This window comes from Condylostylus longicornis, unplaced genomic scaffold, assembly GCF_029603195.1.
Source record: "Condylostylus longicornis isolate FDR11 unplaced genomic scaffold, ASM2960319v2 ptg000013l, whole genome shotgun sequence".
Taxonomy (NCBI): Eukaryota; Metazoa; Arthropoda; class Insecta; order Diptera; family Dolichopodidae; genus Condylostylus; species Condylostylus longicornis.
Window position 1 is genome coordinate 12,580,418 of NW_026577982.1, and position 72,089 is coordinate 12,652,506.

Here is a 72,089-nt window from a genome sequence, read left to right on the forward strand (position 1 = left end):
CAAAAATAGATTGTAAAAAAAAACTACTAAAAAATAAATTAAAAAACAAACGAAAAATTATTACTGATAAGAAATATGGCATTAACTGTAAAAGTATACACCGCTTCGTATTCGTATATCGGATTTTTAAAACTAATAAAAATAATGAAAAAGAAAAACAAAATATGTTGAGTTATTTAAAAATAACATTAAACGATGAGAAGGTTTGTGTAAATGCCTTGCAGTCGTTTGATGACATTAAGAGCGATAACATTAAAACCGTCAAAGGCTAGACAACGTAAAAATTATAAAGTAAGACTTGTGATTAAAATTGTTGTTTTTTAATGAGCGGTCGGTGTAAAGTTTATTATTAGTATTTTATTTATTTATTTTAGTTTTATTTCGGCTTTTATATTATTTTCATTTGTTTATTATTATTTGTAATACCGCTGCATTATCATAACATTGTATAAAGTTATTTGTGGAAATGCAACACTTTTTTTAAACTTTTGTTGTTAACACTAAACGAATTTACTGTTGTGCTCAAATTACAAAGTTTGAGATTAAGGCACATACAGAGGCACACAGGACAAGTATTGTCGACAATGAGAATGAAGTGATTAAGAAAGTGTTGAATTATGCAAAATAAGATTTTCTTGAAAAAAAAATATAGTAATAGAAATTTACTTTAAAGTGTTAATGATATCGGCATGAATGTAATTTAAATAAGTAATTATTGCAATATTTAATTTGTTATTTATGTGTATATGTAAAAGAGTAGTGTACAGATCTAAGTTTAATTTCATTATGATTTTGTATTAAACCAAAGTTATAACAATTACAATTTTCAATAATACGATAGTGCTTACTTTTAAAGATATATAAATATTCCAACTATTGTTATCCAAATATTACCAAATATTAATTACTTATGCATCAATGCTAGGAATTAAGATCAGAATGTGCTGGAGAAAGTTAACCGCTGAGTTCTTGGGAATGAATAGAAGCAGCGTTCGTGTTATTGCGAATATCTTTACTGGGCACTGAGCAGTAAAATATAATTTGCATAGCCTGGGAAAATCGGGTACCACATTGTGTAGATTTATTTTGGGACACTTCCTGTCCGACTACCCGGCTCCGGCGTCGCAACTGTTTCGGACGATGTTTTTTAAGCCCAACTTCATTGAAGATATCTCTAGTTTTTATGGACGGAAGCGAGGCGATATTATAATAATTTGCGAATGCTGCGGTGGTTCGGCTGAGATCCTCTTGAATAACTGGTACCCTTAAAATCTACTCTTCTACGAAAAATCAAAATGTTTTTTATTTGTTTGTTTCTTTTTTAATCTGCTCAACAAGGAACGAAAGAAGCTTATGTCCTATAACTAAGACATTACCGTAAGCTGTACTTGCAATAACTATATACAAATTAAATTACTTAACTTAACTTAACAATAACTATATACAAATATGAAAATAAATTAAAAAATTTTAAAAATAATGTAATAAAATTTTTACCCTGACTGTGAAACAGCGTAAATATTATAATCGTTTGTAAATTTCCATTCTTACACTTAATTAGTTTTATCTTAACAGGTACTCGTTTATTATAAATTTTGATAGTGTTAACGAAATTTAACGATTCATGTTAATTTTAAACGTTTAAATTGATAAAAAGAGAAATTATATTAAAAAATTAATAAATTAAAATTGAAATTTAATTATTTTATTAATTTTCAAGAAAAATGCAAGTCGTCGTCTAAAACGAAAATGTATGTCTATTCTCTGCTTTGTCAATCCCTATTTATTATGTATTCCTTGTGCCTGTTAATTTGCATTTGAATTTTACTTTTGTATTTTGTATGATTTGTAAATGTTATTTAACTTATTGGTTATTAAAAAATGCATACATTTTGTCAAAAAAAAATTATTGTTTACAAGAGGTGAAAACAATATAAACAACTGCAATTCACTAACAAAACTTCCAGTGTCCAATATAGAGTGTAATGTTAGAATCCGACTAAGCCGACTGTCCGACTAATCTGCATAAGTATATTGGCGCTTTTATGATTAGATTTATTTAAATAATATTTATATAGGCTATAAAAAATATCTTTATTTACTTGAAAAAATTGTTTAATAACAAAAATATTTTTTTTCTCTTTTTAGTTCTCAAAAAATGGCTTCATAGAGGAATTTCAGAATCATCTATAAAAAAGATAATTAAACTTCACTTAAAACTTCTTCAAGTATTTCGAATATAATTGAAGTTTGTTCTTCTAACTTAAAGAAATTTTTACAATAAACGGCTATAAAAGTGCGGACATTTGAAAACTCTTTCATTTTTTTCTTAATTTATTTTTAATTTTTTTTTTTAAGAGAAGAGAAGACTTTAAAACATTTGGAGCGCACGAAAATTTTTCAGCACACGCACATAAATTATATATTAAAAAAAAAAAAAAATAAGCACAAAAATTTTCACAAACAACATTCATATAAATTCATTTTCAGCTTTACAAGCTTCTCAAAGTAAAAACTCTCACAAAACAGAAAAGAAAAAAAAAACAGAAACGCTTTCACAAACCAGAAAAAAATTTTTTTTTACCAAAAATGAATTCAACAGCAAAGCATATTTTACATTGCGCTCTCCTAATATTTGTGATAATAGCATTCGAGTTATTCTCCGGTGGTATTAAAATTAATGAAAATTCATTTACGCTTATTGATCCATGGACTGAATATGGCCAATTGGCAACATGCCTATTGTACTTATTAAGATTTTTAACATTCTTAACATTACCGCAGGTTCTATTCAATTTCTGTGGCTTAGTATTTTATAATGCTTTCCCTGAGAAAGTTGTATTAAAAGGTAGTCCATTATTAGCACCATTTATATGTATACGTGTTGTAACACGTGGTGATTTTCCAGAATTAGTTAAAACAAATGTATTACGTAATATGAATACATGTATTGATACTGGATTAGAAAATTTCTTAATTGAAGTTGTTACTGATAAAGAAATAAATATTGCAAAACATCGTCGTATTAGAGAAATTGTTGTACCAAAAGCATATAAAACAAAAACAGGTGCATTATTTAAATCAAGAGCATTACAATATTGTTTAGAAGATAAAGTTAATTGTTTAAATGATAATGATTGGATTGTTCATTTAGATGAAGAAACATTATTAACTGAAAATTCAGTACGTGGTATCATTAATTTTGTATTAGATGGTAAACATCCATTTGGTCAAGGTTTAATAACATATGCAAATGAAAATGTTGTTAATTGGTTAACAACATTAGCAGATAGTTTTCGTGTCAGTGATGATATGGGAAAATTAAGATTACAATTTAAATTGTTTCATAAGCCATTATTTAGTTGGAAAGGAAGTTATGTTGTAACACAGGTATTTATTTAATATAAATTTAATTAATTTTAAATTTTAATTACACAAAATTTACAATAAAGTTTACTTTTATAATTTGCATCATGTTCAAAAAAAATTGAGAAACGTCATTAACAAGTATGATCTTTTTCAATTGTTATTGCTTTCATTCTTTCATAAATCAAAATAAATATCATATAAAGAGAATGACAGTTTAGAGTAAATTTTATATTTTTGATCGTATGCTATGACATAATCGTAGAATGTCATTTTTTCGCCCAAAATTGATTTAAAACTAGATCTAATATTAAATTCAAAATATTTTTATTTCATTACATTTGAAAAATGTAATGTTGTATTTTTGTTTAAAGTTCTTGTAAATTAAACACTTATTAACAAAGAGAACTCATTACATTCGATTTTTTTTTTATTATCATTTAATAGTTAGGAAATAGTTTAATGCGATAAAAATTGTAATAAATTTTTATCTATTTCAAATAGTTTTCATTATCTTTATTACATAATTGAAAAGTTTTCCGAACAAAGAATGTAAATTTACATTGTAATAATTGTTTTTTCCTCCAATAATACGCCTCTGAATAATTTTATTTTTACTTTTATTAAAATTCTAACAAAAAAATTTTAGTTTGAGAATCAAATGGAATTTTTTAATTTTCCATAAGTTACAATTTCACATTTACAAAAAATTTAATACTTTGCTATTTGTACGAGTATATTTAGTTAGTTTATTAGTTAGTTATGACGAATTTATAAATATTTTACAAGTAAATAACAATTAGTATAAGAATTTTGTGAGAAGCGTAAAAAGGGAAGATTGTAATTGCGTAAAAAATTACAATAGTTCTATTATTTAACAAAAATACAAAAAAAAAAACAACTAAAAACTTTTATTTTTTAATTTAACAATGAAATTGTTGTTGAAAACAAATTTTAATAATAAAAAACAAAAATATAATTATTTGAATTGTTATTCATTGACAATATTATTATTTAATTCCATTCTTAAAATGAACAAAGCGTTAATTTTAAAATTTAGTCTTTAATTCTTATTAAACAAAAAGAAAAATAAAAACAAATTAATTTAGAATTAGACACAAAGTTAATTTTTCCATTGCCTAGAAAAAAATTATTTTTAAGAATTACAATTATTTCAAGCAAGATTCGAAAAGTTTAAATTGTTGTTTTTTAAGAACTTAAAAATGAAATTATTTCCAAAATTAATCTAGATTATAAGAGAAATTTCCCCAGGATGGTTATGGTAATTTGTAATTGTACATATTTAATTATGTTTGATTATAACTTCTAAACCCTTAATAGTTAATTTAATTAAATTAAAAGCTTATTAATAATAATTAATTTTATATTATGTAATTTTATTGTGGCAGTTAATAGATTAATTTCTTTTGTGTATTTTTTTGAAGTAGAGAGCTTAAAAATAAAGAAAACTATATAATAAGTTCCAAGCGAATATTTGGGTCTGAAAATCTTATATTCGAAAATTAAATATAATTATTAACTAGGATTAAATAAACAGCTTTAAGACATAAAATTAAAACTAATTTTTAATATTCTATTAACTAACCTTATATTTCAGGTTGGTGCCGAACGTGCAGTATCATTTGATAATGGACTTGATGGATCAATTGCTGAAGATTGTTTTTTTGCAATGCGTGCATTCAGTCAAGGTTATACATTTAATTTTATTGAAGGTGAAATGTATGAAAAATCACCATTTACATTATGGGATTTTGTACAACAGCGTAAAAGATGGCTACAAGGAATATTATTAGTTGTACATTCAAAAGTAATACCATTAAAACATAAATTATTATTAGGTGTAAGCGTTTATTCATGGGTAACATTACCATTATCAACATCAAATATGATTTTAGCTATACTATATCCGATACCATGTCCAAATTTAATGGATTTTGTTTGTGCTTTTATAGCTGCTGTTAACATATATATGTATGTTTTTGGCGTTATAAAATCATTTTCATTGTATCGGTTTGGTTTAGTTAAATTTTTAGCATGTGTATTTGGTGCTATATGTACAATACCATTTAATATTGTTATTGAAAATGTTGCTGTAATATGGGGTCTAATTGGTAAAAAACATAAATTTTATGTTGTACAAAAAGATATAAGACGAATACTAGAAACTGTGTAAGAAAAAACGAAATAATACTTAAAAACAAAAAAAAAAAAAGAAACAATTATTAGAAAGAAAACCAAAAATTAAAAAAAAAAAAAAAATAAATGAAAATTATAAAAATTAAATATTAAATAAGATTTGTACGCATGCAAAGCACCATGCTTATACATATGTTTGTATTTTTGTAAATTTTGAAAAAAGAAATTTAATTTTGTAATGTTTTTTTTTTTTTTTTTTTTAATTTTTTATGTAATTTGGAACACAGTATTATTAAATATGTAAAAAAAGAAAAAAGAAAACAACAAAAAGATGTTGCATAAAGAAAAGGATGTTGCATTTTTTATGTATCACCTTTTTTTTATTTACTTTATTAAAAAAGAAAATGCTTTGTAATTTTTTTTTAATTACTAAAGCTTAGTGTAATGTTATAATTATATGTAATTATATGAAAGAAATTTATTTTTTAATTTCTGTTCTAGTTTTGTTCAATTTTTCCCTCATTATAAATTATTATTTTTTAATAATTTAAGTTCTAAAACTGCACTGATAATATGATTACTAAACTTAGCGTCAAAATGTGTCTGTCCAAAATTTTGGAAAATAGGAAAACCAAAAAAAAAAAAATTTAATTATTACGATTTTTTTATTATTTAATTATTTTTTAATTATTTTTTTGCGGATCTACCTTCAATTTCTTATTTTTTTAAATTTATTTTTCATTTTGATTTAAAATTCCTAGATATTATAAAGAATGTGACAAAATCTAAAATTTTTGCAAGTTGATTTTTGCTTTAAATCTTTATTATATTAAATTTTAAAATATCTAATAATAAAGCAGAAAGAACAAAATAAAAATTATTTACGATTATTTAAAAAAAAAAAAAATAGATTAATTCACATTAATTTCAATTTAAAGGATCATTTTTTAAAAATAGTTTTTGGTTCACTGACACATTCACGACAATTTTATTTACTTACTTGTATATTTTTTTGTGTACCTTATATAATTAGCTATATATTGTATAAATTTAGAAAATAAAATTTTTTTGTAGATGACTTATTATTATAATAATAAAAAAAGTGAAAACAAAAAAAATAAAAAAATACATACATAATTGCTTTTCAAAAATCCATGGCAGGGTTAATAAATGAAATTTTGTTCATTTCAAGCTATTTATAATTAATAAAATAAAATAATATTAAATTTTAAAAAATAATATACGAAATATTCTTTATATTACGGAAAATATTTATTTTTTAATTTTATAAATTATTTATACCATATAAAATAGCTAGCTCAATAAATATAATATCAAATATAGCACAATTCATTTTTCAAACTATTATTATAAAAATATAAAATCAAATAAAATAAAACATAACTATTGTTAGTTATAAAAAAAAAATACAAAAACAAAATACCAATTTTTATATTATCTTCTATAATATTCAACACAAAATCATAACCAATATGTGCCGTTGCTCACAATATTAATGAATGGTTTATTTTGAAAGTGACTCAAGTTATTTTGTAATTTCAAAAGTCTTACATTTTCAAAGCAATTATAATTTTATAATTGTAATTAAAGCTTAAAACAAATGACCTAACTGAATTTTTACTTTAATTTTTATTTTTAATTAAAGTAGACTTAGGTCACATTCGAAAATAAACCATTCATTTATTTATTCACTACATTTTTTTAATAAAAATCATACTGAATTTTCTCAAATAATTCAAATATTTTTATTAAATAAAATTGCGAACCAAGAATACTAAAAATTAATTAAATATAGGTAAATAAAAATAAAATTTTATCAATTAAAAAAATAATTTTTGAGATTTAATTCCGTAAATAAATAAAAACTATAAGTTTAATTTTAATTAATTTTTATTTTGTTTTAATTGTGAATTATTTATAAATATACGGTGAACTTTCAATTATTTTCAATATATCCGAATTCTTGGTTTCATTTAACTTGCACTTGCATTTAATAAAAATGTTTGAATTAGTTTCTAAAATTCAGTGTTTTTTTTTTTTTATGAAAATAATTTTTGAACGAAAAATATTGTTAGCAACTGTATATACATACATATATAAATATACATAATATCTATTCCCTTTTTTGTCATATTTGTTATTTAAACTTGCATTTCATATATTTACCCCAAAATACTTAAAAAGCTTTACTAAACAATATATTTTATATATTGTAATTATTTATGAATTACTTTTCTACATTTTGACTTCTATGTACATACATACATATTTTATAAATAATAAATATAATTTAAATTTCATTATAAACCTTACAAAACTACTTAGATGAAAATTATAAATTAGATAAAATAATAAAATTAATAAACGTGTAATAAAAATTTATTGAAAAAACAATAAGAAATATTTTTAATTATTGTAAAAATAAGCACATAAGTTACAGTAAATATATATATATATTTTTTATATATATTATTAATTAATTAATTTATATTTTATATAATTTTTAATTCTAAGCAAATTTATTTTTAATTTTTTTTTTTTTTTGTTAATGACTTCTAGTCTATTTAAAGAAAATTAAATTTATTATGATCTTAAGTTTAAAACAAAATTTGAATTAAAAATAAAAAATTTAAAAAAGAAAAAAAATATATAAATTAAATGGATCAAATAATAGTAAATAAAAATAATTAATAAAATTGTTAATTATATTAAAAAATAAAAAATAAATATTAAAGAAAAAAATAAAACAAGAAAAATTTATAAAAAAAAGTATTTGCACAATTTAGAAAACAAAAAGATATTTTGAATGAATGTAAGTTATAAAAAAAAAATTTATGTAACTATTATTAAAATTTAAAACGAACAATATGGCGAAATGAAAAAAATAAAAATTAAATATAATATTTTTCAAAATCTTAAAAGTTCATTTGTTTCAAATTGAGTCCGACCAGTCCGACGCATGATGTGAACATTTTATCCATTCTCTTTTTTTTTTTAATTAAATAAAATTATTTATTTATGATATTTGATGTGCTAGTCTATTGAAGTTCTTCTTTTATAGGCTAACAAATTGCAATAGTTCGTTCATAAAACTATGCAATAATTCATCCTTAAATTTGGTTTGTAACAGAAAATAGATTTATTTTATTCGAAATGAAATGCTTTATTACTTCTAATATGTCATTTTTGCCTTACATATGTATACACTTTAACAAAAGGGATTTTGGAAAATTCAGTTCAAAAATCTTAATATAAAGCGTGTTCGATGGAAGAAGAAAATTACGTTCGAAATCGTAACATACTTAAAATTCTAAAGCATTTTTGAAAATTTTTCTTGAATTATGCAAAAATATTTTAATTGTGAAATAAAATATGGACCACAGAAAAATGTATGATATTAAAAATCTCAAAAATTAAACTAGCTAATCCTTGTATACCTATCCCTTCTTGTTAGATGTTGATGTATTTGATGCATTTTTTAAAAACTTAAAGTATTTGATGTGGTTTGAAATTGCATATTTACTATACAACCAATAAGTGTTTTCTGGGAATATCTGGGAAAGGGAGACAGAACATATTTTACGAACAGAAAATTTTATGGATAAGTGCTTAATAACGAGATATATGAAGGTTAAATGTTAATAAGGTAATGTTTTTTCTTTTAAAGTTTATAAAAGAAGAAATGTATTTAGAGTAAAACGAAAACGCTTCATAATTTTATTTTGTTTTTTGTCTCTAATTTTGAACAGGAATTTGAAACTTTTCGCTGAAGAAATGCAAAGAAAATATCTATTAATCATTAAATATAGAATAAATGTATGTAATAAAAAAGACAAATAATTAGAATTCTAGTTTTTTATCTAAAAACCATTGTAGTTTTTATTCTAAAATCTATTAATATTGATTTGATTGCAACTATTAATTAAGATATTTCTATTGAGCAAATTCTTAATACTGTTGCCGCTCAAATATATGGAAGAATAATAAAATCATTTTCCGTTGGTTGAAATAATTCATCATTTTATTAAATTAATATTCTCATATCTTTGTTTTAGTTGACATGGAAGATAATTGAATATGACGGTCCATTATGTGGTTTTTCTGCTTTAAAGAATAAAATATGTAAAATAAAATCTAAAACAACATATTGTTTTAATACCTTTATTGTTATTATGTTTTTATAGGCGTACAATTTTATTTTATTTTTAAAAGTATTAGAATTTTGAAATTTTCATTATTTCTTCTCTATTTCGAATTTTAAATATAACTACACCGAAACATTAAAATGTTACCATTAAATTAAAAAAAAAAAATATTTCAAAATTCGAATCTAATCTTAAAAGAAAAGTTTCTCTAGAACTTAAACAGCTTGTTTTTATTTTCAAATTATTAACATATGTATAATTATTTTGAACATAAATTACCAATTGTATTTTTCAATTAATGAATATTGTATGTATAATTATAACTATTTTTTAATTTAACAAAGAATAAATACATATATGCTTAATTATATTAGCAAAAATATATAAAAACCCAAAGAATTCTTCACATTAATTTCAAATTTTATTGAAATTTTAATGTAGGTAAGTTCAAAAAATATCATTTTGTTCTAATGCGGCAAGAAAATCTGAACTTTAAATAAAAGATCCTTTTTATTAAACGCAAAATTTGTTTTTCATTACATACGATTCCTTTTCCAAATGCTCGTAAGATCTTCATTTCTATTTTTTGATGCAGTAGTACAATAAAAAATTTTCATTAAATTTAAATATTGTATCTAATAAAGTTTACCTGTTCTTTGTATACGTTTACAAATACACAATTAAGCAATATTTTAAATTGTTCTTTATATAATTGTTTATATAATGGTATATATTAATAAACTTATGTAAAAAATTAAATATGTAAAAAAAAAAAATAATAATAAAAATTCTTAAAATTTAGATAAAATTAAATAACAAATAACAGCAATCAATGCAGCCCCTACAGTACAAAATTGTGTGAAGTAAGAATTATGTATTAAGCTATTGGTGTTTGTTTTAATCTCTTCTATTTTTTGTTTTAATTCACGATTATCGGCAATCAGTTTTTCGTATTTTTCTTTCCATATTATTAATTCTTCTTCATGTCGTATATTTAGGTTACTAATTGTTTCGATATCTTCTTCGATTTCTTGGTCAATATCTTTTATATGATCATTTCCAAAATCTTTTTCAGATTTTACAGCAACAGTTGCAGAAATGTTGATTGTTTCTTCATTTAATGCTGCTGCTTGGGTTTTGTTTTTTAAATTAATGATTTCTTCGCGTAGAGAATTATTTTCATTTTGTAAATCTTTTATTTTCGAATCGGTAGCCGTGATTTGTTCAGAAATTAATTTAGTTTCTTCGTTGCTAATAGAATCCTCATTTTTGTTACTAAAATTTATTTCGATATTTTGATTCGTTCGTTGCTTTTCTAATTCGTCGGTGTATTTTTCAATTTTAGCTTCCATTAATGAAATTTTAAGCAACAATTCTTTAATATGATTTATATTATCTTCATCTTTACCTACAATTTCACTACTTTTGCTGGAAGTTGTTGTTGTAGATAAGCAAAGTAATAATTCTTTGGACGTTTCTCTGAATGCATCGATATCTTTACGCAAGTTAAGCGCATTTTCAAGTTGTACTTGATCGTTTCCTTTTTCATAGCCAATTGAAGTTATGAGGCTTATATCATCATCGTCAGCTTTGGTTGTAGCAATAGATTCAATAGAATCAACTTTATGTTGTAAACTCCTTTGGCTTTCTTCAATTATGTCATTTTCGAACTCTTCAGATTGAGGTGACTGCGATAACGGATCATCGGCACATATAGCTTTGATAATATCATCAGAATCAGAAGTCTTCTTTAAATCTGAGTTTTCAAACCATTTCATAATAATATTTTCCGAAACACCTTTTTCTGAAACGTTATCATCCTCTCCATCAATATTTCTTTCATCTCTACTGTCGTGATGAGAATTTAACTGTTTTCGCAACTCGTTTCTTTCTTTTAATAGTTCAGCTATGTAATTTTTATAGTCCTCGCATTCGTTTCCTTTTTCGATAAGCTGAATATTTTTCTCAGAATCTGCTTTGGAATTTTCACTATTTTCTTTATTGGCAACTTCAATTTGTTCTTTGTACTTCAAATATTCTGTCTCCATATTTTGTAACCTATTATTTAAATCTTCAATATGTTTTTCACTATTTGCAAATTGTTCACGCAAAATTGAACATTCTTCTTGGCTACTATTTAATTCAGATTCAATTACTGACAATTTTTGTATACTTTCGGTTCTGTCTTGATAAACTTTTTCCAATGCCTCTTTAGCTAAATTTTGATATGAGAATTTTTCCTCTTGCAATTTGACAACTTCGTCTTTTAAGCGATCTTCCGTAGCGTTTTTTTGATAAAATTGCAATTTATTTTCCAATGCGTCAATTTTATTCAATAATTTATCTTCATCAATCATAGCTTGCCAACAATTTGCAGCATTTTTCTTAGATAAATCCAATATATTTTGAATATCTTTAAGTTTTACTTCAAGCATTTTTTCCCTTTGAACTGTTTCTTGAAGGTAGTACTGCAGTCTATTAAAATCTTCAAAAGAAATTATACCGTTCCCGCTGTCACTTCCAGATAAGTTCCTTGAAAAATATTCTCTTCCATCTGGTAAATATAACTTTACACAGGCTATAATACACCCATGTATTTCTTTACGAGTATTTTCTATTACATCCACTCCAAATTTAACAACATCTCCGGAATTTAATTCTTCTGGTTCTGAATGATTAATACGCCTGTCATTGATAAATGTACCATTACTGCTTTTAGTATCCTTAACGTAAAATTTTCCATCACTAAACCATAATACAGCATGATTTCTTGATAGCACTTTGCAATCAAAAATACCATTATTTTCAGAAGCTCGACTCCGAGCTATAGAACGGCCAACTTTTATTTCAACATTTTCTTCTAATTGTATTTTCCGTGTTTGAAATAAATGTGAATTTGGTTGACATAGCAAAATTATTTGAGCACAATTGTTCGATAAATTATCCATGTATGCAGCAGCAGATTGATCAGTAACACCACTCCTCCAAATTTGTTCGACGTTTTTTGCGTTTTCATTCTTATCGCTAACTAAAGATTTTACATTTTCCTCATCTTCCTTCCAATTTTTCGAAACCACCATGACCTTTGTATTAGAATTAATTAATAAAATTCTTTAAATAATTAAAATATAAAAAAACAAATATAAATTTACCAGGGAAGTGAAATAGAATCCAAAACGTCTAATGTCAAATATGGCAGTGGTGGTAACTCATAAAAATTATTAATGTTTACTTTCGTTAATAGTTTTGTAAAAAAAACAAAATAAAAATGAAATTGACAGTAACTTTAAATTATATTCTTTTTAATAATATAAATCATAAAATCAATTGCAAAATATATTTTTGTGTTTTAATCAACAAATAAAATTATTAACGCATAAAATTTATGAAATATTATAAGAAATAATATGTGTAGGGGAATAATTTTCACAACATTTAGTTTGTTAGATACTAGGTGGCAGTATTGATTGCAGAATGTCAATATGAACTTTATTTCAAATGTCAATTTTGACATTGACTTACCCAAAAAAAAATAATTATATCAATCAATATCAGTTATTGTCTTAAATTTTATTTCAGAAATAAATAGCAGGTGAAAATATTAAAAAAATATTAAATATATTACATTATTTATTTGAAATTCATAAAGATTATTAAAAATTAACTTCTTTTGATTAAAAGCACTAATAAATAAGAAGGGCGCGACTTATATGACAGCGCTGATTTGAACTTTCTTAGAATTTAATAGCGTTTAAAAATTTTAGAACACGAATTTAGTTAATTATGGATAAAAAAACTAAAGAGCTACTTCGTAAGAGGAAGAAAGTTCGACCTGCTTCTAGCTCGGAAAGTTCAAGTAGTTCGGATTCGGATTCTGGATCAAGTAGTGATTCCTATTCATCTTCGTCATCGGCTGACAAAAAGGGGCGCCATCATAGAAGTAAAAAAGGACGACCGCGACGTTCAAGTAGTTCATCTGATGATGAAAAAGCAAGAAAAAGAGAAAAACATGCCTGTCATAGAAAAGCAGAAGCAAAAAGAAGTCACTTAAAGCGTAAGCAGAAAGAGGCAAAAGCAAAAAAAGGAGCTCTGTCGCTTTTGGTTAAGTTAGGTAGGTACATACTTTTTAAAGCAAATACAATTTTTTCTTAATACTTACTTAATTTTGGGTATATTAGAAAAAAATCATCACGACCAATTGTTGAAGGAACGTCATCAAATGAGAGAAAGAGAGAAACTTCGTTTAGGTCACGCTAGCTCAAAAGAGCTACTGAAAGCGAGGTTGTCCCCTTCGAAAGCTAAACTTGAACGTCATCATCATCACCAGCTATCACCACGAGAAAAGATTATAATACGACGTGAACGAAGTCCTCCAATGCAACAAATTCTATCTCCTCAAAGAGGTCCTAAAGATATTCGACACCGTTTAGAAGATAGACGCTCGGAAAGAGAAAGGATTGAAGCAGCTCGGCAAAAAGAACGTGAAGAAGCTTTAGCGCGTTGCCAAGAACGACAGAGGGAACGTGAAAGAATCGCTAAAGAAAAATTACGTAGAGAACGTCAAGAAAAAGAGTACGATCCTCGTGAGCAAAGATTATTACCTAGACCATCAGAAAGAGAAATGGCGATTGCGGCTGCGAGGGGTCAAGATAGTAGGGAACGTTCTGTAGAAACCCATCCAGATATGCGTCGTTCAGGACATTCTCATTCTTCTCATAGACTTCCTCACGCGTATGAACGTAGTGAAAGTGATTACGATAGGGATTACGAAATGAGGCATCCTGAGCATGATAGGCATGCAGGAGATATTGATCGTGAATATATGATGATGAGAAGAAGAGGAAGTCCTTCTCCAGGAGGACATTATAAAGAGTCACGAGTAAGAGGATCAGAACGGGAATTATATCCCGAAGATGAAAGATACGAAAGGGGCGCTTATCAATCCCGTTCATCTCGAGGTGATGCTTATGTTGATGATATTGCTCACAGGAGAGAGAGAGAAAGTGACGATTGGGAACACGAACGTGGCGAAGGTGTGAGCAGTCATGATTTACGTGAACATCATCCTCGTTCTGAAAAACATCTATATGAGAAACACAGAAGTGCACAGTCTCCTCAATGGGAAGAAAGTAATTGGAAATATCAACAACAACAACATTTGAGACTCGGATCTCACAAAAAAATTCCACCTCAGATGCAAGAGGAAAATTGGGATGAAGAAGTCGATTACAGACCTCCATCCAAAAAGCCATCACAGGCTGATTGGGTCGAAGGACCGGTGCATCATCATACGTCCACACAACCGGGAAGAATGAAAATGGAACATGGACCTCCAATGAAAATGGTCGAACCGAAAATTCCGCATGAGGGTCAGCCACATGGCCATCCTGGAGTGCATATTGTACAACATCCATCAACTCATTCCGCTGCTCATCCCGTACCACATGCTGGACCGCCAATGCCTCATCCTCCACATGGAAAACGTTGGCCACAACAGGAGTGGAGACCAAGAGCACCTCCACCACATGGTGCTGACTTAAGACCTATGCATCCAGGTGGTCCACCTGGCCCTAGAGTACCCGGCTATAGGTATTATGTTTTTAAATTATTATTTTGCAATGAATAAGTATATTAATTTTTCAGGGCCCCTATGCACCGGCATCCTGTTGGTCCTATTAATTATGGTGGCCAAGAGCGTCCACATTATCCTCCTCGTCATGCGCCACCACATATGCAAGGGCAACATCACCTTGGAACTCCTTATCATCCGCGACAACATTTTCCTCCTAAACGGCAAATGGTCTACACCAATCCAAATTTAATAGCAAATCAAAAAGCTGCTGCAGCAGCCGCTGCCTCTTCTCCCAATTTAAATAAACCAAATAGTGCTTTAGTTCCAATTAAACTAGCAACGGCATCTCCGACATTTGTAAATCCTGCAAATAAAATTGCACTGATTAAAAAAATCGAGGAACAAAAAGAACAAGAAAAATTAGCCGCATTGAATGATGCTTTAACAGACACGGGTGATGCTGGAGCTGATGAAATGGAACCTGGAGAAATAAAAAGTACTAATGAAAATGAAAGTGTTGAACCATCTGAGGAGAACTCTGGTGATGGTGTTGGAGGAGAAGGTGAGGGAAGGGATGACTTAAGCGAAATTAGCGATGAAGCAGATGACATTTTAAAAGAGGAAAAAAACAAACAGGCTGCGGCACTTGCTGGAGATAAACAAATTGATGGTGCTAAAGATGATACTAACATAGAAGCTGATACCCCTGGTGACCAAACAGAAAATGATGATTTATTGGATTTTGAAGAAATATCGGATGGTGAGTTAGAGGAGGAAACTAGAAAAAATTTAGGCGATGCTCTTGGTGTTGATTGGGCATCACTTATAAAAGAGTCAAAAATTGTAAAAGGCAATCAAAAAGATAAAAATACTACTGCTAAACAAAAATGGCAACCCCATAGGGTAATTTTAGATGTTGGTATTTCAATGAAATACGCTGGTAAAGAATTTGCTGAAGAACTTCTTAAAGATGCTCAGTTAAAATTAGATGCTGAAAACGCTACAAAAAAAGTTGAAAATGTTGATAAGGATGAAGCCAATATTAAGTTGGAAGAAGAAACGACAACTATCAAAATAGAAAAACTTGATCCAGATGAAAATGAAGAAAAAGTTAAAATACAAGTTGATGCTGTAGTAAAAAACGAATATCAAAGCGACAGTGAAAATGAAAAAGTAACTTCAGAAAATTTTAGCCCTGCTGGTAATGATGACACAAATAAAATTCCAATTGAAAATTTGAGCGAATTGGCTTGTGTTCAAGTCGCCCAGAGAAAAAACAAAGAAATTCAAAATAATTTAGTATTTAATGCCTGTGGAATCAATAGTAGGGCATTAAGTGCTCGCAAAGATTTAAGATTACGTCGACAACTTTGCGGACTACCTGTTAAAGAATTGGAATGTGGACGAGTTGTTAGTGAACAAATGAAATCTTTGGCGTTAAAAGCATTTCAAAAAGCAGTAGGAGAGGTGAAGTAATAGTAAAAAAAAAGTTTTTCTTTTTTATTTTGTTCTCAATTTTACAAAACATAAATCTGATCGGTGTATTTTAGTTCAAAAATTTAGATTTTTTTTCTCTAAGTAGTTCCATATTTTTGAATTTTATGAAATATACAACAATATGCATAATATTATGGAAAAATACATATAAATAAAATGCTTGAGAATTAAGTTGAATCTTTCTTTTTTATACTTAAAACATGAAAATTAAAAATGAATTTTTGTTTTTGTTGAATACTTAATAAACTAACATTTTTTGTTCAATTTTAACTTAATGATTTATTCATATCAACAAATCTTTTAAAACTGCTTTTATAATTTTACTTAATTAAAAGCTAATCGTTCTCATGAATGATAATTTTAATTTCGATATTTATACTTTGTTCAGCTAACAAATATAAATTATTTTGATGGAAAATGGGGAAAACGTTCCCTAAGGTCATTCCCCTTTAAATTAAAATATTTATTAAAATATTATAGAAATATAAATTTTATTAAGATATACATTATTTTCAGGGTCAGTTACCGTGACATTTAAATTTTTAGGTACTATTACTTTTTACTTTATGTTTGACCCTAAAATAGTTTCGTATATTATACCTTAATATAATAATTTTAAAATTTGTATCAAGGGTCTACTTTTAACCTGTAATATATTTCGTATTTGCTTAATATTTTAAATCATTAAAAAACTATTTTAACAATTTTATTATTTTGAATTTATTTCAAAAAATAACCAATCAATTTCATCAATGCGCATTTAATAAAAAAATTAAATTTATTTGTTCATAAAATTATATATTTACAAAAATCATTCAAAAACAAAGAAAAAAATATTAATAAATTTTTTCAATTAATGGCATATTAACGATACTTTTGATTGAGTCCTTGATTTCGAATTTTAATGAATTAATGGCTCATGTGTTAATGTCATCAATAAATATTTCTGAAAAAAATAAATTATTAAATTAAAATCTTGGAAAAAGAAATCTAAAATTAGTTAAAATATATATATTTTGATTTTTTCACGCAATTTTTCAAAATATTTGTGTAAAAAGTAAAGACTATAAATGCAAGGGGTAAGTGAACAAGGAAATTTAAGAATCAATGTATTAATAACAAATTTTAAAAATTTTTAATCATGAATCTGAATCTGCGAATTAATTTCATTATCTATAATTTAAATCAACAATTTTGGCTGGATCAGATTTTTTAATTACGTTAAATTTTTAATATCAGTTTCTTTGCATAGAAATACATACAGAAGTATATTCCCTAAATATTAAGTCAGATTCAGATTAAAGGTAATGCTCATTTCAATATCACATCAAAAACATTAAAAATTTAAAATATAGTTTAAAAAATTTTGTGTTAAGAATAGGCTGGACAAGAGATTTAGCGAATTCGTTCAAAATATAACTCTTATTTTTCAAATCATGATATTTTGGAAGTGTCAAATAAAAGCATTAAAATTATTTAGCCTCAACATTTTTTGGCATTGACCATACGAATTCGATGTTGCGGAATTTCATACAAATTTAATTCAATGTCTGATTTTAATAATTATTAATCAATTTTTATGGATGAATAAATTTAAAATTTTTTAAAAACAAATTTTTTTTCTATTTAATATAGAAATGGTAATAATTACGTTTTTTTCTAATGGTAAGAAGAAAATATAGAATTTAATATTCAAACTATGTACATACATATATTTAAAAAACTCAAATATGTGTGTGTCTGTACTAAAATATAATATGTAAATATATGTAGGTATAGTTTTTGCTTCAATATAAAGATCTATAAATAATAATGATATTTGGAGAAAAGATGTACAAGAAATTCCTGGTTTTCGTTTATCGATAATTCATTTTTTTTTCTTACTTAACAACTACTTTGGTTTCTATGAGTGTATTCCTAAATATATATATATATTTAATAATCGGCTATAAAATTTTTACTTCTCCCCCACCCCTTTTAAATAGTCAAATGTGAATATTGAAGGAACATAATTTTCTACCCCTTCCATTTAAAAAAAAATTTTTAATAAAAAATTTTAAGGTTATTTTATTTTATTTTTTTTGTTTTGGAATTTATAATATGATGTTTTTGAATTTAAATTAAATTATTTTTAATTTTTTACATACATACATACACGCTTATTCATATTGATTTTTTTCCAAAGATTTTTGACGCGACATCAATGCGATATTAAATATTTTTTTCTTTTTAGAAAGTAAATAAAATAAATTTATTATTACATTTTTAATAAATTATCAATGCTGTTGATGACAGGTGCAATAATTTTAATTAAATCAAAACAACAAGTAAAAATAAAAATTTGATTTAAGCACCTTTTAATATGTATCGTTCGTTCATTTGTGTAAAGAAATTTTATTTTCAAATATTGTCAAATTTACATATTATAGTTAAAAATTTATATTTTAATATGCGACATCCAAATTTTAATTGCCATATTATACTACCTACATATTAAATACAATATGGTTGTTATAAAATAACATTTGCACTGAAATTCTTGGCAAAAATTATGGAAAAAATATGCTTACGCCTCATTTTAACCGTTATGCTTTCAAAGTAATATGACAAAATTTCATTTAACTATTAAATTTATAAGGTTGATATGTAAATAGCAGCTGTGATTGTCAAGGCTATATAAAATAATGATTATTTATAAGTATATATAATAATTATTAAAATTTATTAAATAAGAAAAATTACATCATAATTATTGTATAAGTTTTAGTAAATGTAGACATTGGAGTTTCATTAGGATTTCTTAAAATTAACATTACTCTGATGTTTTTCATTGAACTTGTAAAAAACTAAAAAAGCAGTGATGTTTTTGCCCAAAGAGTTTAAAATTCAAAAATGATTTCAAACTTCAATGTCATTTAAATTTAAAGTTTTTGCATCGCTACCACACCTAGAGCGTAAACTAAGCAAACAATCAGATCAGTTGAAGTAATGTCAACAATCAGACTAGTTGCAGTAATGTCTAAAATAAGCTTGAAGTTCGTACATTGCCTTGTCTCTTTCTTTTGTTGTGTTTTTATTAATTTTGATTAAATTTATAAAGTTTGATATTTATGTATATAAATAAAATTATAAAAGTTTTAAAAAAAACAAAATTATTTTCAAAAAAAAAAAAATTCTCCAAAAACTTCCAATTTTGTAGCAGCATAAAAAGATCACATCAACATGAGCAAAACGTTATGTATAATTTTGCAGTCATGTAGTATCAATGTCCAAAATCATCGATCCAAAAAACATTGACATTACTACAAATTTCCTTTTTCAAGGGTAAATCAATAACTTTTCTTTCATAATATGTCATAAGTTTTCATATTTCAAATAGTACGAGTACACAAACAATAATTAGTATTTTGTTATCATAAGTAGTAGTAGCACAAGTATAGGTAAATTTTAAATTTCTGTTCAATATTTGAAATTACAAAAGGAGCACGAATCATTAATCTTTAAGATTATTTTTAGTCTTCATGGGCTTTACGGTTATAAACAAAATACACGTGTAGGAAGCATTAAAAATTCGAACTTCACACAATTATTTCAAAAAATAATCAATAAACTTTTAAAAAATTTTATTGGATATTGAAAATAAAAATGATTTAATATTAATTTTATTTTTTTGGAAATAGCTTAATTAATTTTTAAGATTTTTCTTTGTTGAATGTTTAAAAAATTTAATCTGCTTTAAGCGATTATTAGTCATTTTTCATATTTAAGAATTATTAATTAGTCAAGACTCTTTCGTTAATATTTCGGTCGTCAAAATGATCGTAAAATAAATGATCGTGTTTAAAATGATTGGGAATTCAAATTTCATATAAGTTATTTGCTTTCAATCGCATTGTTTAAATATAATAGGAACTACAATTGTTTTACATTCTTAATCTTACAGTTGTTATAAATTCGCAGACACAGTGTTCATAAGGCATTCTGGTTGACAATATTAAAAATATTTTTTTTTTACTATTTGTACTTTATTTAGCGCACGTTAATATTTATTTAACTTATATTTTAATTATTTTTTTTTTTCAAATTAAAATTTTATACTGTTTGAGAAGACTTTGCTATAATATTTGCAAATGGAAAGCGAAATACCAGAAAATAATAAATAACTTTATTCTCTTCCGCAATATCTTTATAAAATACTTTAATAGTAGGACTCTATATCTTTTTTTATAACAGTATAATTTATATTCTAATTGTTTAATCTTATTTAATTGTAAATTGAATGACGTTAATTTATAACATTAACAACAAGTATTATTTATTTAACACTAACTATTTTATGTTATTTACTCGTTTTAACTGTTATACATGTAAAATTTCCATACATATTATTGTTTTATTTTACCAACTTATTTATGTTTACATCTGATGACATTGTTTTTACCGGTAATTTTTCATTTAATGTGTATATGGATGCCAATGTGTGTCACAAGATTAAAATAGTAAAATTAAATAGACTGAGCATAATTAAAGTTCGTTATTCTTATATAGAGAAATTCGCTTTATCGCTTTTGCTCTATAATTATATACCGTAAAAAATATATGCATTTGTATATAATTATTTAAATAAAGCTTTTATTATTTTGTAACAATTAATTTGTTTTTAATTATTTGTTAATTTCTATTACATATGTTTGCGTTTGATTGAATTTTTTTAAGGTATTTGGCATTGTTATAAAGGTTCAAGTATGTAAAACTTTTGAAAACGAAAACTTAAAAAGCAAAAACAAAAAATAGGTTAAGTACGATAGAACGTATTCGTGAAAAGAAGTACCTAACATAACGGTTTAAGTAGACGTTTACTATATATATATTTTAAATTTGTCAATATTTTTTTAAATTTATCTAACATGTACAAAATAATATAGTTAATAGCAATAATTATTATTTTCAACAAAAATTTAAATGTTAAAAGTAAGTATGAATGTAAAGTCGTAAGTTTAGTCGTAAAAAATAACTGTTAGTTTCTAAATAAATACATGATTGTTTAATGAGAGGAGATGCGTCCAAAGTTAGTTATGGATTCAGAGGCGACAAAGGAATAACGAGAAATAAGTTAATTGTGAAAATTGAATAGGATAAAAATACTTTACATGAATCTTATTCAGAAACCGATCTACCAAAATTGGTAATCTTTTTAGAGTAATCTTAATTAATAATTATGTTAAAGTTAAAGATTAATTATTACGAAAAATTCTTGACACAGGCTCATTTCTATTATAAGAACAATAGAACCATTTTCACTGATAATTTTAGGAAATTTTCATAGTATATTAGAGCTTACTAAACTATCTTTGAGGATAATCTGAAGTAAACGCTTATATTCTAATTGACATAAAGTTTGAAAGGAAATATAAAATTCAATTTTTAGTGACACTTAATCGTTTAAGCAGTATATGATTCGCTATTAATTGATGAATCATATACTACTTAAGTGTTAAGTGAATGATATAATTCGCTATTCTAAGCCTGTCATCCTCATTAATATAAAATAAAATTGTTGAAAGTGCAAAGTAAAAGCCCCAGAATTTCAGGCAACAATTTTCAAATATAAAGTAAAAATTTGTGATTGTGGAAAATTTATACCCACTATTCTTAGTGCTTTTAACTCAATAAAATAAAAAATTTTTAATTACCAAGTAATAGCGAAATTAAATTTATTGGATGAGAATTCTTTATTTTTTTTTTATTAATTAAGAGATTTTTATTCTAAAATAATTAAAAAAGAAAAATTGCGATCGTTTTCCATAGGAAAAAAGCTTATCTATAAATTCGATTTAATTTAATTAATTGCGGAAAGGTAGTAAGTAAGTTTTCACGTGCAACTTTTGGCAATTTGTATAAAAAACAAAAAGTTTTTAGTGATTCTTGAGCAATTTTTACCACATAAATAGAAAATTTTATTGAAATGATTTTTTTTTTTCGTTTTGCTTGTGTTTTTGGTTATTCTAAATTTTGCGTTTTAGTTTGTTTTTTTTTTTATTTTTTTTTTCTTATTTTAATATTTTAAATTAGCGGAGGGAAATCGAAGATGGGGAAAATTAATTTGCGTTAAGGAAAATATCAAGAGTCCTATTGAAAAATTTTAGTTGACGTGAGATTTTCATACAAAACGGTTGCAAAAAACGGTTAAGAACAAGGAAAAAGAAAAAATCAAAATCATTGTATAGTTTGGTGACTATTATAAAAAAAAGAAAAAGAAAAAAAAATTCTATTTAAATAAAATTTTATTAAAATTTAAATAAAAAACAAATTTTTGAAAAATTAATTAAAAAAATTCGAAATGATATCACCGGATCGAGTTCTTGAATTAGTAAAATTACATTTAGCATCGGCTATTGATCCACGTAAAAAGAAACCACCACCAGAGGAACCATCATGGACAATTGGTGTTTCAAAAATCGATGGTCGCGGTGTTATTGCAACCCGTGATATAAAAGCTGGTGAAATTATATTTCGTGAAATGCCATTACTTATTGGATTAACTGGACGTAAAGAATCCGTTTTAAATACATGCAGTCTATGTTATAAACTTTTAGATGAAAAGAAAATGATGTGCCCAAAAGGTTGTTCTTTACCAATATGTGAACAATGTAGCCGTAAACAACAGCATAATAAAGAATGTGAAATTTATAGAAAATATGGACCATTGGAGCCAACAAAAATTGATCCAGCTAGTTTACGTTCTTTAACAGTTATACGTGGTCTTTTTTTGAAAAAAGAACAAAAGCATATGATTTATGCAATGCAAGCAAATACAGATTCAACATATCGTAATGAAATTAATAATGCAGCAAAATGTTTTAAAAATTTTCCAACAGATAGTCAAACTGTTGAATATTTTCATCGTATTGTATCAGTTTTAAATACAAATGCATTTGAAGTTTTAAGTCGTAATAATGGACATGAAATTGCATTACGTGGATTATATCCATTAGCTGGTATTATGAATCATGAGTGTACACCAAATACAGCACATTTATATGAAGATGGAACAAATGAAATGGTTGTTAAAGCAACACGTGCAATACCAAGAGGTGAAGAGATTACAACAACATATACGAAATTATTATGGTCAACAAAATCAAGACAATTATATTTAAGATTGACGAAACAATTCACTTGTAATTGTCCCAGATGTAAAGATCCAACGGTAATTATAAAAATTTTAAAATTTGTTCGATAAGAATAATAGTTAATAGAAATTAATATTAATTAATTAAAAGTGGAAAAATTCGAAATTTCCTATTTTAGCTTGCAAATTTAAATTTGAAATTATTTAAAACGCAGATTGATTTTTTCTTATTCATACAATGCTATAGAGGAAATTTGAATTTTTTTCGTAATTATAAGCTGTACGAAACTTACAAATATTAAAAATATTTATTATAATAGTTTATTTTTTTTTAAATAAAATAATATATATATATATTTTAAAATTAGGAGCGTGGAACATATTTGGGTGCATTTTATTGTCGTACTCAACAATGTGGCGGTTTAATTATACAAGAGGATCCAACAGCACAATCATCAATATGGAAATGTGAAAAATGTAATACACGTTATGATTCTCGTCAAATGACAAAAATAGCTGATTTTGCATTGGGTACAATTAATGGGAAAGCAAATAATGGTACACTTAAAGATATGATACAATTTATAAATGAAATGTTACCAAAAATTGTACCACCATGGAATTATTTAGCACAGGAAGCTAAATTACAAGTTATTTGGAAAATGGGTAAAACTAAAGAAGATTTTGGTTATACAGATTATCAAGATAAAGAGAAATGGTGTAATGAAGCATGTGAAATATTGGATAAATTAGAAGCAGGAGATTGTACATTAAGACATCATCTTCTCGAAGAAGCAAGAAGATTTTAAATTAATTGAAGATATATGAAGAAAAGAAGTGTAAAGATAATTTTCTCATTTATATATAATAAAAATATATAAATATATGTTGGTCTCTTTTTGTTCAGTATATAAAGAAAATTAGAATCTAAAATTCTTTTTTTTTTTCGAAAATTAAAAAAATTTGTTTTCCCTTCGGAAAAAACTCAATATCAAAAAAAAAAATTAATTTTTTTTCTATGTATTATTTAAATTAATTGTAATTTATTGTGAAAATATAATGTTAAAATGCGCATATATTACAAACATAACATATATAATATAAATGTACATACACATACACTTTATTGAAAACTATTTATTATTTATAATCAATATTATAAAATTAATATCATAAAATGTTTCTCTTAAAATTTCTCTATATATTTTTGTATAATATTAAGGACATATTAAAAATTCATTAATGAAAATATCCTTTTCTATTATATTTTAAATTATTCTCCATAATATCATGTTATTTGTTTTTGTTATATAAGTATAATATCTTTTTATTCAAATATTATGTGTGTTTTCTTGTATATACTAATAATTTGAAACTATATTGAATCTATATATAGTTGTAATATAAAATTTTTTAACACGACAATTTAATTAAAAGGATTAGTAAAACCAAAAAAAAAAAAAAACGAAGTTTGTATTAAAAAAAATTTTTTGTTGTAATTTCATTTGTAAAATTTTAATTTAAAACTTAATTAAAAATATACATACATACAGTATACATATATATATATATAGCAACAAAAAGTAGAATTAATTCTGTAGTTTTGTTTTTTTTTTTAACAAGAGCGTCTCATCAGTGAAATTTGTTTTCAATTCGTATTTGTTCATTAATTTTTAAATTTCATTTAGATCATAAAATACAAGGGGGTTTTTGGGCAAAATCACTTATCAGTTTGTTATATAAGCCATTGATAGGTGGATTATCCTTTATATATATATACATAAATTATAAGAATTATAAGGATTTAATATAATTTTGCTTAATTGGTCATCCACATACAATAATTATGTAGCATACATGAACAAAGTTTGTTTAGTAACATTTTCACTAAAAAATTTCATTTTCTTTGACAAAATTTTTTATTGCAAGTCTGCTTGCAGAAAATATACTTGTAACATAATTCATAAATGTCCATATTATTAAATAATGAACATTTATTGGAGAGGAATTTAGAACAATATGAAAATATTTCTGCTACAATGCAAAAATAACCTGAAACTCCTGAGTATTTGTAAATTTCATAAAGTTTTTTTAATTACATACGTATAAGCGCGTTAAACACAGTTCATTGTGAATTATCCTTGAATTTGTGAATATATAATGAAAAATTTAATATTTTTTAATAATATTATAATTTAGATTTGATTCTGGAACAGATACAATATGTAAGTAATTTTGTTTAAAAATTCATTTTGGTTTTTAGTTTATTTTCAAATTTTCTTGCATACTTATCGGATGAAATTAACTCAAATGTGTAATTTGTTACTTAATGTGCTCATTTACGTACATAATATTTTTATTGCTTTCTTTAATGTTAATTATACGTTTTTGCAAAAATCATACAATTAAAAATCTTCTCGAAATTAATTTTAATAAAATTGTAATTTAATTTTATTAAGGCTTTTAATAAATATCAGTTTTAACTAATATTAAAAAATTTGTTGCATACATTAATGTTTGCTCTTCTTGAATCAAATAGGTACGCATAGAAATATTTTACAATAAAATCAGTATTGCTTTTAAAAATATGAGCTGCTAAATATAATTTTCTAGTGTATAAAAAAATAATTTTTGAACATTAGTACAAAAATATTTTTTTCTTCTTTTTTTATTATTTTAATTGTACATAATAGCTAATATAATTCATATTGTACACTCTAAGAAAATGTAGTACATATTTTTAGTATATTAAGGAAAAAACTCTAAATTATAAAATTAAAAATACGAAATAAAAAAAAATCTTTCTGTAAATAGATTTTCGCTAATAATAAAAAAAAAAAAGAATCAAAAAAAAAAAAAGAAAAATGTGAAAGAAAAAAAAATTATTGTCAGAAGTGGGATTCGAACCCACGCCCTCAGAAGAGGACCAGAACGCCCATTACATAACCTTTTTCAACAAAGGCAAGAATTTTAATCTTGAGTCTGGCGCCTTAGACCGCTCGGCCATCCTGACATATAAAAATTGGTCTACCAAAAATATTTTTCGTCTTGTTTTTTTTTTGTTATTTTTGAATATTCATGAAGATACTAAAAAAGAAAAATGTTGGATTTTAAAATTTTCCTGAATTTTTTTTTTTTTATATTTCAATTTTAGTTTTTTAATATGTCTACATGGTATAGAAAATATTTCATGCAAAATATGAATCATATTTGGAAATAATTAGTAATTTTATTAAAAAATGTGCTAAAATTTAAATAGCGTAAATGTACTAAAGTGTGAAATGGAAATTGTCATTCTATACAGTTTGTCATAACATAATGCATGTATGTATGTGTAAGAGAAAATTAAAGTCTGTTGAAGTTATTCCGCTCTCAATCATTTTGCGTAAAGAAGACCAACATAACACACATTTTAAATTGTTAGCCAAATTAATAATATCAATTATAGCAAAAAATATATTTAGAATAAGAGAATTGTCATACACTATTGTAGCCGTCGGCAAAGTGCGGCCAATGACTAGCATACGGTCCATTCACCTTCAAAATGTGGCCCATCATGCTACTTGCGGGAGAAAAATATATTCAAACGCAACTATTTAAATTTTTCAAAAAAAAATTTGAGAATTCAATCATAGATACGAGTAATAGATATAGGAATATAAAATTCGATACAAATTCATTATTGGTCAAAACAAAACAATCAATAAAGTCAGTTGAAAATGTAATTGTTTTTTTGTAAGTAGGTAATGTAAGAAACTCGAGTGGCCGATACTCATACTCAAATAGTACATTTTTGCCCATAATTCATAAAAGTTTGGCAATGGCTAAACTATTGAATTAACTCATCTGTTATCAAAAGTAGAACAGTTCAAGTACACTATCTAAGATCACATATTATTATATCAACACTTAATGGTTGATTTTGAAGGGATAATTAATTTTTTAAAAAATCACTATGTTATTTCATTCTTCTATATCATTATTAAATAAACTATGGATTACAATACAATTTTAGCTATATTTTTCGTATTCAGTTATGTATTTGTCTTACTGAAAATGTGTTTATATACAGTTATATATTTATACGTACAAAATGTAAAAATGACGTAGATTGATAAATAAACCATGAAGGCGAATTACAGGTGGTTACGGAAGTCGAACGACGCAAGTGGATAAGAAATTTTATTATTCTTCTCCCATCTATAGTGAGCTTTGAAATTTATAGCTATAAATAGTAGCGAACCCCTCTTCTAAAATGGGCAAGAACCTTAATAATCGTATCTTACATCATTTAGTTTTCAGTTAATGGTAGAGGCGAGTATTTATCGTCTATGAGTAATTTTAGCGGTAACTAGACACAAAACTTTTTTAAAGAATTCTTAAATTTATATAAGGAATTTCTGGGGGGTGAGGGTCTGTAAGTATATAATTAAATGAAATTTCATTATAGCAATATTAATTTTGTATTTTATATTCATTTTAATTTATTAAATTCATTTTTGTTTTCAATATTTTCATATATTTTTTTTCTTCTTTCTTTTACATTTTAATAAAAAATAAATCTTAAATTAAATTCTTACTTATATATTAAAAAGAAATCAACATTAAATTCTCATTACAATTTACTTTTATTTCTTTGTTTCAATTAACTTTAATATAAGAACAGAAAAAATGGTTTTTATTCAAAATTTTAAAAGAAATTTTTAAAATTTTTATAAATTTAAAATAAATTTCTATTTTACTTTTTGATTTTACCGCGAACTTGCCCGCGATCATTCAATATTTAAAGCGAATCTCATAATATTTTTACAAAATTCTATGGCATATGAAAAATACATTTATTTTGAGCAAATTTTTTGTTTTTGAGCGTAAAAAGTTTTTATGTATTTTTTTTTTTAATTTTTTCCATTTATAATTTTAAATTCACAGCTTTGTTTTTGATTACGCAGATAGATTATAGTTTTGAAAAACAAAATGTCCGAATAATATTTTAATTTTTGAATACAGATTGTTTGGAAGTGTTCATGAGATTTCAGATGTCTCTTGAGCTTCCGTCGAATTTTTTTAGGGATTTTATTAAGAATTTTATTTGCATTAGTTAAAGAATCGTAAAGGTAATGTGTATGTGGACTGGGTCACTCAAAATAATTGAAAATATTTTTGTTTAAAATTAATAGCATTGAAAATTACTTAAAGTCATTGAAATTTAATTTATATTAAAAATTTAGATTATTTTGCAATATAATGAAAATAATATGGAGGTTCTGTAGACCTCTGTGTTTAATTGAATTGAGTAAATGATCAATTATCAAATGATACTGTAAAAATCACTGTTTAAGGCGTTTACTTATGTAACTATGTGTTAGAAAAAGTTTTTTTAATTCGATATGGGTTTTACTGGGACATATAAAGAAATTCTTCAAACAATCTGTATGTATACGTAAGTAGCTAGCTATGTATTTTAAAAATTTATGTATAAAATTTTTGAGCAAAATATTTATTAATTTTTATTATAGTATATTTTTAGGAGGCTTTATTTTAAAATATGAACACGCTATGCATATTTTTTTGGTATTTTGAAAATGGTCTCAATAATTTTGATAATATTTTTATGAAAATTTCTATTTTAAATATATAAATAGCAAATAATTTATGTACATATATGTACACACAAATTCATAATTATTTCTAATATACTTTCTTATATACTTAATACATGTATATAATCGGATTATATACATATAATATACATACATTGTATTTATATAGGAAGGATATGTGAACATTTTCCAAATTTGATATTTTGTTTTCTACTAATTTTCTTTGTTTCAAAAAATAATTATGTACATTTTTGTTTATAGAACAAATTTATACATCTTTTATACAAGAGTACATACATTATATACATACAATGATAGTATTTATTATATAATTTTAAGTTTTTTTTTTTCATTTTAATTTGTTTTACAAAAACATTATATATTTACAATTAAAATTTCTAAATTTATTTGAATTATTGTACTATGATGCCGAAACCGCTAAACGACCACTTGATGTGCTATTTGAACGACTTCGACTTTGATTTGTTGATCTTTTTTTATCTAAATACCTTTGAATTGGAGGAATTAAGAAAAGCATTATACCACTTATAGTTATGAAACCTCCAGCTAATATAAATCCTGGATTATATGATTCAGTAATATCGTATAACCAACCTATACATATACAAAATAAATTAAGGAAAAATAATAAAAATTATTTTAAGATTATAATTGAATTTTATGTATATGAATATTATAATTTCGTCTTTACAAATAGCAACTGCTTAAATCTAGAAAACTATTCTAGAGTTAATTTGCTATAAATACTATGCTTAATTTATTATAGAATAATTTTATTAAAATTACCAGCAAATGGTGGACCAACTAATGAAGCAATTCCTTGGAATAATAATAAAAGCCCAAAGGCATTTGTTAACTTATCGAGTCCTAATAAATCAACTAATATTACGGATGTTAATCCGACATAGGCACCAATTGTGAATCCGAAAACGGACGCATAAAATGCTAATGTATTAAATGTTACACAAAAAACGGAAAAAGTAGTAGCTAGAATAATAAAAAAAAAACAAAATTAATTTTTTAAAATAATTAATTAAAAAAAAAAAATTTTTAATACCTAAACCACATATTGTTAAACATATATTATAGACAAGCAAACGATTAACCCATGGTTTATCCGATATATAACCTAATATTATCCTTCCAACTGTATTAGCAATTCCAATAATTGATATTAAATAACTTCCTTGTTCTGATGATAAATTTAAGAATTCAGCTTGTGCTGCTAAATAAACATAGGGTATATTGAAACCGATGCTTGTACAAAAATTTGATAAAACAAAAAGTATAAAAATTATATCTCGAAATAATGAAAAATCCATCATTTCTTTGAATGTATCACGCGTTTCTTGTGAACAAGCTGCACAGCCAAGTAAATGCTCAACTTTCTGTATATACAAAAAAAAAAAAAACAAGATAGAGAAAAAAAATTACAAAAATGTTACATTAGAGTTACAAATTTATGGATTATTATTTACTGTCATGCAAGTTATTTTTATAGAAGTTTCTGTCATACACGTAATTCAAGTCGAAGTTACTGTAAGAAAAGTATTTTCAGTATGAATTACTGTCCTACAAGTATTTTAAATGAAAGTTTTTGTTAAACAAATATTTTAAATGAAAGTTACTGTCATACAAGTAACTTACATCCAAGTTACTGTTATGAGAATATTTTAAATTAAAGTTACTGTCACAAATTTATTTTAAATTAATTTTTATTTTTTTTACTTTTCATTTGTACAAAGATACTAATTCATAACACTAATGAGATTTTGCTTTTAAAACTGAGAAATAGTTCGTCCATTTAAGTATTTAGTAACAAAAATTGTTAATACATTTTCAATTATTAATCTAAGAACACGTTAGAGAGCAACTAGACTTACCTCTTCATCAGCCAAAATGGCAGGTTTTGATCTTCGCAAGGATCCATAATGTGTCAATTCACCTTTTGTTGATAGATCTGCTTTGGATTTACGGTACTCAGCAATATTCATTAGGGAACCCTTTTAAGTTATTAGAATTTCAATTAGGAACAAAATTGAATTTACATTTACTTAGTAATTTATTAAAACCATTTTAGGGAGGGAAAAAATATTATTTACTTAAAATTTGGAATTTAAGCACAAATTAATATTAACATAAAAAATTTTGAAATCATACAAAGATTATTTATTTTTAATAATTTCAATTAGACCCACCTGATATAAAATATCTGGACGATACATGTAACCACTACCGGCTCTTTGAGTTTTTCTTTCTCTATAATAACTCTCATTATTATCTAAATGAATATGCGGTTGACTAACAGTAGCACGCATTATATTGTGGCTGGCAGGCGGTGATTTATTAGATATTTTACCATTACTGTTATTAGCAGATGTATAGTTTCCCTTTAATAAAATTTAAAATGTAAAATATTTTGAATTTAAAATTAATTTTCAAAAAAATCAAAAGCTTAATTTTAAGTAACTCAAAATTTTTAAACAAAACTAAGGAGAAAATTTTTGTTTTACATCTTTCAAGATCTAAAACTTACTTACATTAGTTGCTAAATCATAACCAATACTATGAGCTCTTGTAATTGGTGAATCACTTTTTTTTTGTATCTCTAAATTATTTGTATTTGAATATTTTTTTTGTAACGGTTGTAATTCCGCTACATAATTATTACTGGAATGTTGTTGTTCTTGTTGTTGCTGCAATGGTATTTGCCTTTGTGACGGAGGTTTTGGTGATTCTAATGGACGAAACATAGCACCAAATATAATACAATTAAGAACAATACCAGCTAATATAAGACATGCACCACGCCAACCATAATTATTTATTAAATTTTCTGATAATGGTGCAAAAATAAATGTACCAAGTCCAGAACCACAAACAGCAATACCAGTTGCTAAAGAACGATATTTTTCAAAATATGTTGTAACACTAACAATTGCTGGTAAATATATTAAACCAAATCCAAGACCAGTACCAATACCAATTGTAAATATTAATGTTAATACATTTTTTGCAAACATACTTATAATCATACATATTGATGCTAAAATTGCACCAGCAATTGTAACAGCACGACATCCATAACGATTAACAAATGACGAAGATATTGGTCCTGTAAAATGAAGGCAAAAATTTTTTTAAAATACACAATCTAATTTTTTCTAATTTTTTGTTTTAAATTAACCCATTAAAACCCAATTTTTTTAGTTCTTATTCTATTTGTTCCGTTGAGGGGCATGACGCTTTCAACTCTGAAGTAATAGAGGGTAACTATTTTATTCTATTGGGTAATTACTCCCAATTAGTTAGTAAAAAGCATGTCTGAGCTACTGTTTTATATATAGACTGTTGTAGTTAAGAGTGTTGTACTCCTAGAATGAGTTGATATGAGTATTGAAAGGGACATATACTCGTAAATGATACGCAAAAATTGTTATCAATAAAAGAATTATTTGTTCATTTTGACTCTCATTTAGGGATCGTAGTGTGTAATGGATTAATGATTATACACTCCATAATCAAGTAGATTTCTTTAAATTGCCAAGCCATGTTTATTTTAACATGGAATTTTAGACCATTAAATTTAGTTTATCTTATAAGAGCTGAAAAATTTTGTACTAATTCATGAAAAAATTTTAAAAATTATTTAAATTTGCAAGTTTCATTGAATTCCGAATGTACACGAAATGTATTCATATTTAATACTTTCCATTTTCATATACATACTATTCAAACCTGTTAGTTATAAGATTTCATCCCAAAGAGATCAAAGTAAAATTGTATATATGTGCAACATATAGCATAAATGAAGAAAAAATCATTGCTTTATACCCTTAAGCAATTTTTTTACAGTTTGCTGTTGGTGTTAATTTAGAAATCTGGCACCCAATTAAAAAATTATTTTGATGTAAAATTGCAATATTACATTATGTTTAATAATTAACATACATATATGTATGTCAAATATAATTATATGTGTATAAACAATTATAATGTTGTACAAAAAATTTATTTAGTGGCTTGAGCAAAACTATTTTAAGAACTTTTTTTTCTCTCTTTATTAATATTCAACAGTTCACATATAGCATAAAATTTTATGCATCAATTATATTTGCTCGTATAACAAAATGTGATTTTTGTACATACACATGATTATTTTTATAACTCTATTGATTATGTATATTTATTTGGATACTATAATAGAAACTGCTCATATTATAGAATATATCAAAAAATATAATTACGAAATTTTCAAACAAATTCTTTATTTAATCGTTCATTTGTCAAGAAAGCATATACCAATTTGGCACTGCACTCACATAATGTCCATACATATACATAAATGTATGTGACGACGTCATGAATAATAAAATTCATAGAGAAAATTTTGAAATTATTTAAATAGGAAAAATAAGAGCGACAAGGTATTTTTTTAAAAATTGCATAATAAATTTTGAAAATAGAATTTTAATATTTTAAAATATTTTCTATTTTTATTGCATTTAATGTGTACTATTTTGTTATATTGCACATAATTATCGTATATATACACCATGTACTTATAATAATATTTAAAGTTAAAATAAAATAATTTATAATTAAAAAGTAAGTGAACCCTATACTCATGAATCTAATAAAGAAGTGAATCTATTTTGTGAATGAAAATTTTTTTTTGCATCATACACTAGTATATAAGATTTATTTACTTTAAGTGTGAACTACTATGAACTTATTACGTACTGTGAATGAAAATATTATTAAGTACTTGCTTTGATATTGTTTTTGCATCGACATAGCATATAATGTAGACTTTAAGACGGCGGAAATTTTATATATGATTTTGCTTTTTAAAAATACTTTGAAATTTTAATTAGTAAAAGTGACATAATGTAGCTATAATAATATAATTGTAATAATAATAGTAGCCCTTTCAAAAGAATATTATGAATGAAAGTATTTTAAAAAGAATTTTCATTCTTAATTTGTTTGCATAATGTAATCATTACCATAACGGAGATAGTTTTCAGGGAGTTTCAGTAAAATTGCGCCAAATCGCGTTTATACTTATAGTGTACGACAAATTTTCTTATCTTGGTATATAAATGCCTAATAATAATAGGACACAAATATCTCGTAATTTCTAGATTTCTCGTAAACTTATAAAAGAAAATTTAATAAATAAAAATAATTTTTCAAATTTCATAAAATATTGTTTTATATTCTTAAAGAATTTTTTTTATGAAATTCCAATCTAAATTTGCTATTTTTTATAAGTATTTATGTAATACTAAAATTATTTAGAAAATGATGCACTTATGTTTGCGTATTAAAATTACGGTATAAGACCGCGAAAAAACATTTAAATTTAATTTAAATATTTCATTAATTTCACGTCTTTTCAAGAGTACCGATGCTTATTTAATCTGTACGTGAGACCGAATACAGACTAATTAAGGGTTGAGATCGGTAGTGTTAAATTTTAAAACCAATTTAGATTATGAGCTTCTTTTCAGAATGATTCAGCACGATTTTATAATATTAATATTAGAATAAAATATTTGCATATGCTTTAAAAGAATTCATCAAAAAGAAAAATCACCCATAAACTTTTCAAATAATTTTTTCCGTATTGATTTACGGTATAACAAGTTAATCAATAATAATAAATTATTTATGTATGTACAAGTATATAGAATATTAGATTTAAAGATAAATCACAATAATATTTAAAGTATACCATTTTTTTAAAAAATTATTGCTATTTATGAGGGTAAAATAAAATAATCTTAATATTTGAATTGTATTAAGAGTTCAATTCAATTTCATTGATCGTTCGCACCCCATCTTAAATTTATTTAATATACCACAAATATATTGCAAAATTTCTATAAATAAACTTACCTGAACACAATGTAACACCCACAAGTATTGATAGAATCAATGACGTATATCCTTTGCCTTCATTAAAATATAAAAGAAATTCAACATAAAACATACCAAAGGAATATGTAATGCCGTCAGCTGTTAAAAAAGAAAGTTAAAAAATAAATAAATAAAATTTTTAGTTTTTTATATGCAATCTTTTGAATATTAAAATTATTTTTTTTTTTTATCCTTCTCTATTGTTATTTTAGGGAGAAGAAAGAGAAAGGAAAAACGATTCAAACTAGACATATTTTGACATTGAAAATCTTTTATACATTGCTCATGTTAAGCATCACCTCTTGGAGAATTCATCAAACTTTTAAGTGATATCTTTTATAAAATTATTGAAATTCTGTTTTTCTTTTGTCCTTCAAAGTTAAAATAAAAATAAAAAGAAAACAAATTGTTTCAATTTCAAAATAAAAATTTTTATGAAATTTACAAAGTTTTGGAGAACATTTTGTAAGCTTGCTATGTAAAGATTTTTATTGAATTTTTATTGTTCCTATACACTTTTGTAAGAGATTTTCAAAGTCAATATTTTTAAAATAAATATTTTTGCATATGTTTAGGCGAACGAATAATTTAATTTTTCTCTTTTGTGCATTCTTAAATGAATTTCATTTACCCTTACTCTCAAAAGCTATTTATTCAATTATGAGGAAATTGAAAGAAAAAGTTGTTGGTTTTAGAATTAAAAATTAAATAAAACTTTTTTTTGGATTGAAAATAATTGAGAATTTCAAGGAAGTTAATAGAATTTTGGAACGATTTCATTACAATATGAGAGCAAAAATGCTTGTAGATACTTTAAGAACCGTATACTTAGAAAGAAAACTAACTACAAGACTTGGGTAAATAAAAAATAATGTATAGTGAATTCGTTTCTGGCATGTTATTAGTTTTCCAGACCAGTATTTGTCTTGGTTTTTTGGATTATTGAAGTTTTCGTGGAGGATATTTGCTTTCAACTACTTGTTGATAATCTTGAATATACTAAATTTTTTTCGTAATTCTGTAGAGGGGAGAGAGAGTTCAATAAGTTGAAAGTTATTGATCTCCGTTTGCAAAAACTGTAAGGGATTTAGGGTTTGCCAGGTTCAGCAATGCGATAATATTAAAGTAAATATTAAATTTATCTTAGTGTGAAAATATTTCAAACGGGTAATACTATTGCAAACAAAATGTATTTGAACTCATTGTGTCACAGAATCTACATTTGCAAGGTTAATTATTTAATTTCGTGCAGACTCCCGTTAAACAACGACGGTCTTTTTACAACCAAAACCAAAGGTTTTTTGACCTGGAAAAGTTTCCGCCTGGAGCTGTTAAGATTCTTAGCATAGATTACCTGTTTGGTAGCTATGACCTGAATTAAATTAACTTTTAAATCTATATGCTTAAAAAATATTTTTAATATATTTATAGTTTCCGATTTTTATAGTTTTTAATAACATAAGCCATATGGAAATTTTCACTATATTAACATGCAATCATGTACAAGTATATATTTTTTAATTTCACTTGATTATACAATTAAAAACTTTATTTTGTAGTCATACACTTGCCGATTTACTATATATAACTATAATAATTTAAGATTTACGATAATAATTGCGTATACTATATAGTGTGTTCCTCTTAGATGCGTGAAATTTTTAAATTAAATTTGTATTTCAACATTTTTAAAATATTTATTTCCGCCGGTAAATCTATTTATTATCATCTTTCTACATTGAGAGTATTCTAAAATTGATAGTTTCCTCACAAATTAATTAAATTTTCAAGCTTGCTGAAATAATGAAAGAAATTTAATATTTTTAATTAAATTTTATTTCATTTAAAAATTTTTTACATTCTTCCGATGTACAAACATGAATTTTATGTAGTAAGAAAATCTTTATTTAGAGTCTTATATTTCTAAAAAATAAAAAGGTTTATTAGGCGAATTTTTGTTATTCAAATAAAATGTATACGGTTGCTCTTACCGGTATAGGTGAAATGTTTTAGGTGAAATTGCTATTAATTTCATAATTTCGCTGAATTTTAATAAATTTAATTTGATATTTTTTATACAGAATTTTAAAGATTGAATTACTTAATTCTTTAATAAAAAATTAAATTGAGAAATGTTTAGAAATTTCATGAATTTCGTCGAATTGTAAATACTGATATCAATTTTAATTAAAGCCTTTAATTTTAACTTAAACACCAAGTAAGCAAGTCAGTTTTTATAATACGTTTTACTTCATATTGATGACTTTCACCTCAATACAGAATTTATACACACCTACTAATTTAAAATCTAGTCAATTACTTATTTAATATTTTTATGACTGAACGAATATTAAACAGAAAATGCAAATTACTTCTTTAGAGAAGAGAATTATTTAAATTAGATTATTAAACGCAGATCAATTTAAATTTTTTAAGATTCATCTCATATTTTATTACTCGTACTTATGATAGTCTGAATGGAAAATTAAATTAAATTGCATCATAATTGAAATGCAAATCATATAAATGGGCGTTAAGCATGTGTGACAGTGTTTAAAGCGGCTATGATTGCTTTTGATATTTTGAATGACATTAACTACACAATACAAATTTCAATTAGATTTAAATTGATTTATAAATTCGCCATTATTATGATTAAAAATTTAGATATTCGTTCCATTTATTTTTTTTAGAATAAGTGAGAACTTGAATTATTGTTGTATGAAATTGGTATGGCAAAATTATTCATGACTGAAGTGTTGAGTGGCTCATAAATATAAAAAATAAGTATGAATTTCAAAATTATTCTAATATTTGAGCGCACTATAATATTAGTGATTTATAACAGTATAAGATCTTCAAACCTATTCAGATAAATAAGTGGTAATAAAGAAGAAAAAGTACTGCTATGTACTTTTCATTATGCTGAAAAAATTTCGGGTATGACAGCACAATTACTCATAACCACATTAGAAATAAATAAAAAGTACTTAAATATTTTGGCACTTAAGAAAATTTTTCAATAAGCAAAATTTTGTTTCAAATTTCCGTTCTGAATTTTATTAATCTTCAATAATTTAATAATGGTAATGCAAATTTTATTGAATTTTTGTAATAAATAAAATAAATTCCTAATGTATTTTTCAGTTTTTTATTCGTAATACTTTGCGTAATAAACGCAAAATGTTTATTAATGCATATAAAAATTTATATTAATGTTTATTACAAAATTTTTTCAAAGTACTTATTACTCACGATTGCTTAATACCAATAATATGTAATTTTAATTTACATTATTTACTTTCCAAGAAGTCTAAGTATAAGGAATAGCTATATACGTGAAAAACTTAATGGGTTGTCGAAATTATTATCGAGTTTAGTGACTATTAAAAATTACTGACTGCCAAAATTTTTGAAAAAAATGTAACTGGTAATATCCGAAATTTTAAGTTCTTAAAAATTTTTAATTCTCTAATATAAATTCAGATAGTTCTAGATGGGCTACATACCTTAAATGAGTGGAACTCGATAGAAGTTTAAAGAATGATACATGCTGTTTAGAGTTATCTATTGTAGTATCATACGACTCTTAAGAAGGTTTTTAAGAGGTCTAAAATATTTTAAGAAGTTGATCAGTTTCTAAAAGAAACGAATAAAAGAAAAGATAAAAATTATCGAATATAATCAAGTGTCATACTATCTAAATTGTCGTAATAAGCTAATTGATCTAAGACATGTTTAAATATCTTGAAATCTGAAAATGTTCTAAAAATCAAGGGGGTATGGTCCTGCGAAATCTTTCATTCGTATGATAAATTCAGGCTGTCACAGACTCGCAATATTGTCTAATTGATAATATTATTTTGCTACATACGAGCAGAAACTATACAGAATTATGTTTATCAATAAATAATTTTTAAAATATAAATGTTTTTTTATTTTTTTTTTTGAAAAATATATGAAAAACTTACTGACAATGTGTATCATAAATGAAGCAAAAGCAACAACCCAACCCCAACCACCATCTGGTGGTGTAGGTAATTGATCATAATCATTATCATCATCATTATTGTATGCAACAATATCACCATTAACTCCATTATTTGTATTATTTTTACGACGAGATCCTGCTGGTGCTCCGTGTGTCATTATGATTCCGTTTTTGTTCTTTTTTTCTTATTATCCTTTTATAATTTTTATAAATTTCTTATGTATTGTAATATTATGTGGTATATAGGTGTATAATAAATATTATACAACTTTAGTAATAAAATATTTTGTGTTCTATATGCGAATATTGAATTGTAAATATATAAATTTTAATTAGGATATAGATAGGATTCTTGTTTTTTAATATTTTAATTAAGTTGATTATAAAATTAAAACGAAAATGTGTACGAGGATAATAATATTCCTTATTATTTTAATTTCTATTATATTATGGGTGTATGTGTATGTATATAGTTTCTTATTATTGATATAAATAATTTGAATTTGAAGTTAAAGTGCGACTGTATAAAATTTGTCTTTTTATTATTGTGATACTTTATTTTAATGGTTATTTAATTTTTTTTTTGCTTTATATATAGATGATTGCTTTTGCGACAATGGAAGTCCTTGATATTGTTTCACTCTAATTTTAGTAAATTAAAGTGTTTAATATTTTTTATGTGTATAAAAAGAAATAATGAATTAGTGTGTAAGAGCACGATAATAAGTTTCATTAAATTCTTAAATATGCTCCTTAAATCTACACACAATGTACATGCATACACATATATTATACATACATATATGCGCGTATATATATTGAGATGGTTGAATGAATATTTCCTTTAACTGCTATATAATTATTATTGAAATGCTACTGTTGTTGCTGCTGTTGTTGTTGATGTTGATTTTATTGCTGATGTTGCTACTTTTATTATTGTTACCGTTATTTTTTGGAATATATCCAAATAAAAAATAAAAAATAATTAAAAGAAAAATACTTCGTCCTTGATGATATTGAATTTTGTACATTGGGTTGAGTTTTTTTTTTTGTTTTTCTTTATCTCTTCCTTTTTTTTTAAATTTCTATTAAATTTTCCTCTTTTTTGTTCTAGTTGTTGTTTTTTTTTTGGTTTCTAATGTATTTGATTCGTGATATGTCCAATTTATTACGTTCTTTTGATATGAAAAAAATTGAATTTTAAAATTACAAGGATATTTGGCAGTAAATCAAAAATATTCTTATGTATATGTATATATAGGATTCTCTCCACAACTACGTTTTGATATGGTATAGAAGAATTTTTTTGCAACTTTATGAGTTTTCAATTAAAATTCTGAAATGAAAATTAAAATAAAATTTTTTTAGTTATTAAATAATTTAAATTAAATTTAATTTTAATTACTAGTATGTAAAATATTATATGAGAAATTAAATTTTAATAGTGGTAAACTAAAATATAAGAGAATATAAAAAAAAATTTAATTTTATAATAAAAAAAAAATTATTTATATAAAAAAAATTATTGTCAGAAGTGGGATTCGAACCCACGCCCTCAGAGAGGACCAGAACGCCCATTTAACCTTTGGATATAAAGGTAAGATATTAATCTTGAGTCTGGCGCCTTAGACCGCTCGGCCATCCTGACACATATACACTTTACCCTCTTAAAACATATTTTAAATGCAACATGAAGAACAAAGTAAACAGAAAACGTCATTAAATTCGGAAAATTTTATTTTTATTTCCCACGTTTTATTATTATAATTTTATAATTTTATTTTTACTAAAGTCTGAACGATGATGCCAAACTATATAAAAAGTACAAGTATAAAAAGAAATTTTAAGAACAAAATTTTAAGAACAAAAAACGAAAAAAAGAAAAAAAAATAAAAATGTTAGAAAATAAATTTGTAAACAAAATTTGTTTTAAAAATAATTCAAAAGCAAAAAATAAAAAAAAAATTAATTCTCTTTTTTTTCTCTTCTCTCATTTAAACAGTTTTACTACACAATGACGTCATGCAAATAAAGTTCATGATCCCGATTAGTTTTCTGACGACATTCACATTGACATTTTGTAAAGAGAATAACAAAAAATATTAGATTATCTTGAAATTTTGAAGCATAAATTTAATACAGTTATTAGTACTCTCCAATCAGTAATCATTTGAAAAAACAAGTTTGATAAAGAAAAAATAAACTGTCACTGACCTTTGCCAAAATTTAAAAAAAATTTTGTTTGATATTATTCTTACTGTATTCCGAGTGTTTTTTTTAATCATATTATACAGATTAGACCAAAAATAGCAGATTTCAGGGCATGTTCATGAAACAATAAAAAAGTGGGAGAGAGCATCAAATCGTTCCGGGTTTTGTACAAATTATAAGGCAATGGCAATTATTTTAAAATATTTTAGGTGAACAGTTAATATACTATACGAGACAATCTGTTATGTCGAAAATACTATAAAATCTGTTCGAATTCTCGTAACTATAAAATTAGTTCAAATTAGCTTCTAGTATGTGAATGAGCGATTGATTCTTAAGCGTTACTGCAACGACGTAAAATAAATTCTGTAATACTAAGATTATAGCGATTAAGTACACAAAATTAATAGAACATAGTCGGAATTAAGAACCCCTATAATCCTCTATATAAGATCCGTTTACAGCGATGTTTTAAAAGAGTTTAAAGACTTTTTTAAATTTTGCGAAAACCTTTATTAAATTTGTGCAATAAAATCAATTCGCCATAAGTACATAATTTTTCAGAGAACAAAATAAGAGAGAGGAAATAACTATGACGTGATCATTTTTCTTCAATAAACTTTTTCGTAAAATATTCTTTTATCCTATTTATGCAACTTAAGTTTATTATCGCGAATGAACTTCGTATATGTGTGTGTATATATAAATATATATATACTTGATTATATGAATATTACATTTACTTACTAAATGATTTTCATGACGATTTTCTTAACGATCTCTAATATCAACGCCAATCATATACAAAATAATTGGTAAAATTAATATTTTTCGAATGTGTGAGTGTAAAAAAGCAATTTAGTGACTTTTTCCTAGAAGTGAATTCTTCTTATCATAGAAAGTATACTTGTAGTGTTTTGGACACATTTATTATTTTCAAGATCACATGTGATGTTGCGAGGTACAAAAAAAAAACCAACAAGTTTTTGATAACACTGTAATTTTTTTTTATTATAAAATAAGAATTGTGAATGGGCGTTGATAGCTATAATAAAAAAAAAATATTGTATAAATTTGAAAAATACAAAATCGTAGATCGCTGTTGACGCGAAATAATAATATTATTGCGTTTAGGTACATATGATTATGGTCTTGAACAATGACAATTAAAGGCGCATTAAGAATTATTTTTAGATTTTTATTCATAAGAATTGAAGCAGTAAAATGAAGGAGCATGGCAGTTTTTTTAAATCTGATAAATTTAATGATTGTTTCTATACAAATATATTTAAAGAAATTGGGGTCTATAAAAATCATCACTGGATTCAAGAAGATATTTTATGAATGAATCGTTAAATAAGTGTTCATACTATTTATATACAAGAATGATTTGATGTTAAGAATTAATTTGAACTTTAAGAATTCTATAAAAATTAGAATGTACTAATTAACTTTTGTTAAGAATTAATTTATTTTATTAATTTATTTAATTAAATCAAAATAAATTTAATAAAATGCTATATTACTTTATTTATTGGGTTAATTATTAACTATTTCTTGGTATTATTATATTTTAGGTTTCAATTAACATTTTAATCTTATATTTCTTAAGAAAATTCAAAAATTTAGTTGAAATAGCAGTGTTATAAAGTTTAGTCATGCTCACTTTCCAACACCATTTTAAGAATTTGGACATTGGCTGAATTTCGTGGAAATTTGTTGAAATCGATATTATTAAAAATTGCTCAACAAGCTTTAGATTGCTTCAAATACTTTATTCCGCAGAATTAATCTGAATAATCTGAATGAGTCTGGCAATGCTATTAATGATAATATTTTATGTATTATATTATTTAGATTGACATATTATTAGCAGACAACAAAATTTAAAAGCTAATTTTCGCATATAAAAATAGATTTTCAATTTTATTCAAATTTGTTTTTACTTTCTTGTTTTTTATTAAATACAAAACAACTTGCCGGATTACTCGGATGTCGTGTGTTGTTTGTTATATATGCATGCAAAGATAATCATTAAATTGTAAAAACTTTTTCTTGTATGTTTGAAATTTGTTAAATAAACTGTTATTAAAATTATTTTAGTTTTCATATGCAAGGAGTTTTATTATAAAACAAGAGAAATAATGACGATGATTTGGAATTTTTCATATTATTTTAATAGTAAGTAACTACAAGGATTTTTGATGTAAAGTCTGGTAAATGTTTAGTTTCTTTTCAGAAATGAAAAATTTCCTTGAACTATATAGACAATATAAATGACGCATGTGTGATATTCCGCAGATAAAGCAGAAACTAGTTTAATATTCTTCAAATAAAATTTATTATACATGATTCAAATAGGTCTTCAAATTGAAAAATTAAATAAATTTTAAAAATTTCCTCCTAATTATTATAAATAAAGAAATAAATGGGAAGAAATGTTTGTAGTCAATGTGGCAATTCCATTTTATTTGTTATTTTATAGGAAAATTTATTTACTGTAAACAATGTTAAAATTTAAGTGTTTTATTTATTATATAGAAAATATTGAAATTAAAATTTTTTTTATTATACGAATTAAATTCTTAACATTTTGTATAAGTAATAAAATTTTTCACATACATACATACATGTGTACATAAATAACCCACACATGTTTTATAATTTTTTTTTCATAAATTTTATTAAAAATTGCATTAAATTATAATATTTAAGTATTCTTGAATATTTGAAAATTCTTTTGAATTAAAAATAAATTAGTTGTTCAAAATGGTTAGAATAGATTCCCAAGCAGACGTTTTTTAGGCAAGAATATACAAAAAATATGAATATTAAATTATTATAGAAAATTTACAAGTATTCATAAAAATGCAACCATGTTGTAAAATGATAACAATTTAGTAGCAAATTCGGGACTTTCGATTATTTTTAAATTTAATGTGTTATTATAGAGTATAATTACTTAGTCAGCAGTTTCTAAAATTTTCAATACAATCTCTTATAGAGTGATTAATTATATTTTAACTTTAAGGTTAATTTAATTAACTGCTACAATTTGTAATTAATATTTACAATTACACACCTTTCAGCATACAAAATAATATAATTGAAATTATAAAAGAATTTAATTTAATTTTCTGTTTGTATGTACACCTTCTATAAGAACAAATTCAAAAATTTTTTCAAGAATATGTGAAGCTTTTCTATAATCCATAAGCCATTAATCAAATTGCAATAAAAAGAAATTGTAGCGCCCAAGGTATTAAGCATCTGTTTTTAAAACAATTGCTCATAAAATATTTGGGTATTTACGTATGTGTGTATCAGTAAATATTTAATTAAAAATATTGATTAAAAACCGGTTATTCACTATAATTTTACAATAACCAATTACCTATTAATTATTAAATGCAAGTATCCGATAAAAGAAAAATGATTTTATTAAGTGCAATCGATTTTTTCTTTGCTTTTTATCAATGGCTGACCTATATATTCTTGCATTCGACAATCAATGGTGTTCGTGTGTTGGTGGGTGATTTATTTATTAAATTCATTAAATTGTGTTGTTCAATCTTGTGTAGCAAAGAATAGATTAATTCGCAAATTATTTAAAATGATTGACAGCTATGCCAATTTATTAATAAAGTCTAAGAATTTTTGATGTAAAAAAATTTTCAAGTGTACATATTATGTGTCCCTAGATATTGATAGACATTGTATATATATCAATAATTGGACGTTATCAACAGACTTCAAAAATTAAATTTAAGTGGAAATTTTGTTAAAAATTAATTTTGATAATTTTTTTTTCTAATCTATATCACCTAACAAATAAAATTTGTATTAAGGTACTGCGAATACTTTGATAAAGAAATGATTTTTAAGTTACTTATATTAAATTTATATGTTTTTCATAAAAAAAAAATATTATTTATTAAAATTTATGGAGGCATCATTGAAAAAACACTTGAATATTTGAAAAATCAAAAAAATATTATCAAATTTTATGAGTCATTATAGTGAATTTATCGGTAGGAATGGTGTTAGCGGTAATATTTTAAATATCTCTTTCAAATCTGGTTAGAAATTATTTTAACAAGTTATAGTTAGTAATAATAGTTCGATTTAAATTTAATTCAAAAGAAATCGATTGATATTTTATTGGAAAATATCGATTATTAGTATTCGGAAATTTGAATATCAAAGGAAATTTCTGAACGCTTCCCAAATTGATTAGCATATACCCTTGAAAAATAAAATACATTTATAACATTTATAACTGAGTCAAGATCAAAATATTTTGATTGAATGAGAATTGGTTGACATAAAAATCACATATATATGTATATGTAAATTTTGTTTTTTGGGCTCTCTTTTTGGTGTTATGAGGCCTTAAACTTAGAATATCTGAAAACCATCTAATTTTTATATTTTGTTTGATAACTCAAAAAATATGGAAATAAAACCGATTTTGTAGGTTATGAAATTCCACTTCTAAAAGAAAAATATCAGTAGGTGCTTCTTGTTGGTCTGGGGTCATTCTATCGCCTTATACTGCGGGAGTATTGTCGAGTCTCGAATACTCTGTATTTTTTGAAAAACATAATATTAAGCAATTTATTCATTCTATAATTTCAAAAAGCAAAATAATAAAAGAGCATAAAAATTAATTAATGTTTTGTGCGTTCTAGTGCAATGGAAAATTTATAAAATTGTGACATGTCACAAATCATAGTATATTATTTGATTTATTTTTTATAAAAACTTTTTAATTTCGCATTAATTATGTTATATTTAAATTCCATTAATAAATAACAATATTGTCAATATTTATTATTTAACCCAAATATGTATTATAATATACATATATACTATACGGATTTACTTTTAATGAATTCAATTCATAAATCCATACACTTTCAGTGCCTTATCGTATATTGAAAGAAGGGAAAAATATCAGGTTCTTGAAAAATTATTTTCCCCTTTTTATTTTCAATTCTGAATAATTGTTATTGTTTATAACGTTGTTAATAATTATTTTTCGATATTCATGAATCGTGATAATCGATAATCCTAAATAGAATCTGTTTACTCTCCACATGTGTAATATACGAAAACAATTTACAGTTATTATAATTGAAAATATATTTGTGTGTATAAGTAACATTTTATCAACTTGTTGTTATTTCTAGCCCCCTTTTGCACATGTTCATAAATAAATTCGTATATACTTAAATGTATTCGTGTATTTTATTGTTTCATGATAAGAAATTTATTTACTTGTAATCAATAAAATTAAAATTTATTTAAATATAAAATCGAAAACATTATCACAAAAATTGATCGGAATAACCATGAAGATCTTATGGATTTTGTTTTCTATTTATTATTTTTCCTATACTTTCTATAGGATTTTGTAATTTTAGAGACAAGAAAATGTCTTATTATGCATAAATATATTATTTTATAAATAGTTTTTTTATTTACATACGTAAATGTATGTATAGTGGGAAATTACAATTATTTTTAGTTATTTAAATAAGAAGGTCTGAGTATGATTTATTTAAAAACGTAATTGAATTCAGGATACAAATTTGTACTTTAGAACCAAATATAGAATAAAATAGTAAATATTAGCTGTAATTCAACAATTCCATTAATGTATGTAAAGAAATATACAATGTAATTCTAATAAAGTGTAAAGATTTAAATAAATGCGTAATTTAAGATGAAAATGAGAAAATGAAGTCACTTTGCAAGGCTATTTCTGAAGGTGCTTTGGCATATTTGGAACAATAACTAAATATGGAAGATATGTAGTATTGTAAAAAAATCATGTACATACATATATAATTTACTTAGAGGGAAAATTTGAACATTGAATATTTAATGTACACATCAAACAGAGTTTTAATAAAAATTAAGTCTAATTTCCTCTGAATACGAGCTCGTGTGTTATTAAGTTGATTAATTGCTATTAGCAAATTGTTCAATTTTTAGATAGATTCCCCCTTAACAAAATATTTTAAATGTATATAGTACGATAAATACCTAAGATTTCTTGTTACTCCAACCTTTGTAGAAGAAAAGAAAAGAGGTGTAGTTTCACACACTTATTCTGATAGATGGTTTTATTTTTATTGTTATATACGTATACGCGGAATATTCAGCTATTTAATATTTAACTAAACTATTTAAATTGATTTGTTTATTTTCATTCCAGTATAACAGAATTTCGCAGTATAACAGTTTTAGCAGTATAACAGTTTTTGCAGTATGACAGAATTTTCAGTATAACAGAATCTGAATTTAAAAATTTCTATTTTTAGAATTGATTATGAAAAATAGAATTGTATATCAATATTATAATAATCTTATCAGATTACTGTTATACTGCTATAAAATATTAAAAAGTTTTAAAATGCAAATATAATACATAAATTTGGGTAGCAAGGTTTTGGCTTTATTTTTAATTGTCTTTTATGTAGACTGGGCCGTTTAGTTCCAAGTTTTATATAATTTATAAAGTTTTCTACTCATGAATACATAAATTTTACTTATCAACATAAAATCATAAATCTTTTAATTCAAATCTAAGTTCAAATAAGTCATAATTCGAATATTATTTTCAATTTTGTATATTATAAAATGTATATATATATAGCTCTTATTTCGCACTCGTGTTCTATTTTTGCAGTTTTGATAACAATAATATTTTCAATTTTGTCAAAATGAAATTGAATATAAATTTTTTTTTGCGCTGATAATTTCTCTGTGTACATTTTAATAATTAAAATACTCAATTTACATATCAGTTGAATATTTAATAATTTTATTTAAAAAAATGAATAAAAAGGAAATCAATACAGTATAGTAGTGATAAATCGTCCATTCAAAGTAGAATACTTTGTCTTCATACACAAGTATTTTTAAATGTTATTGGGGTTAATGTAAAATGTAGATCCATTAATGTAAAATGTAAATTTGAGCATTTCATGTATGTCTCAACATGAAATTTATGATTACTTTCTGGAAGTGCGATTCATTATGTTCTCGTTTTAGAAAAATTTTACATGAAAACATTTTTGGTGCGATTTGGAATTCTTGACGCTATCAATTTTCTACAATTAACGAAGTTAATCATTATATTTGAGAGATAACGAAATAATCACCTATGTAAGTTTATTACATTTGTACATAGTATTTGTAGTTTAATATACTTTTATTGTTATTATAAAATATTTAAATTCTACAATATTATCTAGGTCATAATATACACATTATACTGACATGTATACAAGCATAAATGCAATTTTGATATCATTAAACTCTTATACACATGTACTGATGTGCCACACAATTTATATACACAAATTTTATTTCGATCTAATCTAATCTTAAGTAAGTATAATGTAACTAAGAATGTAATTATTAAAATACATAATATAATTAAATGTAGGTTTCTTTATTTTAGGAGAGAAAGAATGAAGATATAAATAAATAAATATGAAAAATGATAACAATAATTATTATAAATTTTAATTTTAATTGCAAATAAACATAATTTGTTGCAAAACAATTTGTACTTAAAACTATTGAAAATGAAGTAGGTGGCTACACTTGGAAAATATGCATGTAAAATTTTCCTATCCAAGTGCAATGCACTTTATGAAGTATATTGTCCACTTATAAAATATTTTTTTAATTTACTCATTTTTAGTTAATTTGTTGTAAATACCAGAATAATAATTAATTTATAAAAAATTTTAATGAAATTATCAAAATAGGTATGTATACTAATTTACAATGTTATACATTGTATGCTATTTTAAATTATCGTGTAAAAGGTATAATATAAAGTGATAAGATATTAATTATTTGTTATTACGAAGACACGATATGCTATTTGGTGTCACATACCCATATAATTTTAAGAAATCATTGAAAATTTTCTATTATTGATAATTATTATTATTAATTATTATATTGAAATAATAATATTGTAGGAATAAGTTTATTTATTCATTATATCAAATCATAAATTTAATATGGAAAACAAATTATATAATTTTTAGCACTTTTCCAAAAAAATTTTTGAAAAAAGTGCTTATTAGTTTCACTCTGTCCGTCCGTCCGTCCGTCCGTCCGTCCGTCCGTCCGTCCGTCCGTCCGTCCGTCCGTCCGTGTGTCTGTTTACAAAACTTCTACACCTTTGAAGATAGAAAGCTGAAATTTAATACGTACATAGATCTTCACTAGAAACTTATTTCCGTAGAACAAAATTTTTACCTATCTCCCCCCCTCTAGAAGTTATACCCCCCCAAATCCCTAAAAATGGCCTTTTTTAAATATTTGTTGCAATGAAACCATAAGCATTTTTGAAATTTTGCAAAGGCAGAAAGGCAGTGGCTTGCTTCCCCTTGCGCGGTATACTATAGTTCAATTTAAGAAAAACAAAATGGCCGTTCTAATTTACCGTTATTTAAAGTCCTTTTTTTCCAAATTTTTGATGTGGTTTTTCTTCTAGACCCCAGACTGTAGAAGCTTGAAATTTTAGGAGCTTTTAGATATTAATAAATAGTTCATTTTGTTAGAAGAAAATTTTTTTCCATCTCCACCCCCTCTCAAGTTATCACCTCTTGAAATTCGTAAAATTTGAATTTTTGACACCTTATATTTCCGAAACCGCAAGCTTTTCCAAATTTTTATAAACGCAAAAAGCTAACGGTAAATTCAATGAAATTAAAAAATATAATTATTTTTCTTAACTCACACAATTAACCCTTAAAATCGAGCGTTATGTTAACCCCTTTTTATATTAATCTTTGCTTTATTTCAAAGACTGCATATATGCGTCATCCTAAATATATGCAATCCTAGAAATAGTTTTGTATATGAATGAAAATAATTTTAATAGTGTGATAGCTATACATAGACTGTATTTAAAAGCAGAATTTTCACTTGTTGAAGGGAAAAGTGCTACAATACAAACCATTGGTTTGACCCAACTTTATTTTATGATTAAGTTATGTTTTAAAAACTAAAAATATTTGATTAAAATTGTTTGTTTAATTAAGAATTTATTCAGTTTATCAGTTAACCTTATAGAAATTAATTGAATTATATTGAATTTTAAAAATTGAATTAATTTTTAATTATAATTAAAAAGATTTTTTATATTTGAAATATAAAAGTTAATAATAATTTGAAATATTTTAAATTAATAAATTGTGAAATATTTTAAAAAATTATTAAGTATTCTTTACTTCAGTTTCAGCATAGCAAATTTTGATCAAATATTTTACGAGTATGACAAATTTATACCATTTTGTCAATTTAAATTCATAATCTCAATATTCACAATGATATTTCTTATAACAATAATTTAAGGACATTAAATAAATTATCAGTAATCTGATTTTACAAAAATAATGTTATTTACCTACATGCTATATGATTCACGTTTTTTAATACAATGTTCTTTATTCATTCACGTGTTATCAGCATACAAATAAAAATATGCATAAAATGTGAATATGTATACAGCCCATTATGTAAATATAAATTTTTTTTAATCAAATTTATTTAATGTGAAATTAAATTTCATGAATATTTTATTATGTAAGTATAACAAAAAATTCAAAATTTTTAATGTGAATATTCAATGTTATTGCATGATTAATGCATTATTTGTTTATAGAGTGTATTCGTACAAGAACGACCTTAGTTTTTGGAAAGCTTTTTAGGTTTGTTTTCATGACAATATTCATAACAACGTAAAAATCAATCCCATAATTGAAAAATTTTAAGATGTACAGAGATTACGGTAAATTTGACTGACAAATCTCTTTGATGGTAGATTTCTAATATTAACCATTGTAATAAATCAGGAGAGTGTCAGCCAACTATAAAATAATTAAGTACAAATGTCACTCTAGTCGAAACTAATAAAGTGAGTTACAGAGTGGCTTTTAGTGTTTTTCAACTTTATTATTCATTTCGAGATCAAGATGTTATTTAAATATTATTGGTGACTCATATAATTGGAATTAAAGCGGGACTACCAGGAGTTAAATAATTTATACGAGTTAAATAACTTTTATACTAAAATCTTAAATTATATACAAGTACAGTTGTTATCGAAAAGCACACTACGACATACGTAAGTTCTCTGATAATAAACGCAAATATTTAATGTGGTAGGATTTTTTTAAAATTTATCGGTTCTGAGAAAAATTCGACAATATATGGAATTTCCCTTAGTTTAACACAAAATAATGTGTACGTTATATAAATATATTTGTTTTTTAAAGAAATTTATGTTTTGGTAAGCACTTTATTCGTCGTATAGTTTTTTCACAAGAACTTTACTGACAAATATTCAATAAACATCCGTTCACCAATTGTTAAGTTCACCACATTTTCATATCTTAAGTAGAATTTAAGATTTTTGCGTTTTCAAGCAAAAAATTTCATTCGAGTATGTAGATACTCGAATGTAGTTGCATGGTGAGCGTATCTTTTCTCTAAGTTTCACTCTAATTTTAACGTTTGATTAAGTTTACTAAATTTTAAAAGAAAATTAAAGCTTTTTTAAAGCATTGAAACATTGCTGGTAAATAGGAAGCGGAAAAATGTTGAAAATTTTTAATTAATCTTTTGTATTATACTTGGGTCTTTTATACAATATACTTAAGTATATTGCAATCATAAAACAAAAATAAATTTTAAATTTGCATTTTGTTAATAACAATGTAAACTGAGAACAATTTAAGCAATTTGAAAAATTTTTAACAAAATTTCGAATTTTGTTTACATTTTTCGGCATTGTATACACTTAAGTGTTTTTTGCTTAATTTCAAATTAAATAAATTTTGAAATTTTGCCAATTAATATTTTACTATTTTCTATACTATGTAAAAGTTTGTGAAAAGTTTCCAATTTATTTTTGACAAAACTATAAGTATATTATTCTTAGTATTATATGTACATATTATATATTTATATAAATATATACTTAATTTTCAATAGTAAAATTAGTGTCTCTTACATTAACAGAGCCATTATTGAAATTGTTCTTTAACAATGTATCGTTAATCTAAGTGTCTTATAATTATTACATATTATTTTTGAATTTATTTATTGATTTAATGTTAATGTGATTTGGAAAATTCGTCATCTTATTTTAAACCCTCACATAACCTAAAAGTGAAACTTATGAATGAACTTTATTTTCAGTTTCATTTTCATAAAAAAATTTCTTTTAAGTTTTCAACAACATTTCTCTCGCCAAATATAATTTGTGAAAATATTACAACAAAATTATTAAAATTTTCATATATTTTGACTACATAGCCGGTTTTATGTACAATGTGTTATACAAAATGTTATATGTGAATTTAAGTCGAATCAAAATTTGTACTTTAATCAGCACATCATTTAATGAAAACGTGTTATTACGAATATTTTAATTTTATAAATTTTATTGCTATATCCATGCGTACATATACATACCTATATTTAAAAACAAATTCATTCAATTGCGTAAACTGGACAACAAACAAAAACAGCCGATTTTTCTGATAAAAACAAAAAGAATTGTCAAAAAAGAAAAAGAAAAAGCTTTTCTTTTTTTTGACAATTTTTTTAAAAAATATAAAGAAAATTTAATATTGTCAGCATTTTATTAAGCAGTACCTATATTATGAAAACAATGAACTTTCCCGCACAACTTTTTATATTTTCAATTAGGTAAATCTTCTTAGTTAAGAAAAACAACTAAAATTTAGGGAACATTTTTGTGGTTAATCGAAATCTGTGGTTTATTAAGAATTATATAAATAAACATTTATATATACATATATAATATAATTTTAGACTATTCTCTATTTAAGGTTTAACAATTAATTATTTGTGTTTTGAACAGCTATGCGGTTATTCAGTAATGTGCATCAAATATTGGTTATTCCCTTCTACCTATATAATAAAGTTTTTCAATATAGTTGATTTTTTTAATTAAATGCTGAATGTTTCAATAACCTTATTAAATTTCAATGAATTATAGGTTGCTAAGACTTACTTCTTGAATAATTTCAGCATGGAAATTATGTAATTTGAAATACAAAAATTGGACATGATTTGAACAATTGCAGGCCGGATAACAAATTTTTTTAATAACGACACAACCACTGACGTTGAATTATAATATTAATTAAAACCGCAAATTTCAAGTTAACGAGTAATACATGATTCTAATACATAATGTTATCGAAATTCTAAGTTAACAAAAATTTTAGTATCACGTGTGTAATAATGAATTTTTTAAATATGTATAGAACTTTGTATTATGAATTTACTAATACAACATTGTAGTTGTGAAATTAATAAGTAATTGGCTTATTACACTAATAATTTTAACTTAATGGAAATTTCTTCATACAACTGCAGAACAGATGGATGATGTAATCAAAGGAACGAGTTAAAAGCAGAAAAATTAAAAAATTTTTCTCCTCGAATTGGACTCGAACCAGTGACCTACCGCTTTCTAGGCGGACGCTCTACCAACTGGGTTACAGAGGTATTAAGAATCTGCGACGAAATGTTCTTCACATTGCTTTATACTGTAATCCACATGATTACTAAGTATTTGTTTACATTGAGTTGCTACATTGATAACTTTGTACCCACCTTGCTTTTATGTTTCATTTATGAATTTTGTATTAGAGAATGCATTAACCCTGCTTAAAATATAATGTACACAAGTTTTCTATTGTTTTTTAATAATTTCATAAAAATAATATAGTATAATGCTTTTACCTTTCATAATGGGTTCTTTTACTGGAACTCTATTACTGTATTTATAGACACTCACTGTTTTTGCTAATAAATTTAGCGATTTTTTCATTTATTAATAATTTACTTTAAAAAACATATGTTTAAAATTATAATAAAAAATCAAAAAAGGAAAAAATTAGCACCAAAATATAATTTTTAATCAAAAAACTTTTAACATAAAAATTTCACATAAATTTTATTTCCGTGTTATTATTGTTGTTGTTATTATTATTATTCATATAACATTATTATAGCATAATTCTATAATGAAGAAATTTTCAATGTATAATTTTATTTTAAGCTTATATTATTATTATTTTTCTATTTTTAAAATTTTTTTTATGTATTATAGTATTTCTGGAACGAAAACATTAAAAATTTGGAATTTATTTAAAAAAACAATTTTAAAAACTTTTAAAGTTCATATAGTGTTAAAATAAAAAATCACATTATATACACTTAGTTATATTAATATGAGCGTGAAATTTTATATGGGAATATTATCCAGTAAATGTAAGATTTTAAAATTTTAAGAGGATAAATTGTTAATTAAATTATATTATGAATTTATTAATACAACATTGCATTTGTGAAATTAATAAGTAATGTGCTTAATTACACTAATAATTTTAACTTAATGGAAGTTATACAACTGCAGAACAGTTGGATGGCGTAATCAAAGGTGCGAGTTAAAGGCAGAAAAACTAAAAAATTTTACTCCTCAAACTGGAGACTCGAACCAGCAACGTACTGCTTTCTAGGTGGACGCTCTACCAACTGAGCTACAGAGGTATGAAGAAATTGCCGACGTCACCTATGAGGACCTTATAAATAAAGAATAATTAGAATACAATAGTGTTAAAATATTGAAATGTTATCGAGAACCGATATTTGAACTAAATTCAGGGGTAAACAGACGATCACGAAAGCAAGTTAAGAAAAACGTGGTAACTCTTTTTTTACAATAATACTAATGATAATAAATTAAAATAAGATGGGTTAAATACCGAAAAATCAAAAGATTCGTCTGTTTTAATATTCTTTAATAAATTAACACATTTTGATAAAAATATGTGAAAAGATTTTTTCAATTAAAAAAAAAAATAAAAGTGTTTTGTGAGTGAATACATAAAAGTACGCGTCAAGTTCTCTTTTCTGAATTGAAGTCCCGAATTGAAAAGATTACTCTCTGCCTTTTTAACTGATTCACTATGTATACATATGGATGGATACTCGTTTTCAAAATTCGCATATGAATAAAAAAATTTTATATGATTTTAATTCTTTTTTTTTTCCTTATAATGTCAATTAACATACTCTGGCCCGGTAATAGATTAACGTTAATTTAATTAGTATGTACGATAAATTTATTTTTTCTTATTATTTTTATTTTATTACAATATGTAAATACATATGTTTGTTGATTGCGTATGAGAATGTAAATAAATAATAAAATATAATATTGATTCTAAATAAATAATATTCTCTCAAAATAAGTCGATATTTTTATGTATGTATATACGGAAATCGAAATAACGCATGCATATGTAAATAGATCAATAGATCATAGTTGCGTCTGGTGAAACAGAGAGTATTCTTTACTTTTAATTTTAAAATGATTACTCTCACTCTTATTTATGAATGACATTTAATAATACATACATATGTATATCATACAGATTAACTATTAGATAAAAATTATTTAAATTTTTTGTAATATGTGCAAGGACTTTAAATTACCAACAAGCAAATATACTGTAATATACAAAGAAACTGGTAATTTATTAATTATTTCAATTCCAATAATAATTCAATGTGCATAATTATTATTTATTACAAACACAAAATGATCTCGTTTGTGAAAAAAACATTGCATACCGAAAAATTTGATATTTTGATTTTATCGATTTTCTATTTGAAAGTCAATGTTTTGGTATCTTTAAAATACACACATATGTGTATGTATACTTATATGTATACGTTCACTCTGCGTAAAAGTGATTATTTTGAATAATTGATTTGTTAACACAAAAATAGAACTGTCATATTTTTCATGTCAAAAACCAAAATAAAAAATTTATATTAATTAAAGTATAGAGGGATTTCCTTCTTTATTTAAAATTATAACTATATAATAATAAATTTATTAAATATAAAAACAAATAATATTAAAATATTAAAAAAGAAAAGAAAAGAAAAATGTTCTTAATCAGATGATCGAACCAGAAAGTGAGAGACAGAGAGGTCGTTAATTCATAATAAAACAAAGAACTCAAGGTTGAATTGGTGGGATAATAATAAAATATAATAATATGTAGAAAGAAAATATCAAACAATAAAAAAAATATATGCAATATATAAAATTGTTATTCTATTATACAAAAACTTCGAAAATCTATTTAGGTTACTGACTGGCTGAATGCGTAGCGAGAGTTGATGGTGTTGTGTTGTGTGGCATATATGTAGCTATACAAATACACCATAGAACACTTGTGCTTTTTAAATAAGTATATTTTTTTTAATTTTTTTCTTGCTTGTTTTTTGAATTTAGAATATGCATTTAGAAAATAATTTGCTATTTAAACTTATTTTTCAAACATAGAATTTGCAATTATAAATTCATTTTATACTCGTTTATTGAAATTTTAAATAAAAATAAACAAAAGAAACAAACAAAGGAGAACAAATGTTTTTAATAAATATGAAAAAGAACATTAAACAAAGTTTTTATTATTAGGTTTTCATAATTTAATTGTTTAAAATTAAAAATTTTAAAAATTAAAACACACAAACAAAAGTATTTAATTTAAGTATTTAAATTTTTAAAAACATTTGAATGATTTTATTTTTAAAAATTTTATTTCTTAATTTTAAAAATATTTTTTATTATTTATAAATTTTTAGGTGTTAAAATTAAACATCAAAATTAAATATCTGCATATTTTAATAATTACATTAAAATTTTAAATATTTTCTCACATTCCACTTAAAATTTACACTGCTGTGTAATGATAAAGCAAAAAATACTTTGATAATTAAAATTTTATAAAATAAAAAAAAAAATTTTTTTACTATAATTTCATATTTTATAATTATTTTATTTTTTTTATTATTCACTTTTAAATAGAATAAAACAAAAAACCGATCCTGCTATCACAAACAATTTTAATGAACTGGCGATCGCGATTAATAAATTTTTAATTAGCAAGCAGTCCAATTGATACTAAACAACAAGTAATACCAATGAAATGAAAGAAATTAATAATAATACAATAATTATGAATACAAAGTAATATTTTACTCTACTTAGCCGCTGCGGCTAATAATATTACTCGGTTGTCGTTATATTCTATTTAATACGGCTGAAACGGCTGCTCATTTGCGAATAAAACAATGTGTATTAGAAACAAATTGGAAAGTGAAAATTTTTGAATGATAAGAAAAGTTTTAGGAGAGTAATGAAAAAAAAAGCAAGCAAGTAATTAAAAATAATATAAGAAAGAGAAGAGAGAATTATTGTGTTAGCAGAAGAATGCGATTCATGTGATTTGTTGTGAATAGTGAGTTAAGTACAATGAAAATAATACATTATAATGTATAAGTAGTTGTGTATTAGCAAAAATGTCTAATCAGTAAAACTACAGTTGCCAATAATATTTTGTATGAAATAAAAATGTAAATAAATTATTGCTATAATTTTTATCGTCATGACACTATATACTTCACGAAAATAATTCATATTCGCCTTTTTTACTTCCAAAAAATTAGAAACAATTTATGCATAATTACATTAAAAAATATTTGTTATTTATTTCAATATTTCATCAATTTTAAACATGTGCATAATATTTTTAGCATATTTACTGATTTTTCAGCTTTGTTTATGTTGATAACAGAAAAAGAGAAAAGCTTTTGGCGCTCATTTATATTTCTTACTAAATTGTTTTTTTTAGTAATGTAGTTTTGTTGAGATCGGCTGTCAGATCGAAGGAGACGGCAACTTGTATTGTTTATAAATTCTTATACTTCATGCGTTGTGATAGAGAATATTATTATTCTATTGACTAGTCGCCAAAGAAAATAATGATTCAGCTTAATGTAATATATGTACAAAATATATCATGTTAGTCATAAATGTAATGTCATGCATGTATTATTTATGTTAAGTCTAACAATGGGAAATCATGTCAAGAACAACAACAGGTTTTTTTTGTTGCAGGTGTTTATTTAAGCTTTTTTTATGCGATAATTACATACCCATATGTATGTAGATATGTAATTTTAATAATTTATTAGAATTTTTGAAATATTATGGGTATGCCTATTTTGTGAAATATTAAAGCTTTTTATTTTTAGAAAAGAAAAATAAATAATTGTAATTCTTAAATATTTATTTGACTAAGTAAAATTTTCACACATTCATACATATTTTGATTCGAACACCGATTTTGTCGCCGACATAATTTTATAATGTTTAAAAGATCATAAAATTTTAGATTTTATCTCTTCCTTTAAAGGCTGCACTTTTGAAGGTATTAAAAGTTATGATCAGGAATCAAGTGATTAAATATACCTTCAAATAAAATATATTTTCAAATAAATATACATGTAAGTTAACGAGGGATCAAATAGCGGGCATGTTAAAACAAGTTCAAACATGTTTCATCAGACATATTTCATCGTGAGAATTCTTCTACGCTGAATATTAATATTAAAACATGTTCAAATACGTTTCCAGCAAACATCATATTTCAGCATGAGAATTTCTTAACGCAAAAATATGTTCCCACAAAAAGTGCTGACGACATGTCTACGCTGTACTGTGAGAAATTTTTAGTTAGGAAAATAACATAAAATTAAATTTGCTAAATAAGCAAATTTTATACTATAAATTAGGTAACATTTAGATTAAGAATTTAGTCTTAGATAGTCTTAGACATTAATTGAACTAAGCATTAAAGTCTTAGAATAGTCTTAAAATTTAATTGTAAAGTTATATTAAATTTTAACCTAGTGTTGTGAAATAAAACGTATTGTAAAAGTAATCTTAAAGAAATAAAACGTATTATAAAAGTAATTTTAAAATCGAAATAAAATTATTTTTTTTAAACGAATTTTGACACAAAATTCGTAACTGGCGCCCGAGCAGGGACAGGTCGTAACAATAAGGTTCTACAAGTGAAGACAAGGTTAAATAACCCGTCATAAGTGAGCGTAACTCGTACCGCAGTAGGCCGATAGTAAATCTCGAACACTAACAGCCAAAAAGGAACAATACGGTGCCTCCAGTAGAAATCTGCGACCTGCGAACAAAGCACAACACAATCATCTGAGACTCCTGAAGTAACCTTCAGTAACACGGGAACAATAGGACATGCGAACCCGCGCTTTAATAGTCCTCATAATACTAAAGTAAGAAAATTTTTTTAAAAAAAGGAAAATTAAACAATTTAAAAGAAAAACGATTAACAATTCTAATTTAAATAAAAATTAATTAAATATAAAAACCAATAAAAAATTGAAATAAACTTAATAATTAAAAATTAAAAACTTAAATAAAAGTAAAAAAAAAAAAAAAAAATTTTTAAATTAAAAAAAACTTAACCAAAAATTAAACTAAAATTAAATTAATATAAATAACGGTGAATTAAATAAATTAAGAAATCAAAATTAATTTGACTACTAAAATTTAAAACGAAAACTAATAAACGAAAAAAGTAAAGGTAGCAATACCACCAATACACGTAAAACATAGAAACCCTATTACTGGAGAACGAGAGTTGATACGAATAATCAAAATCGAACTATTGTTCAATAAAAAAATTTTTACAAATTCAAAGGCTTAAAAATAAAAAATATAAGAGTATAAAATGGAAGCTCTAACCACAGCAATCAATAATTTAACGGGAATAGTGAACCGGCAAATAGAACAAATCAAAAGTTTAGAACAACGTATCGTAAATCTGGAACATTCTGCAACGGGTAGTGACTTAACACAAGAGCAAGAAGGTTTTATGAAAAGGCTGGAGCAACGGATTCAACATTTAGAATTTTCTGGATCTAGTGGTAATCAAACACAAAGCCAACAAATTCTAGCAACGCCAAAAACCGTTGACGAACTCAAAGAAATAAGCAGACTCCCAGACAGAGTGAAGGAGCTCCAATATTTCGATGGTGATCCAGTACAATATGTCTCTTGGGTGCACGCCGTAGAAAGCATACTAAAAGATTATGAAATCGTTAAAGAAAGACCCATATACCGGACTATTTTACAAAGCATCAGGCAGAAAATCAGAGGCAAGGCTGATCTGGCCTTGATATCGTATAACATCTATGACGAAGACTGGTTAACAATCAAGGAATGCTTGTCGATGCATTACGCCGATAAAAGAGATGTGCGTACCCTCGAGCACCAACTGTTCATGCTTAAACAAGGCAACTCTAGCATAGATTCATTTTACGCTACCGTCAATCATCAATTTTCACTCATCGTGAATAAATTAAAAACGGAAACCTACAATGCTGAAACAATTGCTGTGCTTGTCGAGACATACAGAAATAAAACATTGGACGTCTTTATACGAGGTTTAAATGGTGAATTAGCAAAAATGTTAATGATTCAGAGGCCTCAAACACTGCCAGAGGCGTATGCGTTTTGCCTGGAGATGCAGAATTTAAATCTTAGGAACATAACAGTGCACCAAAAAAATAACAATAATCGAGTTTCGGTACCTATCAATAACATAAGCAGCAAACCAAGAATCCCTATGCCGTTCAGACCATACCAAGATGGTTTACGTAATCCGTATCAGCAAAGTTTCCCACAACGTCACCCAATAGGTGGTAACCAACCCCAACAACAAAATTACCAACAAAATAATCGCTACGCACCTCCAAGACCAACATATCCGAAACCACCTACACCGATGGATGTTGATCCATCGCTACATAGCAAGAGAGTCAACTATATAAACCGGCCAAGAAACAACGAGCCTGAATCCAAGCAACGGCTATTCAACCTGGAGCAGGAAGAAAATGACGATTCTAATCAAGAAACACCAGAAGTAGATGAATATCAGGAATATGAATTTGATGAAGAAAAAGAAGATGATCCGCAAGAGATAAATTTTACGAGCGGAGCCTCTCTAGCGTTCCTTACCTAGAGTACCATACCAGGAACAATGATATCCTAAAGTTCCTAGTTGATACGGGAGCCAATAAAAACTTCATCAGACCCGAGCTTGCTGTCGACACAAAACCAACCAACAAACCATTTAAAATTCGTTCTGCGGGAGGTGATGTTCAAATTACAGAAAAAATGAACGCCAAATTCTTCAAATGCATCGGTAATAATAGTACCTTGGAATTTTTCGTCCTGCCAGGATTAAAATCGTTCGACGGTATTTTGGGCGACGATACATTGAAAGCCTTGGAAGCCGTCATAGACAGAAAGAACAACCTAATTACGATAAAACCTGGTATTACTATACCTCTTAAGGAAAAAACATCAGTTCAAGTCAATAACATTGAAATCAAGGCAGACCATTTGTCTGAAGAACTAAAGGGACGAATCTCAGAAATTATCAGCAAGTATAGCAAGATTTTTGGGCCAATTAATGATAGCGAAATTATAGACACGGAAGTAAGGGCAGAGATCAAAACATCGAATGAAGAACCAATTTACACCAAACAATACCCGTATCCCAGCAACATGAGAGGAGAGGTCGAAGAGCAAATAGGGAATTTACTAAAAGATGGTATCATCCGACCATCAAAGAGTCCTTACAACTCTCCAATTTGGATAGTTTCCAAGAAACCAGATGCCTCAGGAACTAAGAAATACCGAATGGTGATCGACTTCAAAAGATTAAATGCTGTAACCATTCCAGACACGTACCCGATTCCCGACATCACCAACACGCTTTCAAGTTTGGGAAAAGCTAGGTTTTTTACAACTATTGACCTCACATCCGGGTTCCACCAAATCAAAATGTCGGAAAAAGATATACCCAAAACAGCATTCTCCACTATGAATGGGAAGTACGAGTTTACTCGACTACCCTTTGGCTTGAGGAATGCACCGGCCATATTCCAGCGAATGATAGACGACGTGCTAAAGCAACACATAGGAAAGCGCTGCTACGTCTATATAGACGATGTCATCATTTTTGGAGAAACCGAAGAACAACATCTAACAAATATCGAGGAAGTGTTCTCTACATTGGAAAAGGCAAATCTAAGGGTTAACCTGGAAAAAACCCATTTTTTCAAGACAGAAGTGGAATTTTTGGGACACCTGATTACTCACGAAGGAATAAAACCGGATCCCAAAAAGGTCGAAGCCATCAGACAAATTAAACCACCAACAAATCTTAAAGAACTCAAGTCATTCCTAGGACTAACATCTTACTACAGGCGATTCATCAAAGATTTTGCCAAAATTGCAAAACCTCTAACGAACTTGACAAGAGGTAACAATGCGCAAATAAAAGCGAATCAGTCCAAACGGGTGATAGTAAAACTAAACCAAGCAGAACTAAAAGCATTTGATAATTTGAAAAAGCTACTAATGTCATCTGAAGTTCTCATCTTTCCGGATTTCGAGAGCACATTTATACTGACCACAGATGCGTCGAATCAAGCGATTGGTGCTGTCTTATCTCAAGGCGAGATAGGAAAGGATAGGCCTATTACGTACATCTCTAGATCGTTAAACAAGACAGAAGAAGGCTACGCTACTAATGAGAAGGAGATGCTAGCCATCGTATGGGCACTTGATAACCTGCGCAACTATCTGTATGGGGCAAGAAAAATCAAAATACTGACAGACCATCAGCCTCTCACATTTGCTCTAGGCAACCGCAATTACAATGCGAAGCTCAAAAGATGGAAAGCTCGAATTGAAGAATATAATCACGAGCTAGTCTACCGGCCTGGTAAGACCAATGTAGTGGCCGACGCTCTATCAAGGCTGCCGACTGAAATCAATTCACTATCAACTAGCTCCACAGAGACAGCCCATAGTTGTGACGAAGACAGTAGTGATCTTATTCCACATTGCGAAGCTCCGATTAACGTCTTTAAAACTCAAATAATCATCAAACGCAGCAAAGATATCACAGCCTATGAGGAACCTCATCCAGGATATCGAAGATTCACCATTGGAATGCCAAACATAACACGCCAGGAACTCATAACTGCGCTGAAACAAAGGCTCAATCCTACCATTATTAATGGGATCAAGATACCCGAAGAATATCTAAGTATGCTTAATGAAATTTACAAGGAATGCTTCAGTAATTTTAAGATTAGAATTACACAAAGAATGGTAGAAGATGTCGCGAACGAAGAAAGACAGCTCAACATAATTGAAAAAGAACACAAAAGAGCACATAGGAGTTCTGTAGAAAACCGGGAACAGATAATGGAAAAATATTACTTCCCTTCCATGAACAGACTCATCAGGGAGTATATCAAGGTGTGTGAAATATGCAACTGTAATAAATATGATAGACATCCACTCCGCCCACAGCTTCAACCCACGCCCATTCCTGAGTATCCTACGCAGATACTTCATTTAGACATAATGGAAATACAGGGTGAAAAGTATATCACTTGTATAGACAAATTCTCCAAGTTTGTCAAATTCTTTGGAATTAAAGATAAATCAGCATTACATCTCAGAGACAAACTCACAAAGGTACTTCATTATTTCACCGTACCGGAAATAATTGTCACAGATAATGAAGGCGGAATAATCAGTCCTATTGTGTCAACTTACATCAAGGCACTAGGAATAAAAATGTACAATACTCCATCTCAGAAGAGTGAAGTAAATGGAACTATTGAAAGAGCTCACTCAACGATTTTGGAAATCATTAGGTGTCTACGAAAAGAGCATCCCCAACTGTCACATAAGGAGCTAATTACAATTGCAGTAGATCGATACAACAACACATACCACTCAGTAACAAAGAAGAAACCTGCCGATATATTCTACGGAAGAACTTCTCGCGTCAACTATCAGAATTTACTCAATATCAGAGAAAAAATACATAGCGATCTTACGCAGCAAATCCAACGCTCGCAGCAAATAAAGCTCAATCGGGAGAACAAAAAAAGAAATGAACCCACTGACTACAAAAAGGGTCAAATGATCTATGTAAAAGATAAACAGATAAAATCTAAGCATAAACCTATATACAGAAAAGAAACAGTGTTGAAAAACAACAAAGCTACCATCACTACAATATCGGGAAAACGGATTCATAAATCCCACATCAAAAACACCCCTAACTAAAACCTTTTTTATTTCAGATGTTATATGACGGCAGCCTCACTCAAAATTTTCGAGGTTACAGACACAATAGCCACACTTAAATTGGGAGAAGCCCGCATACTAAATGGAAGTTTTAACCTGATCCACACAATAAACCTCAAAAATTACGATGAAATATTGCGAGAATTAATACCATTGGTGAATAACGTCAATGATTCTAGCACCATCAAGCCACAGCTGCAATATCAAGTTGACCAGATAATGGAATCTATAGCCAGAATTCGAGGAACTAAAAGATCTCGGAGATCCATCAATTGGATTGGAACAGCCTGGAAATGGTTAGCAGGCACACCAGACGCCACTGACTGGGAAACTATACTCCAAAACCAGAATCAGCTGACCTATAATAGCAACCAACAGTACAGAATAAACAGTGAAATAATGTCAGTGACAAACAAACTCATGGAACGGTACAATAAGATACTAAAACAACTGGGCAATACCAATGATCATAGATTCGAACAGATGGTATTTAACAAGCTTGTAATCATCAAGGAAGCTATTAACGAAATCATCCTTGCAATTGAACTCGCGAAGCAAAAAATCGTCAATACAAACTTGCTGAGTAGTGATGAAATTCTTAACATACTGAAGGAGGTTAACACTCTACCATATTCTAACGACATTGAAGCAATCGAATACGCTGAACCAAAAGTAATAACTAATGGTCTTACAATCCTTTACGTAATTTCACTACCAAAAGCAGACGAGCGTTTATACGACCATATTTTGATCAAACCAACTATTAGAAACGAGAGTCAGGTATATCTAGAGTGCGAAGAACTGCTCGTTAACGAGGAAATCTATGGCGTAATAGGCAAGTGTGAAAACTTTAATGATGTTACCATTTGCAAGAAAAACAGACTGACAGCGTTGCAACCCGGACATTGCGTAACGCAACTCATCAGGGGATTTAATGCAAGATGTGATTTTCAATACAATGGGAAAGAAATAATAGAGGAAATTACCAAGAATATGATCTTCTTATCCAATTTCCATGGAGATGTTATAACCACCTCTACTGCAAGGAAGCTCTCAGGAAGTTTTCTCCTACAATATTCCAACGATACTATACGCATTAAGGGACTTACGTTCACCAACAACGAAGTAAGATCTCCAGAGGTACTACCAGCGTTCCTTCAAACAAATCTAACCCAGGCAAATAGGAAACTCAATTTGGAGTATCTTCATGATTTACAACAGAACAATATAAGAAAGGTGCAGCAACTAGCCACGTCAAACAATATCACAACATCAATCAACTCAGTTATCACCATTGCGGTAGTTCTAATTATAATAGCGATAATAATTTTCAAGAAGAAAAAGACACAAACAGAAAGGACATTCGTAGCAGAGATCACCCCTAAGGACTTAGCTACTAATCTTACCAAACTCAACGTTGATCTACGGGACGTAGATCTTTAGAGGGGGAAGAGTTAACGAGGGATCAAATAGCGGGCATGTTAAAACAAGTTCAAACATGTTTCATCAGACATATTTCATCGTGAGAATTCTTCTACGCTGAATATTAATATTAAAACATGTTCAAATACGTTTCCAGCAAACATCATATTTCAGCATGAGAATTTCTTAACGCAAAAATATGTTCCCACAAAAAGTGCTGACGACATGTCTACGCTGTACTGTGAGAAATTTTTAGTTAGGAAAATAACATAAAATTAAATTTGCTAAATAAGCAAATTTTATACTATAAATTAGGTAACATTTAGATTAAGAATTTAGTCTTAGATAGTCTTAGACATTAATTGAACTAAGCATTAAAGTCTTAGAATAGTCTTAAAATTTAATTGTAAAGTTATATTAAATTTTAACCTAGTGTTGTGAAATAAAACGTATTGTAAAAGTAATCTTAAAGAAATAAAACGTATTATAAAAGTAATTTTAAAATCGAAATAAAATTATTTTTTTTAAACGAATTTTGACACAAAATTCGTAACTTGTATGTTCATACCTTCATAGAATACATGTTATAATTTGTATGAAGGTAAGTTACATAAAGATTACCTTTTTCAAAGTTTTTTACCTATTATTTTATTTTTCATTTTTAGATTGCATACATAAACTAACTATGTATTTTCTTAAATTATTTTTCGGCTCAATATAGTTAATATAAATTTTAGGATTTAAAATTTATTACAATAAAACAAAATTAGGTTATTGAATTAAAAAAAATATATGATACGTGTGGTGTTTACAAAAAAAATTTCAATTTAGTTGCTAAAACTAATTTCATATACAACGATAATGAATCTTTTATCTTGTTTTAAAATCTTTAATATTGTTCGTAATAAATTTTATGAGCCTATAACCTACATGCTTCAAACATATTTTATTTATTGATTAGATGGAATGCTAATCTTGAATTTAGTTCGAAATGGAAAAAAAATTTAAGATAAGCAAATGTTTTTTTTTTGTTGAGATTAGAAATATTTTTTGAGAGAACATAATAAGAAACAGGCTTCAGGTAACTTATTTGAATAACTTTATTAATTTTATTGCAGGCGATAACGATAATAACTGTTAGGACATTATCATGACAATGTAACTATACATAATAAGTAAAATTTAAGCAAACTTAATTTGTTTTTCAGTTGAAATACATGAAACAAAGCTCAGCTTGTTCTACGGTATACTCAATTTTACGCTATACTCACAAATTTTACGAGATTATATATTGAAGAGGTTATATGAGTATTCTAATTGAATTTGAGTTTATTTTCATAATATAAATTTATTAATACAGTAAAATAATTATGCATTATTTTTGTACATATATTATGCATGTTTTTGATTAGAAATCGGCCCTTAAACGTTTATATACATTATATTTAATTTTTCATTTACATAATTCAAATTTTTGTTGTACAGTTATCTCACGTTGGTCTTATTTTCCATAACATGTGAATGAAATGAAATTGAAAATAAATATCCTTTTATCAACGTGACATTGGTTTATAAGTTTTATATTATTTATGTGTGAAGACGTGTGTATAACTCATATTAGTGAACTGCAAATAATAATATATTCAAACTGTAAATAATAATATGCTAATGTGTTATACCTTTTTAAATTAAATTGTCCTTGGAAAACTATTATACATTTAAGTTTGGATAATGAAAAAGGGAAATATTTTCAAAGATAATTAAATATTTTTTGATATTTCTTTAAACTTATTTAAATTTGATGTTGCTATTTATAATAAAATAAATGAAATTTAGTAAACGTTTGCTAATTAATTTCATAAATTTTATTGTTGTTGAACATCGAAAGAACACAATATAAATATTTAATTAAATTATATTAAAAACTTTTTTATTATAATAATTGAATTTTGGGCTAAAAAATTTGGATTGAATGAGATTAAATTGTTATTTATTATGTTTATTTATTTAAAAATCAATAATGCTTCTTTTTATTTTTCGGAGATTTGCTTTTAGAATTGGTTTCGGCAGTTTCGTGCTTAATACAATTCGCAATTCCATTCCTATATTGGAACGTTCCTTAATTCATTATTCCGTTCCTAAAATGCGTTATTATTCATCTTAAAACTTTTAAATACCACCAGTATTAATTTTTTTCTGACTTAATAGGCAGTGAAATATTTTTTTATTGGATTTTATAGGAACCAGTTTATGTACATATAAATTTAAATATTTCTACTATAATGTTAATTTTTCTAAATATACATAATTATTAATGAATTCAATAAAGATATTCAAATATTTCTAATAATATACATTTTCTTTATCAAAGTTGAGCTAAAAAGAACTTATTAAAATAATTTCATTGTTATTTTTAGCACTTTTCCAAAAAATTTTTTGAAAAAAGTGCTTATTAGTTTCACTCTGTCCGTCCGTCCGTCCGTCTGTCCGTCCGTCCGTCCGTCCGTCCGTCCGTCCGGCCGTCCGTCCGTCCGTCCGTCCGTCCGTCCGTCCGTCCGTCCGTCTGTCCGTGTGTCTGTTTACAAAACTTCTACACCTTTGAAGATAGAAAGCTGAAATTTAATACGTACATAGATCTTCACTAGAAACTTATTTCCGTAGAACAAAATTTTTATCTATCTCCCCCCCTCTATAAGTTATACCCCCCCCAAAACCCTAAAAATGGCCTTTTTTAAATATTGGTTGCAATGAAACCATAAGCATTTTTGAACTTTTGCAAACGCAGAAAGGCAGTGGCTTGCTTGCCCTTGCGCGGTATACTATAATTCAACTTAAGAAAAACAAAATGGCCGCTCAAATTTACCGTTATTTAAAGTCCTTTTTTTCCAAATTTTTGATGTCGTTTTTCTTGTAGACCCCAGACTGTAGAAGCTTGAAATTTTAGGAGCTTTTAGATATTAATAAATAGTTCATTTTGTTAGAAGAAAATTTTTTTCCATCTCCACCCCCTCTCAAGTTATCACCTCTTGAAATTCGTAAAATTTGAATTTTTGACACCTTATATTTCCGAAACCGCAAGCTTTTCCAAATTTTTATAAACGCAAGAAGCTAACGCTAAATTCCGTGAAATTAAAAAATATAATTATTTTTCTTAACTCACACAATTAAACCTTAAAATCGAGCATTATGTTAACCCCTTTTTATATTAATTTTTGCTTTAATTCAAATACATAGACTGTATTTAAAAGCAGAATTTTCACTTGTTGAAGGGAAAAGTGCTACAATACAAACCATTGGTTTGACCCAACTTTATTTAAATGTCATACTCTAAGATAACATTGAACGCCATCTATCAGTTAATTGACTATAACAAAAGTCCCATACTTAATAACAATAGCTTGCTTTGTATATGAAAATATGTATTGTATGGTAATGGTGGTGGATGTAATTTTAGAATAAATGAAAATAAAACTTTTAGAAATAGAATAATAAAAATCAACATTTTTATTGAATTTTGATTTGTTCATTTGAAAAATATTTTATATTCATTTTATTATTTTTCATTAGGTTTCCTTCAAAAACAAAATATTTCATATCAAATGAAAAGAAATCTATATTTATTGTATGGTATGTACTTTAAAACATTTTTCTTTATTTCATGTATCAGACATGACACTTTCGTCACTTGCTATAAATGTGATATATAAATAAATATATAATATGTATATACATAATATATAGGTTCTTATATCCGTTTGCTTGAAATATTTTATACAAAAGGATAATAGCAATATAGCATTGCTTCAAACAAGGAAAGTATTGTTTTCACCTCATATCTTGAATACTTAGATTTCGGTAACTTCTCATGGAATAAACGCATACAATTATTTTTGTTAAACGCATACGGGTACCGAGTGTCCAACTTGCTCAAACAAATTTCTTTGTACTTCACCAAATTATGTAGCACTTTAGAGCATTTCAGAAAATATTCTTGCATTAGTAGGATTTTGTAAATTTGCAATTTGAAATGTGTTTGAGAGTTATATAATTCGACTATAAACGACTAACCAGCTGTACACCTTGTTACAATGTAATTTGATTCTAAAATCGTTTCTTATACTTGAAAATTTTCCTTTTTGAGCAAAATCTGGTGAAGTCTGTTTCAAATAAAAAAATAAATTCCGATCGTTTATGTTTCGTGCACATCCAGTTTTTACTCTATTATTTTTATTTTCCTTTCTTCCCCAATGTGTTATAATAGTGAAGAGAAGCATCACTAATAAAGTTATCGCATTCCCTTTTTTTTCTTGTATATTTTTTTTTTTTTGTGTTAAGATAAAAAAATTTATGTTTTAAATGAAATTGTCTGTAAATAACGCTCTATTGACATTTATTATGTATATATGTGCAATTTTATCTATACGTACGTATATACAATTTGATGAATTATAGAGCGAAGAAAAAAATTATGTGCGGTACATACATTTATATACATATATATATTAAAAGGATATAAAGAATAAATAAAAACCATCCGGAATAAAAAACAGAAATGAATCTTTAATGATTTTGACCTTGTAAATGGATAAAATTTAAACATTGTATGTGTGTGTGCGTATGTTTATATAGATGAAATGCATAATGTGCACTATTTATTTAATATTACATAGTATTGTATTAAAAACAACGTGCGAGCTACTTTGGAAAATTTAATAAAATCAATTTGTGTTAAGATTATTTTTAAGTTGTAGTGCAATGTAAGAATATATTTCGATTTTTAAATTGAGTTATTTCGAATAAATTTTGTATAAGAAATTGTTTGAATGATGTTGGTTATTGATAAATTGGTATACTTAACAAATTAAAATTAAATGCGCTTTATATAAAATAAAAGTTAGTGAAATATCGATTTAGTGGTGAGCAAAATTTAAAGAAAGTATGGTAGAATTTTATTGTTTCCAATGTTTTTCAAAGTAAAATTTTGAAATAATAAAAAATTTCAATAGTTTAATTATTTAATTAGTATAATTAGAATTTTTATAATTAAAAAATTTTAAATTAAATTTCAAAGTTTAGAAAAAATATTGTTAAAAATGCTAAAACTAAAGAGAAAAGCTGATCACATTTTTACCAAAATTGCATATTTTCAGGGGCTTTAAATTTCTATTAGTATAACAAAATAACGAATTCGCATAACAAAATTTTCAATATGAATTTGTTATATTGATTTATTTATAAATATATTAAGCTTTAAAATAATTTTCAAAACGTGTAAGATCTTTAGAGTAAAGAAAGAGGCACTTGGCTGTGTGTATGAAATTTTTATGCAGAAATTTTAAATATTTTGCATTAAACTAAGACCTAATTAAATAATTGATATCTTCATTATTTGAAAAGGAAATGAAAGAAGACAAATAAAATATGATGGTGGAAGAGTAAAAGAAATTGAAAAAAAAATTTAAGGACTTTTTTCTTAATAAATTTAAGGATATTTAAAATTAAAATAGGTGATTGTTATTTTTACTTAAAAAAATTTTTAACAATACTTTTATTTATAATTTAACCTTTTTCAAAATTCTTTAACCTTGAGGCATTTATCCTTAATTTTTAGGAAGTTTACTTGGATAATACTATGGAAGGAACTGGTCAATAAATTGATTTGATTTTTATTGTTTTAGTTTTTTCATTTCGGTTCAAAACTTTTTCTGTTTATTATCTGTAGTACATACTTTCACATTTATACTAACATTTTGTCGTATATCTGTGTGGTCCACATGGTCTCATTATTTTGATAAAGGTTAGAAAATTAGAAAATCAAGGTTTTAAATATGGGATATAATAAATGTGGTTATATTTGGTTATAACAACAATGAA

General features: G+C 25.6%; 5 protein-coding genes and 2 non-coding genes across 8 annotated transcripts; 3 read left to right on the forward strand and 4 right to left on the reverse strand.

The window, feature by feature from the left end:
• The first annotated feature begins 229 nt into the window (after positions 1 to 229).
• On the forward strand, positions 230 to 6,187 carry LOC129605309 (beta-1,4-mannosyltransferase egh). The gene is made up of 3 exons (XM_055514989.1): positions 230 to 291; positions 2,149 to 3,390; positions 4,985 to 6,187. The coding sequence occupies exons 2-3, from the start codon at positions 2,590 to 2,592 to the stop codon at positions 5,558 to 5,560; spliced, it is 1,377 nt and encodes a 458-aa protein (XP_055370964.1). The 5' UTR covers positions 230 to 291; positions 2,149 to 2,589; the 3' UTR covers positions 5,561 to 6,187.
• Positions 6,188 to 9,894: 3,707 nt separating this feature from the next.
• Positions 9,895 to 12,882, reverse strand: LOC129605287 (sarcolemmal membrane-associated protein). The gene is made up of 2 exons (XM_055514947.1): positions 12,842 to 12,882; positions 9,895 to 12,772 (listed from the first exon to the last, which is right to left on the reverse strand). Exon 2 carries the CDS (start codon positions 12,767 to 12,769, stop codon positions 10,481 to 10,483), a length of 2,289 nt encoding a protein of 762 aa, XP_055370922.1. The 5' UTR covers positions 12,770 to 12,772; positions 12,842 to 12,882; the 3' UTR covers positions 9,895 to 10,480.
• A 357-nt stretch (positions 12,883 to 13,239) lies between these two features.
• LOC129605251 (fl(2)d-associated complex component) lies at positions 13,240 to 16,935 on the forward strand. Its single transcript, XM_055514889.1, has 4 exons — positions 13,240 to 13,281; positions 13,454 to 13,800; positions 13,868 to 15,278; positions 15,333 to 16,935. Exons 2-4 carry the CDS (start codon positions 13,473 to 13,475, stop codon positions 16,735 to 16,737), a joined length of 3,144 nt encoding a protein of 1,047 aa, XP_055370864.1. The 5' UTR covers positions 13,240 to 13,281; positions 13,454 to 13,472; the 3' UTR covers positions 16,738 to 16,935.
• Positions 16,936 to 22,851: 5,916 nt separating this feature from the next.
• LOC129605364 (SET domain-containing protein SmydA-8-like) lies at positions 22,852 to 26,094 on the forward strand. The gene is made up of 2 exons (XM_055515075.1): positions 22,852 to 23,968; positions 24,259 to 26,094. The coding sequence occupies exons 1-2, from the start codon at positions 23,099 to 23,101 to the stop codon at positions 24,697 to 24,699; spliced, it is 1,311 nt and encodes a 436-aa protein (XP_055371050.1). The 5' UTR covers positions 22,852 to 23,098; the 3' UTR covers positions 24,700 to 26,094.
• Positions 26,095 to 26,776: 682 nt separating this feature from the next.
• Positions 26,777 to 26,903, reverse strand: Trnal-caa (transfer RNA leucine (anticodon CAA)). Its single transcript has 2 exons — positions 26,866 to 26,903; positions 26,777 to 26,822 (listed from the first exon to the last, which is right to left on the reverse strand). It is a non-coding gene; the product is annotated as a tRNA-Leu (tRNA).
• Positions 26,904 to 28,345: 1,442 nt separating this feature from the next.
• LOC129605411 (monocarboxylate transporter 14) lies at positions 28,346 to 57,658 on the reverse strand. 2 transcript variants are annotated; one of them, XM_055515165.1, is made up of 10 exons: positions 57,545 to 57,658; positions 54,455 to 54,829; positions 39,408 to 40,763; positions 35,416 to 35,535; positions 32,052 to 32,626; positions 31,710 to 31,901; positions 31,395 to 31,514; positions 30,569 to 30,899; positions 30,298 to 30,498; positions 28,346 to 30,105 (listed from the first exon to the last, which is right to left on the reverse strand). In XM_055515165.1, exons 3-10 carry the CDS (start codon positions 39,583 to 39,585, stop codon positions 29,912 to 29,914), a joined length of 1,911 nt encoding a protein of 636 aa, XP_055371140.1. In that variant the 5' UTR covers positions 39,586 to 40,763; positions 54,455 to 54,829; positions 57,545 to 57,658; the 3' UTR covers positions 28,346 to 29,911. The 2 variants fall into 2 exon arrangements, with proteins under 2 accessions (XP_055371140.1, XP_055371141.1); XM_055515166.1 differs by lacking the exon at positions 57,545 to 57,658 and adding an exon at positions 56,885 to 56,965.
• Trnal-caa (transfer RNA leucine (anticodon CAA)) lies at positions 40,954 to 41,075 on the reverse strand. Its single transcript has 2 exons — positions 41,038 to 41,075; positions 40,954 to 40,998 (listed from the first exon to the last, which is right to left on the reverse strand). It is a non-coding gene; the product is annotated as a tRNA-Leu (tRNA).
• Positions 57,659 to 72,089: the final 14,431 nt, after the last annotated feature.

Bases quoted from the DNA above. Each gene is read 5' to 3' on its own strand.
- LOC129605309 (XM_055514989.1), top strand. From the start codon at position 2,590: ATGAATTCAACAGCAAAGCATATTTTACATTGCGCTCTCCTAATATTT. The intron at 3,391-4,984 runs GTATTTATTTAA...CTTATATTTCAG, and splicing joins GAAGTTATGTTGTAACACAG to GTTGGTGCCGAACGTGCAGT.
- LOC129605287 (XM_055514947.1), bottom strand. From the start codon at position 12,769: ATGGTGGTTTCGAAAAATTGGAAGGAAGATGAGGAAAATGTAAAATCT.
- LOC129605251 (XM_055514889.1), top strand. From the start codon at position 13,473: ATGGATAAAAAAACTAAAGAGCTACTTCGTAAGAGGAAGAAAGTTCGA. The intron at 13,801-13,867 runs GTAGGTACATAC...TGGGTATATTAG, and splicing joins GTCGCTTTTGGTTAAGTTAG to AAAAAAATCATCACGACCAA. The intron at 15,279-15,332 runs GTATTATGTTTT...TTAATTTTTCAG, and splicing joins CCTAGAGTACCCGGCTATAG to GGCCCCTATGCACCGGCATC.
- LOC129605364 (XM_055515075.1), top strand. From the start codon at position 23,099: ATGATATCACCGGATCGAGTTCTTGAATTAGTAAAATTACATTTAGCA. The intron at 23,969-24,258 runs GTAATTATAAAA...TTTTAAAATTAG, and splicing joins CCAGATGTAAAGATCCAACG to GAGCGTGGAACATATTTGGG.
- LOC129605411 (XM_055515165.1), bottom strand. From the start codon at position 39,585: ATGACACACGGAGCACCAGCAGGATCTCGTCGTAAAAATAATACAAAT. The intron at 30,499-30,568 runs GTATTAAAAATT...TTATTATTCTAG, and splicing joins TTTAACAATATGTGGTTTAG to CTACTACTTTTTCCGTTTTT. The intron at 30,106-30,297 runs GTAATTTTAATA...GTATATGTATAG, and splicing joins AGTTGGTCCACCATTTGCTG to GTTGGTTATACGATATTACT.